Here is a 52500-nt window from a genome sequence, read left to right on the forward strand (position 1 = left end):
CAGAGCCCTGTTTCAGCATCATTACGGTACAGCATCTTGGACCCTTCAGAGCCCTGGTTTAGCATCATTACGGTACAGCATCTTGGACCCTTCAGAGCCCTGGTTTAGCATCATTACGGTACAGCATCTTGGACACTCCAGAGCCCTGTTTCAGCATCATTACGGTACAGCATCTTGGACCCTTCAGAGCCCTGGTTTAGCATCATTACGGTACAGCATCTTGGACCTTTCAGAGCCCTGGTTTAGCATCATTACGGTACAGCATCTTGGACCCTTCAGAGCCCTGGTTTAGCATCATTACGGTACAGCATCTTGGACCCTTCAGAGCCCTGGTTTAGCATCATTATAACACAGCATCTTGGACACTTCAGAGCCCTGGTTTAGCATCATTACGGTACAGCATCTTGGACCCTTCAGAGCCCTGGTTTAGCATCATTATAACACAGCATCTTGGACACTTCAGAGCCCTGGTTTAGCATCATTACGGTACAGCATCTTGGACACTTCAGAGCCCTGGTTTAGCATCATTACGGTACAGCATCTTGGACACTTCAGAGCCCTGGTTTAGCATCATTACGGTACAGCATCTTGGTCACTTCAGAGCCCTGGTTTAGCATCATTATAACACAGCATCTTGGACACTTCAGAGCCCTGGTTTAGCATCATTACGGTACAGCATCTTGGATACTTCAGAGCCCTGGTTTAGCATCATTATAACACAGCATCTTGGACACTTCAGAGCCCTGGTTTAGCATCATTACGGTACAGTATCTTGGTCACTTCAGAGCCCTGGTTCAGCATCATTACGGTACAGCATCTTGGACACTCCAGAGCCCTGGTTTAGCATCATTACAGTACAGCATCTTGGACACTTCAGAGCCCTGGTTTAGCATCATTACGGTACAGCATCTTGGTCACTTCAGAGCCCTGGTTTAGCATCATTACGGTACAGCATCTTGGTCACTTCAGAGCCCTGGTTTAGCATCATTACGGTACAGCATCTTGGACACTTCAGAGCCCTGGTTTAGCATCATTACGGTACAGCATCTTGGACACTTCAGAGCCCTGGTTTAGCATCATTACGGTACAGCATCTTGGACACTTCAGAGCCCTGGTTTAGCATCATTACGGTACAGCATCTTGGTCACTTCAGAGCCCTGGTTCAGCATCATTACGGTACAGCATCTTGGACACTCCAGAGCCCTGTTTCAGCATCATTACAGTACAGCATCTTGGACACTTCAGAGCCCTGGTTTAGCATCATTACGGTACAGCATCTTGGTCACTTCAGAGCCCTGGTTTAGCATCATTACGGTACAGCATCTTGGTCACTTCAGAGCCCTGGTTCAGCATCATTACGGTACAGCATCTTGGACACTTCAGAGCCCTGTTTCAGCATCATTACAGTACAGCATCTTGGACACTTCAGAGCCCTGGTTCAGCATCATTACGGTACAGCATCTTGGACACTTCAGAGCCATGGTTCAGCATCATTACGGTACAGCATCTTGGTCACTTCAGAGCCCTGGTTTAGCATCATTACGGTACAGCATCTTGGTCACTTCAGAGCCCTGGTTCAGCATCATTACGGTACAGCATCTTGGACACTTCAGAGCCCTGGTTCAGCATCATTGTGGTACAGCATCTTGGACACTTCAGAGCCCTGGTTTAGCATCATTACGGTACAGCATCTTGGACACTTCAGAGCCCTGGTTCAACATCATTACGGTACAGCATCTTGGACACTTCAGAGCCCTGGTTTAGCATCATTATAACACAGCATCTTGGACACTTCAGAGCCCTGGTTTAGCATCATTATAACACAGCATCTTGGACACTTCAGAGCCCTGGTTCAGCATCATTACGGTACAGCATCCTGGAAACTTCAGAGCCCTGGCTCAGCATCATTACAGTACAGCATCCTGGAAACTTCATAGCCCTGGCTCAGCATCATTACAGTACAGCATCTTGGACACTTCAGAGCCCATCAGCTTGTTGTCATTGCAGCCAATCTCAACGCTGTGCGTAACAGGGACGACATCCTCCTCCCTCATGTGGTACCCTTCCTGCAGGCTCATCCTGACATGACCCTCCAGCGTGACAATGCCACCAGCCATCCTGCTCGTTCTGTGTGTGATTTCCTGCAAGACAGGAATGTCAGTGTTCTGCCATGGCCAGTGACGAGCCCGGATCTCAATCCCATTGAGCACGTCTGGGACCTGTTTGATCGGAGGGGGAGGGCTAGGGCCATTCCCCCGAGGAAATGTCCAGGAACTTGCAGGTGCCTTGGTAGAAGAGTGGGGTAACATCTCACAGCAAGAACTGGCAAATCTGGTGCAGTCAGTGTGTGTGTGTGTGTGTCTCTGTGTGTGTGTGTGTGTGTGTGTGTGTCTGTGTGTGTGTGTGTGTGTGTGTGTGTGTGTGTGTGTATCTCTCCTCTCAGGGTGTTGGCTGAGTTCCTCTCCGTCTTGCTTATGGTAATATTTATCTGGCCATAAATGATTGGTTCAACTTTAAACACATAGGGACGCAATATTTTCATAACTCTGCCGACACACACACACACACACCACACACACACACACACACACCACACACACACACACACTACACACTACACACACACACACACACACACAGCCAACACCATGAGAGGAGAGATACACACACACACACACACACACACACACACAGAGACACACACACTCACACACTCACACACACACACACACACACACACACACCGTGGGAGGTAACTGTAGAAGTTTCCAGACCTTCTGATTTTAACTGCTGGAAAATGACGGATGTGAAGACAGACGAGAGATAAATAAACATTCCAAACGATCTTTACAGTAAGAAAAGGTTTTCTACAGTGAAGCCATATCTATCAGGTGTGCCAGAGTAAGAGTTGGGCTGATCCCGGATCAGTCATGCCTTTTCAGATCACAATGAATGAGATTACGTGAGAGGGGGGGGGGGGGGGGGGGGGGGGGGGAGAAACCCTGATCCTAGATCAGACACAGACCCCCCCCCCCCCCCCCTGCAGAGTTGAGACTCAGAAATGCTGGAAGGCTCCGGAACATTGCTCTGGAATGTTGAGAATTCTAACCGGTTCTAGAACCGGAACACCAGCGTTCCACTGTAACAGCTTCATACAAGCCATGTTGGATTGTGTGTGTGTGTGTGTGTGTGTGTGTGTGTGTGTGTGTGTGTGTGTGTGTGGTGTGGTGTGGTGTGGTGTGGTGTGGTGTGGTGTGGTGTGTGTGTGTGTGTGTGTGTGTGTGTGTGTGTGTGTGTGTGTGTGTGTGTGTGTGTGTGTGTGTGCGCACCAAAACATGTGGTCAGTTACGAGCATTGAGGGACCCTGAAATAACTTACAACACACACACACACACACACACATCAAGTTTCCCGTTTTTAATGTGCAGTAAAATACCTTTCTTGCTATAACTCTAAACCCCACGACGCAGTCATCAATAACACACACACACACACACACACACACACACACACACACACACACACACACACACACACACACACACACACACACACACACACACACACACACACACACACACAGACACACACACACACACACACACACACAGACACACACACACACACACACACACACACACACACACACACAGATACACACACACACACACACACACACCTACTAAGTTTCAGTCATCAATAACAATGTAATAGTACAAATAACATAAAGGTCCAACAGAAAAACACACAATCATTTTTCGATGATTCACTTCCTGTATTTGCTTCCCCGACTCCCAGAGGACACGTTACACACACACACACACACACACACACACACACACACACACACACACACAGAACCATCAAGCCCAGAGGATAGTGGAGAACCATCAAGCCCAGAGGATAGTGGAGAACCATAAAGCCCACTAGCGGCTGCCCAGGTTATGCACGTGACAACGTCATTTCGCTGTGTCTACCTTTAAATCTAGCATGTTATGAATGGTCAGTCCTTGCATCCATAGCTTCTTCGTCTGTGAATTTGAGAGTGATTACATTTCTCCCGTCCCAATCTTCAGCTTTTTTTACCGAAACAGTGGCGTGGAGTTGCTTTGTTATGGTTTCAACCGCTGATTGGCCCTTTTAAAGTTAGGATTGTGGGCTAGAATGATCTGATCCTAGATCCTGTAGTTAGGGACTTATAGTGTAGAATCTGTTTTATAGCTGCAGTGTCAATACTGAACGATACATGCATTGACGAGGTAGGCCGTCATTGTAAATAAGAATTTGTTCTTAAAATTACTTTCCTAATTATATAAAGGTTAAATAAAAAATTACATTAAATAATCAATTTTATAGATGCAGTGCCATTACTCAACGATAGAGGGAGGAAGTGGATACGTTGGATGCAGACACCGGAAGTAGGACATGTCGTCACTGTAGTGGGGAATTCAAACTTCGACAACAGGACATCACTGAGCGAGAGGGCTGTATATTACAAATACTAAGTATATATTTCACACATTCGTGATTACTTTTTTTTTTGCTTTCCTCACTATATCCAAGTTGTGTATTTAAGGTAGGTTCGACGCTTCAGCATAGGATAACTTAGTTAGCCAAACTGTACAAAAGTATCGTTAGCCTAGCTAGGCGAAACATTAGCGAACTTGGGGCAACCCGCAAGTCAGTGAATTAACCGACGTAATAATGTTGCTCGCTGGTTTGAATTGATAAGTCACAGCTTACTACCGTATTTGTTTATATGTTAGAAGTGTAATTATGTTCTTCTTTTGTCATCTTGTGCGTTGAAACGTTTAGATTTTTAAGTTAACATGAGCTTATCGACTATTTCAAAGGAGACCGAAGGTTGTTCTTTATTTATTTTACCTTTATTTAACGAGGCAAGTCAGTTAATAACAAAATCTTATTTTCAATGACGGCCTAGGAACAGTGGGTTAACTGCCTTGTTCAGGGGGCAGAACGACAGATTTGTACCTTGTCAGCTCGGGGGTTTGAACTTGCAACCTTGTCAGTTGACCGGCAGCTAACGTTAGCAAGCTAGCTAAGACAGGCAGGTCTGGTTGGGATGGGATGTTATTTTAGCCAGCAGTAGCCACCTATCAGGAACTAACCTTCTGGAGCCTTTCAGCTCAATGTCGCTGTGTGTTTTGTTCATCGCAGCTGGAAGGTTGTGTTTTCGGCGAGATGGACAGCGCGGCGGAACTCCTCAAGTACTATGAAGTCTACGAGACCATCGGCTCGGGTGAGACACTTCAACACAACCGTCTGTACCGACACATGAGCCACCAGGAATGTGTGTGTGTTATCCGTTCTGATCGGTGGGTGTGTGTTATCCGTTCTGATCGGTGGGTGGGGGTGTGTTATCCGTTCTGATCGGTGGGGGTGTGTTATTCGTTCTGATCGGTGGGTGTGTGTTATTCGTTCTGATCGGTGGGTGGGTGTTATCCGTTCTGATCGGTGGGTGTGTGTTATTCGTTCTGATCGGTGGGTGGGTGTTATCCGTTCTGATCGGTGGGTGGGTGTTATCCGTTCTGATCGGTGGGTGAGGGTGTGTGTTATCCGTTCTGATCGGTGGGTGTGTGTTATCCGTTCTGATCAGTGTGTGGGGGTGTGTTATCCGTTCTGATCAGTGTGTGGGGGTGTGTTATCCGTTCTGATCGGTGTGTGTGTTATCCGTTCTGATCGGTGGGTCTGTGTTATCCGTTCTGATCGGTGGGTGGGGGTGTGTGTTATCCGTTCTGATCGGTGGGTGGGGGTGTGTGTTATCCGTTCTGATCGGTGGGTGGGGGTGTGTGTTATCCGTTCTGATCGGTGGGTGTGTTATCCGTTCTGATCGGTGGGTGGGTGGGTGGTCTCTCATCTGACCTGCTATTCTGCTGGGTGTGTGTTGTGTGCTACAGGAGGCTTTGCTAAGGTCAAGCTGGGTCGCCACATCCTGACGGGAGAGAAGGTGGCCATTAAAATCATGGAGAAGAAGGAACTGGGGGTGAGTCTCTCTCTCTCATATTGCTCTCTCTTGCATATCTCTCTTTCCCTTCCTCCCTCTCTCTCTGTCTCTCTCTCTCTGTCTCTCTCTCTCTTTCCCTTCCCCTCTCTGTCTCTCTCTCTCTCTCTTTCCCTTCCTCTCTCTCTCTCTTTGTCTCTCTCTCTCATCTAAGTCTCTAATATTTAGTGTGTTTTTACTGTGATGGTTTTAATCTAATGTAAATGGCTTGTTAAAGAAAAATACTTCCTTTTTTCTTCTTCTGTGCAGGAGGACCTTCCTCGTGTGAAGGTGGAGATAGAGGCCATGAAGAGTCTGAGCCATCAGCATGTCTGTAGACTGTACCATGTTATAGAGACTAATACCAAGATATACATGATCTTGGAGGTAGGACCCACGTCAGCATGTCTGTAGACTGTACCATGTTATCGAGACTAATACCAAGATATACATGATCCTGGAGGTAGGACCCACGTCAGCATGTCTGTAGACTGTACCATGTTATAGACTCTGTAGACTGTACCATGTTATAGAGACTAATACCAAGATATACATGATCCTGGAGGTAGGACCCACACATCAGACAGACCGGCCCCAATATGAACCTCTCTCTCCCCCTCTTCTTCTCCAGTATTGTCCTGGAGGTAGAACCCACACATCAGACAGACCGGCCCCAATATGAACCTCTCTCTCTGCCCCGTCTTCTTCTCCAGTATTGTCCTGGAGGTAGAACCCACACATCAGACAGACCGGCCCCAATATGAACCTCTCTCTCTGCCCCGTCTTCTTCTCCAGTATTGTCCTGGAGGAGAGCTGTTTGACTACATCGTTGCTAAGGACCGTCTGTCTGAAGAGGAGACCAGAGTGTTCTTCAGACAGATCGTCTCAGCTCTGGCCTACGTCCACAGCCAGGGGTACGCCCACAGAGACCTCAAACCGGTAGGTAACCAGGGATACGCCCACAGAGACCTCAAACCGGTAGGTAACCAGGGATATGCCCACAGAGACCTCAAACCGGTAGGTAACCAGGGACACGCCCACAGAGACCTCAAACCGGTAGGTAACCAGCCCACAGAGACCTCAAACCGGTAGGTAACCAGGGATACGCCCACAGAGACCTCAAACCGGTAGGTAACCAGGGATACGCCCACAGAGACCTCAAACCGGTAGGTAACCAGGGTTGGGTGTGTGGGTGTCTGTGTGGGTGTGGTTGTCTGTGTGGGTGTTTGTGTGGGTGGGTGTGTGGGTGTGGTTTTCTGTGTGGATGTTTGTGTGGGTGTGGTTGTGTGGGTGTCTGTGTGGGTGGGTGTCTGTGTGGGTGTTTGTGTGGGTGTCTGTGTGGGTGTCTGAACTACCCACTAGTGGTGATGGTGCTGAATGCAGTTGTTGTAAGACACTGCTATTAAACTTTATTGGTTCAATTACGTGGTATATATGTAATACATGTATAGAGCTACTGTTAATGCCTCTCTCTGCCCCCCCCCCCCTCTCTCTGCCCCCCCCCTCTCTCTCTGCCCCCCCCCCTCTCTCTGCCCCCCCCCCCCTCTCTCTGCCCCCCCCCTCTCTCTCTGCCCCCCCCCCTCTCTCTGCCCCCCCCCCTCTCTCTGCCCCCCCCCCCCTCTCTCTGCCCCCCCCCTCTCTCTCTGCCCCCCCCCTCTCTCTGCCCCCCCCCTCTCTCTCTGCCCCCTCCTCTCTCTGCCCCCCCCCTCTCTCTCTGCCCCCCCCCTCTCTCTGCCCCCCCCTCTCTCTCTGCCCCCCCCCTCTCTCTGCCCCCCCCCTCTCTCTCTGCCCCCTCCTCTCTCTGCCCCCTCCTCTCTCTGCCCCCTCCTCTCTCTGCCCCCCCCCTCTCTCTGCCCCCCCCCCTCTCTCTGCCCCCCCCCCTCTCTCTGCCCCCCCCCTCTCTCTGCCCCCCCCCTCTCTCTGCCCCCCCCCCTCTCTCTGCCCCCCCCCCTCTCTCTGCCCCCCCCCCTCTCTCTGCCCCCCCCCCTCTCTCTGCCCCCCCCCTCTCTCTGCCCCCCCCCCTCTCTCTGCCCCCCCCCCTCTCTCTGCCCCCCCCCCTCTCTCTGCCCCCCCCCTCTCTCTGCCCCCCCCCCTCTCTCTGCCCCCCCCCTCTCTCTGCCCCCCCCCCTCTCTCTGCCCCCCCCCTCTCTCTGCCCCCCCCCCTCTCTCTGCCCCCCCCCCTCTCTCTGCCCCCCCCCTCTCTCTGCCCCCCCCTCTCTCTGCCCCCCCCCTCTCTCTGCCCCCCCCCCCCTCTCTCTGCCCCCCCCCTCTCTCTGCCCCCCCCCCTCTCTCTGCCCCCCCCCTCTCTCTGCCCCCCCCCTCTCTGCTCCCCCTCTCTCTGCCCCCCCCTCTCTCTGCCCCCCCCCCCTCTCTCTGCCCCCCCCCCTCTCTCTGCCCCCCCCCTCTCTCTGCCCCCCCCCTCTCTCTGCCCCCCCCCTCTCTCTGCCCCCCCCCTCTCTCTGCCCCCCCCCTCTCTCTGCCCCCCCCCTCTCTCTGCCCCCCCCTCTCTCTGCCCCCCCCCTCTCTCTGCCCCCCCCCCTCTCTCTGCCCCCCCCCTCTCTCTGCCCCCCCCCCTCTCTCTGCCCCCCCCCTCTCTCTGCCCCCCCCCCTCTCTGCTCCCCCTCTCTCTGCCCCCCCCTCTCTCTGCCCCCCCCCCTCTCTCTGCCCCCCCCTCTCTCTGCCCCCCCCCTCTCTGCTCCCCCTCTCTCTGCCCCCCCCCCTCTCTCTGCCCCCCCCCTCTCTCTGCCCCCCCCCTCTCTCTGCCCCCCCCCTCTCTGCTCCCCCTCTCTCTGCCCCCCCCCTCTCTCTGCCCCCCCCCCTCTCTCTGCCCCCCCCCTCTCTCTGCCCCCCCCTCTCTGCTCCCCCTCTCTCTGCCCCCCCTCTCTCTCTGCCCCCCCCCTCTCTCTGCCCCCCCCCCTCTCTGCTCCCCCTCTCTCTGCCCCCCCTCTCTCTCTGCCCCCCCTCTCTCTCTGCCCCCCCCTCTCTCTGCCCCCCCCCTCTCTCTGCCCCCCCCCCTCTCTGCTCCCCCTCTCTCTGCCCCCCCTCTCTCTCTGCCCCCCCCTCTCTCTGCCCCCCCTCTTCTCTCTCCTCCCCCTCTTCTCTCTCTCTCTCTCCTCTCCCCTCTCTCTCCTCTCTCTCCCCTCTCCCTCTCCCCCTTCTCTCCCCTTCTCTCTCCTTCTCTCCCCTCTCCCTCTCCTTCTCTCCCCTCTCCCTCTCTCTCTTCTCTCTCCCCTCTCCCTCTCTCTCCACCCCCCTTCTCTCTCCCTCTCTCTCCCCTCCCCCTTCTCTCTCCCTCTCTCCTCATCTCTCCTCTCTCTCTCTTTCTCTCTCTCCTCTCTCCTCTCTCTCCTCCCTCAGGAGAACCTGTTGATAGATGAAGACCACAACCTGAAACTGATCGACTTTGGTCTCTGTGCCAAACCAAAGGTAACCACACTGTCCTGTTGTCTCGGTGATATGTGTCAAGGCTTAGTGGTCATTGTCTATAAATAATATAGATTTGATTTATGTGTTCTGTGTGCTAAGTCCTCCTTAATCACTGTGTTTATAGAGGGGGTTAATGACCTGTTGTGGTCCAGCCTAATCATTCTGTCTTTATAGGGGGGTCTGGGATATGAGTTAATGACCTGTTGTGGTCCAGTCTAATCAGTCTGTCTTTATAGGGGGGTCTGGGATATGAGTTAATGACCTGTTGTGGTCCAGTCTAATAACAGTCTTTATAGGGGGGTCTGGGATATGAGTTAATGACCTGTTGTGGTCCAGTCTAATAACAGTCTTTATAGGGGGGTCTGGGATATGAGTTGATGACCTGTTGTGGTCCAGTCTAATCAGTCTGTCTTTGTAGGGGGGTCTGGGATATGAGTTGATGACCTGTTGTGGTCCAGTCTAATAACAGTCTTTATAGGGGGGTCTGGGATATGAGTTCATGACCTGTTGTGGTCCAGTCTAATCAGTCTGTCTTTATAGGGGTGTCTGGGATATGAGTTGATGACCTGTTGTGGTCCAGTCTAATCAGTCTGTCTTTATAGGGGCGTCTGGGATATGAGTTGATGACCTGTTGTGGTCCAGTCTAATCAGCCTGTCTTTATAGGGGGGTCTGGGATATGAGTTGATGACCTGTTGTGGTCCAGTCTAATCAGCCTGTCTTTATAGGGGGGTCTGGGATATGAGTTGATGACCTGTTGTGGTCCAGTCTAATCAGTCTGTCTTTATAGGGGGGTCTGGGATATGAGCTGATGACCTGTTGTGGAAGTCCAGCCTACGCTGCTCCTGAACTCATCCAGGGGAAAGCCTACATCGGCTCGGAGGTGAGACACCCGGTGGGAGGAATTTAATATGTCTGGCTGTGTGAATATAATGAGTGATGTGTGGAGTATGGGGGTGCTGCTGTGTGGGTATATAATGTGTGTGTGTGTGTGTTGTGTTACCAGGCTGCTGTGTGGAGTATGGGGGTGCTGCTGTGTGGATATATAATGTGTGTTGTGTTACCAGGCTGCTGTGTGGAGTATGGGGGTGCTGCTGTGTGGATATATAATGTGTGTGTGTGTGTTGTGTTACCAGGCTGCTGTGTGGAGTATGGGGGTGCTGCTGTGTGGAGTATGGGGGTGCTGCTGTGTGGAGTATGGGGGTGCTGCTGTGTGGATATATAATGTGTGTGTGTTGTGTTGTGTTACCAGGCTGCTGTGTGGATATATAATGTGTGTGTGTGTTGTGTTACCAGGCTGATGTGTGGATATATAATGTGTGTTGTGTTACCAGGCTGCTGTGTGGATATATAATGTGTGTTGTGTTACCAGGCTGCTGTGTGGATATATAATGTGTGTTGTGTTACCAGGCCGCTGTGTGGAGTATGGGGGTGCTGCTGTGTGGATATATAATGTGTGTTGTGTTACCAGGCTGATGTGTGGATATATAATGTGTGTTGTGTTACCAGGCCGCTGTGTGGAGTATGGGGGTGCTGCTGTGTGGATATATAATGTGTGTTGTGTTACCAGGCTGATGTGTGGATATATAATGTGTGTTGTGTTACCAGGCTGCTGTGTGGAGTATGGGGGTGCTGCTGTGTGGATATATAATGTGTGTTGTGTTACCAGGCTGATGTGTGGATATATAATGTGTGTTGTGTTACCAGGCTGCTGTGTGGATATATAATGTGTGTTGTGTTACCAGGCTGCTGTGTGGATATATAATGTGTGTGTGTGTGTTGTGTTGTGTTACCAGGCTGATGTGTGGATATATAATGTGTGTTGTGTTACCAGGCTGATGTGTGGAGTATGGGGGTGCTGCTGTGTGGATATATAATGTGTGTTGTGTTACCAGGCTGCTGTGTGGAGTATGGGGGTGCTGCTGTGTGGATATATAATGTGTGTTGTGTTACCAGGCTGATGTGTGGCTATATAATGTGTGTGTTGTGTTACCAGGCTGATGTGTGGAGTATGGGGGTGCTGCTGTGTGGATATATAATGTGTGTTGTGTTACCAGGCTGATGTGTGGATATATAATGTGTGTTGTGTTACCAGGCTGATGTGTGGAGTATGGGGGTACTGCTGTGTGGATATATAATGTGTGTTGTGTTACCAGGCTGCTGTGTGGATATATAATGTGTGTTGTGTTACCAGGCTGCTGTGTGGAGTATGGGGGTGCTGATGTGTGGATATATAATGTGTGTTGTGTTACCAGGCTGATGTGTTGAGTATGGGGGTACTGCTGTGTGGATATATAATGTGTGTTGTGTTACCAGGCTGCTGTGTGGATATATAATGTGTGTTGTGTTACCAGGCTGCTGTGTGGAGTATGGGGGTACTGCTGTGTGGATATATAATGTGTGTTGTGTTACCAGGCTGCTGTGTGGATATATAATGTGTGTTGTGTTACCAGGCTGCTGTGTGGATATATAATGTGTGTTGTGTTACCAGGCTGCTGTGTGGAGTATGGGGGTGCTGCTGTGTGGATATATAATGTGTGTTGTGTTACCAGGCTGATGTGTGGCTATATAATGTGTGTGTTGTGTTACCAGGCTGATGTGTGGAGTATGGGGGTGCTGCTGTGTGGATATATAATGTGTGTTGTGTTACCAGGCTGATGTGTGGATATATAATGTGTGTTGTGTTACCAGGCTGCTGTGTGGAGTATGGGGGTACTGCTGTGTGGATATATAATGTGTGTTGTGTTACCAGGCTGATGTGTGGATATATAATGTGTGTTGTGTTACCAGGCTGATGTGTGGATATATAATGTGTGTTGTGTTACCAGGCTGCTGTGTGGATATATAATGTGTGTTGTGTTACCAGGCTGCTGTGTGGAGTATGGGGGTGCTGATGTGTGGATATATAATGTGTGTTGTGTTACCAGGCTGCTGTGTGGATATATAATGTGTGTTGTGTTACCAGGCTGCTGTGTGGATATATAATGTGTGTTGTGTTACCAGGCTGCTGTGTGGAGTATGGGGGTGCTGCTGTGTGGATATATAATGTGTGTTGTGTTACCAGGCTGATGTGTGGCTATATAATGTGTGTGTTGTGTTACCAGGCTGATGTGTGGAGTATGGGGGTGCTGCTGTGTGGATATATAATGTGTGTTGTGTTACCAGGCTGATGTGTGGATATATAATGTGTGTTGTGTTACCAGGCTGCTGTGTGGAGTATGGGGGTACTGCTGTGTGGATATATAATGTGTGTTGTGTTACCAGGCTGCTGTGTGGATATATAATGTGTGTTGTGTTACCAGGCTGATGTGTGGATATATAATGTGTGTTGTGTTACCAGGCTGCTGTGTGGAGTATGGGGGTGCTGCTGTGTGGATATATAATGTGTGTTGTGTTACCAGGCTGATGTGTGGATATATAATGTGTGTGTTGTGTTACCAGGCTGCTGTGTGGAGTATGGGGGTGCTGCTGTGTGGATATATAATGTGTGTTGTGTTACCAGGCTGATGTGTGGATATATAATGTGTGTGTTGTGTTACCAGGCTGCTGTGTGGAGTATGGGGGTGCTGCTGTGTGGATATATAATGTGTGTTGTGTTACCAGGCTGCTGTGTGGAGTATGGGGGTGCTGCTGTGTGGATATATAATGTGTGTTGTGTTACCAGGCTGATGTGTGGAGTATGGGGGTACTGCTGTGTGGATATATAATGTGTGTTTTGTGTGTGTGTGTGTGTGTGTGTGTGTGTGTGTGTGTGTGTGTGTGTGTGTGTTGTGTTACCAGGCTGATGTGTGGAGTATGGGGGTACTGCTGTTTGCTCTGCTCTGTGGATATCTACCCTTTGATGACGACAACTGTATGGTCCTCTACAGGAAAATCACCGTAAGATACTGTCTGTATTGGTCAAGTTACAGGGTGGCTAGCCAGGTATCCAAGGTAACGTGACAGAACATGGTTGTTAGCCAGGTATCCAAGGTAACGTGACAGAACATGGTTGTTAGCTAGGTATCCAAGGTAACGTGACAGAACATTGTTGTTAGCCAGGTATCCAAGGTAACGTGACAGAACATGGTTGTTAGCCAGGTGTCCAAGGTAACGTGACAGAACATGGTTGTTTCACAAATGGTTCAGCCAGCTAGTAGTTTTAGAAATAGGACAGCTATTTCTGACACGGTAGAAGATAAACCATTTAGTGCCACTAATATAGTTCAGAACTGTTTCTCTGGAGGAAAGGCGTTCAACCGTGACAGTTGGTTTTCTCTGGAGGAAAGGGTTCAACCGTGACAGTTGGTTTTCTCTGGAGGAAAGGGTTCAACCGTGACAGTTGGTTTTCTCTGGAGGAAAGGCGTTCAACCGTGACAGTTGGTTTTCTCTGGAGGAAAGGGTTCAACCGTGGCAGTTGGTTTTCTCTGGAGGAAAGGGTTCAACCGTGACAGTTGGTTTTCTCTGGAGGAAAGGGTTCAACCGTGACAGTTGGTTTTCTCTGGAGGAAAGGGTTCAACTGTGACAGTTGGTTTTCTCTGGAGGAAAGGGTTCAACCGTGGCAGTTGGTTTTCTCTGGAGGAAAGGGTTCAACCGTGACAGTTGGTTTTCTCTGGAGGAAAGGGTTCAACCGTGACAGTTGGTTTTCTCTGGAGGAAAGGGTTCAACCGTGACAGTTGGTTTTCTCTGGAGGAAAGGGTTCAACCGTGACAGTTGGTTTTCTCTGGAGGAAAGGGTTCAACCGTGACAGTTGGTTTTCTCTGGAGGAAAGGGTTCAACCGTGACAGTTGGTTTTCTCTGGAGGAAAGGGTTCAACCGTGACAGTTGGTTTTCTCTGGAGGATAGGGTTCAACCGTGACAGTTGGTTTTCTCTGGAGGAAAGGGTTCAACCGTGGCAGTTGGTTTTCTCTGGAGGAAAGGGTTCAACCGTGACAGTTGGTTTTCTCTGGAGGAAAGGGTTCAACCGTGACAGTTGGTTTTCTCTGGAGGAAAGGGTTCAACCGTGACAGTTGGTTTTCTCTGGAGGAAAGGGTTCAACCGTGACAGTTGGTTTTCTCTGGAGGAAAGGGTTCAACCGTGACAGTTGGTTTTCTCTGGAGGAAAGGGTTCAACCGTGACAGTTGGTTTTCTCTGGAGGAAAGGGTTCAACCGTGACAGTTGGTTTTCTCTGGAGGAAAGGGTTCAACCGTGACAGTTGGTTTTCTCTGGAGGAAAGGGTTCAACCGTGACAGTTGGTTTTCTCTGGAGGATAGGGTTCAACCGTGACAGTTGGTTTTCTCTGGAGGAAAGGGTTCAACCGTGGCAGTTGGTTTTCTCTGGAGGAAAGGGTTCAACCGTGACAGTTGGTTTTCTCTGGAGGAAAGGGTTCAACCGTGACAGTTGGTTTTCTCTGGAGGAAAGGGTTCAACCGTGACAGTTGGTTTTCTCTGGAGGAAAGGGTTCAACCGTGACAGTTGGTTTTCTCTGGAGGAAAGGGTTCAACCGTGACAGTTGGTTTTCTCTGGAGGAAAGGGTTCAACCGTGACAGTTGGTTTTCTCCATTTGTGAGTGTATAAAAGCCAGATTCAAAGCCTCTGGTGTAAACTAACCTACGTGTTTTACTGTTCTAGAGAGGTAGTTACAACAACCCTCATTGGCTGTCTCCTGGGAGCATCCTGCTACTCAACCAGATGATGCAGGTACACACACACACACACACACACACACACACACACACACACACACACACACACACACACACACACACACACACACACACACACACACACACACACGCACACACACACACCTCCTCTTGCTCTTTGATTTTGACGTATGATCAGGTTATTGATTGGTTTGGTATAGTAGGAGTTATTGATTGGTTTGGTATAGTAGGAGTTATTGATTGGTTTGTATAGTAGGAATTATTGATTGGTTTGTATAGTAGGAGTTATTGATTGGTTTGTATAGTAGGAGTTATTGATTGGTTTGTATAGTAGGAGTTATTGATTGGTTTGTATAGTAGGAGTTATTGATTGGTTTGTATAGTAGGAGTTATTGATTGGTTTGGTATAGTAGGAGTTATTGATTGGTTTGTATACTAGGAGTTATTGATTGGTTTGGTATAGTAGGAGTTATTGATTGGTTTGTATAGTAGGAGTTATTGATTGGTTTGTATAGTAGGAGTTATTGATTGGTTTGGTATAGTAGGAGTTATTGATTGGTTTGTATAGTAGGAGTTATTGATTGGTTTGGTATAGTAGGAGTTATTGATTGGTTTGTATAGTAGGAGTTATTGATTGGTTTGGTATAGTAGGAGTTATTGATTGGTTTGTATAGTAGGAGTTATTGATTGGTTTGTATAGTAGGAATTATTGATTGGTTTGGTATAGTAGGAGTTATTGATTGGTTTGTATAGTAGGAGTTATTGATTGGTTTGGTATAGTAGGAGTTATTGATTGGTTTGTATAGTAGGAGTTATTGATTGGTTTGTATAGTAGGAGTTATTGATTGGTTTGTATAGTAGGAGTTATTGATATTAATGATGAGTTATTGATATTAATGATTGTGTGACATCAGGTTTGGTATAGTAGGAGTTATTAATTGTGTGTGTGTAGGTGGATCCTAAGCATCGTGTGACCATCAGACAACTCCTAGACCATCCCTGGACGATGTCTGGCTATGGCAGCCCTGTAGAGTGGCACAGCAAGCAACCTGTAAGAACGCACACACACCTGAACACACACACGTACACCTAAGAACCCCCCAACGCTCCTCTAAGAACCCCCGAACGCGCCTCTAAGAACCCCCGAACGCTCCTCTAAGAACCCCCGAACGCTCCTCTAAGAACCCCCAACAGCACCTCTAAGAACCCCCAAACGCTCCTCTAAGAACCCCCAAACGCTCCTCTAAGAACCCCCAAACCCTCCTATAAGAACCCCCAAACGCTCCTCTAAGAACCCCCAACAGCACCTCTAAGAACCCCCAACAGCACCTCTAAGAACCCCCAACAGCACCTCTAAGAACCCCCAAACACGCCTTGTTACAGTTTTTTGTTTTTCCTTGTACGTTTTGAGGTTGGACTTTAGCACGTAGGGCTCGTTAGCACGTAGGGCTCGTTAGCACGTATAGCTCGTTAGCACGTAGGGCTCGTTAGCACGTATAGCTCGTTAGCACGTATAGCTCGTTAGCAGGTATAGCTCGTTAGCACGTATAGCTCGTTAGCACGTAGGGCTCGTTAGCACGTATGGCTCGTTAGCACGTATAGCTCGTTAGCACGTATAGCTCGTTAGCACGTAGGGCTCGTTAGCACGTATAGCTCGTTAGCACGTATAGCTCGTTAGCACGTAGGGCTCGTTAGCACGTATAGCTCGTTAGCACGTATAGCTCGTTAGCACGTAGGGCGATACCGTTTGGTGTCAACTCGTTAGTCAGGATGTGTTACACCTGTGCTGGTTGCCATCTCGTTAAGGTCGACACCTCTAGTTGTCTTGATAGATGTGGATCTCTTGATCGTACGTTCTACTCTCTGTGTCTGCCGCGGACCGGTACAAGGAGGCGCGCAATGGATTATGGTCATTGTAGTTAATTACCACGTTTTCTGCACTATACACTATGTAGACTATTGGTCCGTTGGAAACTACAACTCCCTACTACATCACACAGTTCAGGCTGGATCTGATTTATGTCTAGAGAAACTACAACTCCCTAGTTGCACAGTTCAGGCTGGATCTGATTTATGTCTAGAGAAACTACAACTCCCTACTACATCACACAGTTCAGGCTGGATCTGATTTATCTCTAGAGAAACTACAACTCCCTAGTTGCACAGTTCAGTCTGGGTCTGATTTATCTCTAGAGAAACTACAACTCCCTACTACATCACACAGTTCAGGCTGGATCTGATTTATCTTTAAAGGAAACTACAACTCCCTACTACATCACACAGTTCAGGCTGGATCTGATTTATCTCTAGAGAAACTACAACTCCCTACTACATCACACAGTTCAGGCTGGATCTGATTTATCTCTAGAGAAACTACAACTCCCTACTACATCACACAGTTCAGGCTGGATCTGATTTATCTCTAGAGAAACTACAACTCCCTAGTTGCACAGTTCAGTCTGGATCTGATTTATCTCTAGAGAATCTGCACATTGAGCTCAGAAAAAAACTGAATAAAATAGAATTCAAATTATTGAACCCTGAGAAATTATTTGGGTTTTATTATTTATTTTACGTAATAAAATAAAAATAGTAAAATAACCAACGTTTAATTTAATGACTCTTCACAGACAGACAGTTCCTACATTAATCTGTGTATCTCTCTGTCTCTGTCTCTCCTCCCTCTCTCTCTCTCCCCCTCTCTCTCCTCCCCCCCCCCCCCTCTCTCTCTCTCTCTCCTCCCTCTCTCTTTCCTCCCTCTCTCTCTCCTCCCTCTCCCCCTCTCCACCTCTCTCTCCTCCCTCTCCCCCCTCTCTCTCCTCCCTCTCCCCCCTCTCCCCCTCTCTCTCCTCCCCCCCCCCCCTCTCTCTCTCTCTCCTCCCTCTCTCTTTCCTCCCTCTCTCTCTCCTCCCTCTCCCCCTCTCCACCTCTCTCTCCTCCCTCTCCCCCCTCTCTCTCCTCCCTCTCCCCCCTCTCCCCCTCTCTCTCCTCCCTCCCCCCCCTCTCTCTCTCTCTCTCCTCCCTCTCTCTCTCCTCCCTCTCTCTCTCCTCCCTCTCCCCCCTCTCCACCTCTCTCTCTCCCTCTCCACCTCTCCCCCCTCTCTCTCCTCCCTCTCCCCCCTCTCCACCTCTCTCTCCTCCGTCTCCACCTCTCCCTCTCCACCTCTCCCCCCTCTCTCTCCTCCCTCTCCCCCCTCTCTCTCTCCCCCATCTCCCCCCTCTCCCTCTCTCCCTCTCCCTCCTCTCTCTCTCCTCCCTCTCCCTCCTCTCTCTCTCCTCCCTCTCCCCCCCCCTCTCTCCTCTCTCTCCCCCCTCTCTCTCCCCTCTCCCCCCTCTCGCTCTCTCTCCTCTAGTTGGGTTATATAGATGAGGACTGCATCACTGAGATGTCCGTCAGCCTGAAGATCTCCAGACAGAGCACCCTACAGCTGGTCAATGAGGTGTGTGGGGCTGTATTTTATTCATCAGTTTTGGTGAGACCAGATGCTGCTGGAAGGGGTGTTGGAGGGCCAGTAGGAGGCACTCTTTCCTCTGGTCTAAAAAAAATATCCCAATGCCCCAGGGCAGTGATTGGGGACGTTGCCCTGTGTAGGGTGCCGTCTTTCAGATGGGACGTTAAACGGGTCTCTGAGGTCATTAAAGATCCCATGGCACTTATCGTAAGAGTAGGGGGTGTTAACCCCGGTGTCCTGGCTAAATTCCCAATCCGGCCCTCAAACCATCACGGTCACCTAATAATCCCCAGTTTACAATTGGCTCATTCATCCCCCTCCTCCTCTCCCCTGTAACTATTTCCCAGGTCGTTGCTGCAAATGAGAACGTTGTTCTCAGTCAACTTACCTGGTGAAATAACAGATAAATAAAATGTAAAAAAATAAACATAGACTTCCAGTCATTGAGTCAACGAGGGACTATCCATTTTAAAAGCTCGTCTCGGCAGAAAAAGATTGATGTATATATTTTTAAATTACATCTTTTTTTCCCCCACTGGTGCCAACAATGTAGAAGCAGAATACAGGTGGAGACACTGTGTATATCATCGTGTGTGTGTGTGTGTGTGTGTGTGTGTGGTGTTGACGGGTTTCGCCAGTAGATGGCAGTATAACACCGCCGATTTGAATGAACACTGACAGTTTAGTTTATACATTCATTCATCAGACGTCTGTGTGTGTGTAGATATATGTTTTCTATAGATAGATGGAGATATAACACACACACACACACACACACACACACACACACACACACACACACACACGACCAGCCAAAATAACACCTACTCTTTCCAGGTTTTTTCTTTATTTCTACTATTTTCTACATAATCGTGAAGACATCAACACTATGAAATAACACATATGGAATCATGTAGTAACCAAAAAAAATTGATTTATTTTTCTATATATTCACACTGTGTGTGTGTGTGTGTGTGTGTGTGTGTGTGTGTGTGTACAGTGGAAGTACGACCAGACCACTGCCACCTACCTGTTGCTGCTCTCTAAGAAACAGAGAGGGAAACCTGTCCGGATCAGGCCTCAACTTCCTGTCTGTGATGTCATGTCCTGTTCACCTCAACGCCTGGGAGTACAGGTCAGAATCTACTGCTACCTCTCTTCTCTGTCCCTCTCTGTCCCTCTCTCTCTCTCTCCCCCTCGTCTCTCTCCCCCTCGTCTCTCTCCCCCTCGTCTCTCTCTCTCCCTCTCTCTCTCTCTCTCTCTCTCTCCCTCTCCCCCTCGTCTCTCTCCCTCCCTCCCTCTCCTTCATCTCTCCTCCGTTGCCTTGAAAAGTGAATAAACATATTTATTCCTTTTCTCTTCCTTCCTCTTCTCTCGATCTCCCTCCTGTCTAAGAAGACTCTACTCTTCGATGATGATGATGATGCTGAGGACCGTTGCTATGACGACGACCTGCCCTGGGTTCCACTCACACCCCAGCAAGAGGTCAGGGGGTCATCTCTCTCTCTCTCTGTCTGTTTCTGTCTCTGTCTCTCTTGTTATCAACATTCTTGTTTCGGTCTTCCTAAAGAGAGCGACCTGTCCGTCAGCTGAAAAGAGGCGGGATCAGACTAAACACGCCCCCACTCCGGAGAGGGAGCCAAACGCGCACCGTCACCAGGAGAGGCGGGACCAATGCCGGGAACGGACCAATGAAAACAAAGAGAACGTTGCCGTGGCCAATAAGGATGCAGATATATTTGCTTTGCCCGCCCCCCGATCCCCAGTAGCCAATAGGAAGGCAACTCAGTCCAATAAGAGGTTCTTGACTACACCAACCCATAATAACACCAACAAGGTTGGCAACAAGCTTGACACACCCCAAGGTAAGATCACACACAGACACACACACACACACAGACACACACTCACAGACACACACACACTCACACACAGACACAGACACACTCACACACACACACACAGACACACACACACACAGACACACACACACAGACACACTCACAGACACAGACACACACTCACAGACACACACACACTCACACACAGACACAGACACACTCACACACACACACACAGACACACACACACACACACACTCACAGACACAGACACACACTCACACACACACACACTCACACACAGACACAGACACACTCACACACACACTCACAGACACACACTCACAGACACAGACACACACACACAGACACAGACACACACACACACACACTCACAGACACAGACACACACTCACACACACACACACTCAGACACAGACACACTCACACACTCACACACAGACACAGACACACTCACACACACAGACACAGACACACACACACAGACAATACACAGAAACATACATCCTGATTCCGTTTGAGTTTTTCCCAAATTCAGTCTTTTTTCTCTTTTGGGAGGGGAGGGGGGTTTCTCTCCAAATCACACTTTATTTCATTTTTTTTAATAGAACAACAACTCAATTGGATGTTTTAAATCCACAACTATGCTTAAACGACGTCAGAGACCACTAGTTAGCAGACAGCTTTTTAATCCCAGCGGTCACCTCTCAATACGGTGATGTTTCTGAGGCTCACAGCCTTTTAATCCCAGTGGTCACCTCTCAATACGGTGATGTTTCTGTGGCTCACAGCCTTTTTAATCCCAGCGGTCACCTCTCAATACGGTGATGTTTCTGTGGCTCACAGCCTTTTAATCCCAGTGGTCACCTCTCAATACGGTGATGTTTCTGAGGCTCACAGCCTTTTAATCCCAGTGGTCACCTCTCAATACGGTGATGTTTCTGTGGCTCACAGCCCTTTTAATCCCAGTGGTCACCTCTCAATACGGTGATGTTTCTGAGGCTCACAGCCTTTTAATCCCAGTGGTCACCTCTCAATACGGTGATGTTTCTGTGGCTCACAGCCCTTTTAATCCCAGTGGTCACCTCTCAATACGGTGATGTTTCTGAGGCTCACAGCCTTTTAATCCCAGTGGTCACCTCTCAATACGGAATGTTTCTGTGGCTCACAGCCTTTTAATCCCAGCGGTCACCTCTCAATACGGTGTGTTTCTGTGGCTCACAGCCTTTTAATCCCAGCGGTCACCTCTCAATACGCTGTGTTTCTGTGGCTCACAGCCTTTTAATCCCAGCGGTCACCTCTCAATACGGAATGTTTCTGTGGCTCACAGCCTTTTAATCCCAGTGGTCACCTCTCAATACGGTGATGTTTCTGTGGCTCACAGCCTTTTAATCCCAGCGATCACCTCTCAATACGGTGTGTTTCTGAAAGGGATATACCCCCCCCACCACCACCACTCAGAATCAGAAGTGGCACATTTGCAAGTAAATTGTATTCTGTTAATAGTCATTTCAACAGCTTTTTGCCGAAGACGCTCACATTCATCTGATTTATCTCTCTCTCTCTGTGTAATTATGATCACTGTCGACCCAACGGTGTGCCCCATGTTTTTGTTTTATAATAGCTAGCCTAATGCTAACTAGCGTGGCTAACGGCGTAACAGTTATTTGTGAATGAGTGGAATGCTAATGTTGTTAGCTATTAGCTGTTAGCCCTCTGCGTTTCAATGAGAGAGATGATGAGGATGGTTGGTTTATAATGTATCTTGCTCTCTCAGCCTTTCACTGGATCCTGGCTTTTACTTCTGACAAATAATACAGACTAGAGAGATATAGAGAGAGAGATATTTATATATATATATATATATCTCTGTGTGTATAGAGATATGGAGATATAGATAGATAGATATAGGTGTGTATATATATATAGAGATAGATGGAGATATAGATATAGGTGTATATATATAGATAGATAGATATAGGTGTGTGTGTGTATATATATATATATATATATATATAGATTGATAGATATAGGTGTGTATATATAGAGAGAGATGGATAGATATATATAGATAGATATAGGTGTATATAGATAGATAGGTAGGTAGATAGATATAGGTGTGTATATATATAGATTGATAGATATAGGTGTGTATATATAGAGAGATGGATAGATGTATATAGATAGATATAGGTGTATATAGATAGATATAGGTGTATATATATATATAGATTGATATAGAGAGAGAGATAGATGGATGGATATAGAGATAGAGAGATAGGTGTAGATATATAGGTGTAGATAGATGGATATAGAGAGATAGAGATAGGTGTAGATATATAGATATTGGTGTAGATAGATGAATATAGAGATATATAGATATAGGTGTAGATATATATATATATATATAGGTGTAAATATATAGATATAGGTGTAGATAGAGATAGGTGTAGATAGATAGAGATAGGTGTAGATAGATAGATATTGGTGTAGATAGATAGATATTGGTGTAGATAGATAGATGGATATAGAGAGATAGAGATAGGTGTAGATATATAGATATCTATGACCAGTTTTTCACTAATAATATGGATGTCACACACACACTCTGTGTAATTTATAACCCACCTCTCCCCTCCTGCTACAGCTGACAGCTCTGTCCAGACTAACACACCAGGGACTCTGTGTGTGTGTGTGTGTGTGTCCCTGGGCGTGTACTGTGTGTGTGTCTGTGTGTGGTGTGTGTGTCCCTGGGCGTGTACTGTGACAGGTGTTGCTGTCTCTTTCCCTGCTCTCTGTCCCATGTGGTGTGTACTGACATGTGTTACACACTTCTCCCGTGTGTGTGTGTGTGCGTGTGTATGTGTGTGTGCGTGTGTATGTGTGTGTGCGTGTGTGTGTGTGTTGCAGGAGGAGGCAGTACTTGTAAGGACCCGTCGAGGAAGAGACCGAGGGAGAGAGTGGAAGGAAAGGAGGAAGAAGAGATGGAGATGCTGGCCTTCAGCCCAGAGAGAAGGTATGATGGAGATGCTGGCCTTCAGCCCAGAGAGAAGGAGATACTGGCCTTCAGCCCAGAGAGAAGGTATGATGGAGGAAGGAGAGCTGGCCTTCAGCCCAGATAGAAGGTATGATGGAGATGCTGGCCTTCAGCCCAGAGAGAAGGTATGATGGAGATGCTGGCTTTCAGCCCAGAGAGAAGGTATGATGGAGGAAGGAGAGCTGGCCTTCAGCCCAGATAGAAGGTATGATGGAGATGCTGGCCTTCAGCCCAGAGAGAAGGTATGATGGAGATGCTGGCTTTCAGCCCAGAGAGAAGGTATGATGGAGATGCTGGCCTTCAGCCCAGAGAGAAGGTATGATGGAGATGCTGGCCTTCAGCCCAGAGAGAAGGTATGATGGAGATGCTGGCCTTCAGCCCAGAGAGAAGGTATGATGGAGATGCTGGCCTTCAGCCCAGAGAGAAGGTATGATGGAGATGCTGGCCTTCAGCCCAGAGAGAAGGTATGATGGAGATGCTGGCCTTCAGCCCAGAGAGAAGGTATGATGGAGATGCTGGCCTTCAGCCCAGAGAGAAGGAGATGCTGGCCTTCAGCCCAGAGAGAAGGTATGATGGGTATACTGGCCTTCAGCCCAGAGAGAAGGTATGATGGAGATACTGGCCTTCAGCCCAGAGAGAAGGTATGATGGAGATGCTGGCCTTCAGCCCAGAGAGAAGGTATGATGGAGATGCTGGCCTTCAGCCCAGAGAGAAGGTATGATGGAGATGCTGGCCTTCAGCCCAGAGAGAAGGTATGATGGAGATGCTGGCCTTCAGCCCAGAGAGAAGGTATGATGGAGATGCTGGCCTTCAGCCCAGAGAGAAGGTATGATGGAGATGCTGTCCTTCAGCCCAGAGAGAAGGTATGATGGAGATTCTGGCCTTCAGCCCAGAGAGAAGGTATGATGGAGGAAGGAGATACTGGCCTTCAGCCCAGAGAGAAGGTATGATGGAGATACTGGCCTTCAGCCCAGAGAGAAGGTATGATGGAGATGCTGGCCTTTAGCCAAGAGAGAAGGTATGATGGAGATACTGGCCTTCAGCCCAGAGAGAAGGTATGATGGAGATGCTGGCCTTCAGCCCAGAGAGAAGGTATGATGGAGATGCTGTCCTTCAGCCCAGAGAGAAGGTATGATGGAGATTCTGGCCTTCAGCCCAGAGAGAAGGTATGATGGAGGAAGGAGATGCTGGCCTTCAGCCCAGAGAGAAGGTAGAAGGAGATGCTGGCCTTCAGCCCAGAGAGAAGGTTACTGATGATGACTTGATGAATACCGACAACGAGTCAGCATTCATGGCTAACCGAGCAGTATGTTAAGAATTAGAGAGGCTTGACAGGTGATGTTTTCGGGAGGACGCTTGACTCTCGAACTTCGACCTCTCCCGAGTCCGTTGGGGGGGGAGTTGCAGCGATCAGACAAGATCGTAACATCCAATTGGATATCAGGAAGTTGGGGAGAAAATTATTTTAAAAAAAGAACCACTGGTCTTGAGATCATTGTCCCCCTCCGTCCGTCCTTCTCTTAGGTCCCGGTCGTTAGACCTGGCGGGGGCGTCTCGGGGGGACAGCAGCCAGAAGAGAAGGGGGGGGAAGGTTTTCGGCAGTCTGGAGAGAGGGCTGGATAAAGTCATCACCTTGCTCACACCCAGTAAGAGACGAGGGCTGCGGGACAGACCACGCAGGATCAAGGTACCGATATATAGACACCCCTACAGGATCATATAGACACCCTCTACAGGATCATATAGACACCCCCTATAGGATCAAGGTACCGATATATAGACACCCCCTACAGGATCATATAGACACCCCCTACAGGATCATATAGACACCCCCTATAGGATCAAGGTACTGATATATAGACACCCCCTACAGGATCATATAGACACCCCCTACAGGATCATATAGACAGCCCCTATAGGATACAGGTACCTATATATAGACACCCCCTACAGGATCATATAGACAGCCCCTATAGGATACAGGTACCTATATATAGACACCCCCTACAGGGTCATATAGACACCCCCTACATGATCATATAGACAGCCCCTATAGGATACAGGTACCTATATATAGACACCCCCTACAGGGTCATATAGACACCCCCTACAGGGTCATATAGACAGCCCCTATAGGATCCATGTACCTATATATAGACACCCCCTACAGGGTCATATAGACACCCCCTATAGGATCCAGGTATCTATATATAGACACCCCCTACAGGATCATATAGACACCCCCTATAGGATCCAGGTATCTACATATAGACACCCCCTACAGGGTCATATAGACACCCCCTACAGGATCATATAGACACCCCCTACAGGATCATATAGACACCCCCTACAGGATCATATAGACACCCCCTACAGGGTCATATAGACACCCCCTACAGGGTCATATAGACACCCCCTACAGGGTCAAATAGACACAGGATCAAGGTACATATATATAGACACCCCCTACAGGATCAAGGTATATATATATATATATATATATATATATATAGACACCCCCTACAGGATCAAGGTACATATATAGACACCCCCTACAGGATCAAGGTACATATATATATATATATATATATATATAGACACCCCCTATAGGATCAAGGTACATATATATAGACATCCCCTATATGATCAAGGTACATATATATAGACACCCCCTACAGGATCAAGGTACATATATATAGACACCCCCTACATTATCAAGGTACATATATATATATAGACACCCCCTACATTATCAAGGTAATATAGACACCCCCTACAGGATCAAGGTACATATATATAGACACCCCCTATAGGATCAAGGTACATATATATATAGACACCCCCTACATTATCAAGGTAATATAGACACCCCCTACAGGATCAAGGTACATATATATAGACACCCCCTACAGGTTCAAGGTACAATCACTCAGTCTTACATAAACTCAAACTGACTCTCTCCTCTCCTCTCCAGGCCCAGTATAATGTAACGTTGACCAGTCAGACCAACCCAGACCAGGTGTTGAACCAGATCCTCTCCATTCTACCGGAGAAACACGTCGACTTCGCACAGAAAGGGTGAGGCCCGCACACACTTTTTAGGCACTGATCTGAGACAGTGGAGAAGGAGTGCCAGCCAGGCCCCTCCCTCAGGAAGCCAGGCCCCTCCCTCAGGAAGCCAGGCCCCTCCCTCAGGAAGCCAGGCCCCTCCCTCAGGAAGCCAGGCCCCTCCCCCAGGAAGACAGGCCCCTCCCCCAGGAAGACAGGCCCCTCCCCCAGGAAGACAGGCCCCTCCCCCAGGAAGACAGGCCCCTCCCCCAGGAAGCTAGGCCCCTCCCTCAGGAAGCTAGGCCCCTCCCTCAGGAAGCTAGGCCCCTCCCTCAGGAAGCCAGGCCCCTCCCTCAAGAAGCTAGGCCCCTCCCTCAGGAAGATTATGTAACGTTTGTTTAACTAGGCAAGTCAGTTAAGAACAAATTCTTATTTACAATGACGGCCAACACCGGACGTTTCTGGGCCTGTTGTGCACTGCTCCCAATCACAGCCGGTTGTGATACAGCCTGGAATCGAACCAGGGTTTGTAGTGATACCTCTTTCACCGAGTCAATATTTCCTCCTCATCTTCCCAGTCTCTCCATCTTTCTCTCCCTCAGCTTGTCTTCCCAGTCTCTCCATCTTTCTCCCTCAGCTTGTCTTCTCAGTCTCTCCATCTTTCTCTCCTTCAGCTTTTCTTCCCAGTCTCTCCATCTTTCTCCCTCAGCTTTTCTCCCCAGTCTCTCCATCTTTCTCTCCCTCAGCTTTTCTTCAGTCTCTCCATCTTTCTCTCCCTCAGCTTTTCTTCTCACTCCATCTTTCTCTCCCTCAGCTTTTCTCCCCAGTCTCTCCATCTTTCCTTCCCAGTCTCTCCATCTTTCTCTCCCTCAACTTTTCTTCAGTCTCTCCATCTTTCTCTCCCTCAGCTTTTCTTCCCAGTCTCTCCATCTTTCTCTCCCTCAGCTTTTCTTCTGTCTCTCCATCTTTCTCTCCCTCAGCTTTTCTTCAGTCTCTCCATCTTTCTCTCCCTCAGCTTTTCTTCAGTCGTCCCATCTTTCTCTCCCTCAGCTTTTCTTCAGTCTCTCCATCTTTCTCCCTCAGCTTTTCTTCTGTCTCTCCATCTTTCTCTCCCTCAGCTTTTCTTCAGTCTCTCCATCTTTCTCCCTCAGCTTTTCTTCTGTCTCTCCATCTTTCTCTCCCTCAGCTTTTCTTCAGTCTCTCCATCTTTCTCTCCCTCAGCTTTTCTTCCCAGTCTCTCCATCTTTCTCTCCCTCAGCTTTTCTTCTGTCTCTCCATCTTTCTCTCCCTCAGCTTTTCTTCAGTCTCTCCATCTTTCTCTCCCTCAACTTTTCTTCAGTCTCTCCATCTTTCTCTCCCTCAGCTTTTCTTCCCAGTCTCTCCATCTTTCTCTCCCTCAGCTTTTCTTCTGTCTCTCCATCTTTCTCTCCCTCAGCTTTTCTTCAGTCTCTCCATCTTTCTCTCCCTCAGCTTTTCTTCAGTCTCTCCATCTTTCTCCCTCAGCTTTTCTTCAGTCTCTCCATCTTTCTCCCTCAGCTTTTCTTCTGTCTCTCCATCTTTCTCTCCCTCAGCTTTTCTTCTGTCTCTCCATCTTTCTCTCCCTCAGCTTTTCTTCTGTCTCTCCATCTTTCTCTCCCTCAGCTTTTCTTCAGTCTCTCCATCTTTCTGTCCCTCAGCTTTTCTTCTCAGTGTCTCCATCTTTCTCTCCCTCAGCTTTTCTTCTGTCTCTCCATCTTTCTCTCCCTCAGCTTTTCTTCAGTCTCTCCATCTTTCTCTCCCTCAGCTTTTCTTCAGTCTCTCCATCTTTCTCTCCCTCAGCTTTTCTTCAGTCTCTCCATCTTTCTCTCCCTCAGCTTGTCTTCAGTCTCTCCATCTTTCTCCCTCAAGAATGTTCCCGTTAAACAGACTGTCCTCTCCTCCCCAGCTATACTCTGAAGTGTCGCACCCAGGGAGACTTTGGGAAGGTGACCATGGTGTTTGAGCTGGAGGTGTGTCTGCTGCACAGACCTGAGGTACATAGTGATTACTACTGATCAGGTTATTGATGGTTACTGAGGTACATAGTGATTACTACTGATCAGGTTATTGATGGTTTTTTGACCAGCCTCTTGCTGCCACAGTGGACCACCCTATTGGTTTAGTGATGTGTGTTGTAGGTTATTGATTACTGACACCCAGCAGGGATCACATTATTGATTGTTTTAGTTGGTTATTGATGGATGATTGATGCTGTGTGTTGTAGGTGGTGTGTGTGAGGAGACAGCGGCTGAAGGGAGACTCCTGGGTTTACAAACACCTGGTGGAGGACATTCTCTCTACGTCCAGCATCTAGACGTCACTACTTCCTGTTGATGATGTCACATCCTGTCCACGTTCCAGCACCTAAAGCCGGTGTCTTAACTAATTCCATGTTGGGCAGAGTGTCTGCAGGTTCACTCCTCCCTTGTACTTCATTGATGAATTAAGGTCACTGATTAGTTAGGACCTCCCCTCACCTGGTTGTCTAGGACCTCCCCTCACCTGGTTGTCTAGGACTTCCCCCTCACCTGGTTGTCTAGGACTTCCCCCTCACCTGGTTGTCTAGGACTTCCCCCTCACCTGGTTGTCTAGGACTTCCCCCTCACCTGGTTGTCTAGGACTTCCCCCTCACCTGGTTGTCTAGGACTTCCCCCTCACCTGGTTGTCTAGGACTTCCCCCTCACCTGGTTGTCTAGGACTTCCCCCTCACCTGGTTGTCTAGGACCTCACCTGGTTGTCTAGGACCTCCCCTCACCTGGTTGTCTAGGACCTCCCCTCACCATGTTGTCTAGGACTTCATACTGACACATATTAAAAACTAAAACCAGCAGATGACTGCCCTCCATGGAATGAGTTTGGACACCTTCTGATCTAGTGCCTGTCGACAGAAGCACAGATCCAGGGACAGTCTCCATTTCCTCAACCTTAACCAGTGTAGTATAAGTTAACTAGTAGAGGGGGGGGGGGGGGGGGGATCTGCATGAAAACTGACCTGAGATCAGTGTCGTGTTTTATAAGATGACCACTTCCTCTCTTTTACAGGTGACATTCCATTCCTCCTTAAACATGTTTCCTTAAAGTGTGTCGCGTTTTATTCCTTCCCCCCACTGATTCAGTAGCAGGAAGGAGTTTTGAGGTGTCGCGTTTGATTCCCTCCCCCCCACTGATACAGTAGCAGGAAGGAGTTTTGAGGTGTCGCGTTTTATTCCCTCCCCCCCACTGATTCAGTAGCAGGAAGGAGTTTTGAGGTGTCACGTTTTATTCCCTCCCCCCCACTGATTCAGTAGCAGGAAGGAGTTTTGAGGTGTCACGTTTTATTCCCTCCCCCCCACTGATTCAGTAGCAGGAAGGAGTTTCGAGGTGTTACGATATCATAGAGCCTTTTAGCGTCACAGAATAACAGTTTACTGAAACCGTTAATTCTTTACAGAATAGCAGTTTTACTGAAAGCATTAATACAACGTTTGTTAGTTTGTACATACACCAGTAATAAGATCCATATTTACTTGTTTATCTATCATGTCTTTTACGTTTATAGGAGAGCTTGTTGTTTTAACTCTATTTTTTTGTCAGATGATCTGTCTGTCTGCGTAAGATTTATTGTTAATAATTGTAAAGGATCAAAATAAATGGAGTTTGTAGAGAGTTTGTGTTCATGTTGACTTTTCCCGGAGAGAAACCCCTCCCGGAGGTTCCAGCTCTGAAATGGACAATACAGATTGCTATCATTGTAGAAGTATTACACTAGATAGGACTCACTGTGTAGATATATATTACACTAGATAGGACTCACTGTGTAGATATATATTACACTAGATGGGACTCACTGTGTAGATATATATTACACTAGATGGGACTCACTGTGTAGATATATATTACACTAGATGGGACTCACTGTTTAAAACATATTAAACTAGATAGGACTCACTGTGTAGATATATATTACACTAGATGGGACTCACTGTGTAAAACATATTACACTAGATGGGACTCACTGTGTAGATATATATTACACTAGATGGGACTCACTGTGTAGATATTTATTACACTAGATAGGACTCACTGTGTAGATATTTATTACACTAGATGGGCCTCACTGTGTAGATATATATTACACTAGATGGGACTCACTGTGTAGATATATATTACACTAGATGGGACTCACTGTGTAGATAAATATTACACTAGATGGGACTCACTGTGTAGATATATATTACACTAGATGGGACTCACTGTGTAGATATATATTACACTAGATGGGACTCACTGTGTAGATAAATATTACACTAGATGGGACTCACTGTGTGAAACTTATTACACTAGATGGGACTCACTGTGTAGATATATATTACACTAGATGGGACTCACTGTTTAAAACATATTAAACTAGATGGGACTCACTGTGTAGATAGATATATATTACACTAGATGGGACTCACTGTGTAGATATTTATTACACTAGATAGGACTCACTGTGTAGATATTTATTACACTAGATGGGCCTCACTGTGTAGATATATATTACACTAGATGGGACTCACTGTGTAGATAAATATTACACTAGATGGGACTCACTGTGTAGATAAATATTACACTAGATGGGACTCACTGTGTAGATATATATTACACTAGATGGGACTCACTGTGTAGATATATATTACACTAGATGGGACTCACTGTGTAGATATATATTACACTAGATGGGACTCACTGTGTAGATAAATATTACACTAGATGGGACTCACTGTGTAAAACTTATTACACTAGATGGAACTCACTGTGTAGATATATATTACACTAGATAGGACTCACTGTGTAAAACATATTAAACTAGATGGGACTCACTGTGTAGAAATATTACACTAGATGGGACTCACTGTGTAGATATATATTACACTAGATAGGACTCACTGTGTAAAACATATTAAACTAGATGGGACTCACTGTGTAGAAATATTACACTAGATGGGACTCACTGTGTAGATATATATTAAACTAGATGGGACTCACTGTGTAGATATATATTACACTAGATGGGACTCACTGTGTAGATATATATTACACTAGATGGGCCACACTGTAAAACATATTACACTAGATGGGACTCACTGGGTAGATATATATTACACTAGATGGGACTCACTGTGTAAAACATATTAAACTAGATGGAACTCACTGTGTAGATATATATTACACTAGATGGGACTCACTGGGTAGATATGTATTACACTAGATGGGCCACACTGTAAAACATATTACACTAGATGGGACTCACTGTGTAGATATATATTACACTAGATGGGCCACACTGTAAAACATATTACACTAGATGGGACTCACTGTGTAGATATATATTACACTAGATGGGCCACACTGTAAAACATATTAAACTAGATGGAACTCACTGTGTTGATATATATTACACTAGATGGGACTCACTGGGTAGATATGTATTAAACTAGATGGGCCACACTGTAAAACATATTAAACTAGATGGAACTCACTGTGTAGATATATATTACACTAGATGGGACTCACTGTGTAGATATATATTACACTAGATGGGACTCACTGTGTATATATATATATATATATATATAGCCATCCTCTATAATAAGGGTGGCTATAGTCTATAAAGGTGACCAGAGGTGTATTCACTAGGACCCTAAAGGGGAGGGAACCTCCTGAATTTGTCCAATAGAAACTCTTGTTTTTGTTCCTAAACATCTTTTTGCTTCTGTTGCGAAACGTTTATCTACGGTGTGCTCTAATGAACACCTCCCAGTTGTTTGTTCTGAGATCTTCTTGGTCTCACAGCAGGGGGTGAGAACCTTAATGGAAGGGTGAGATGGTCATTTAGGGAAGGGTGGTGACTGCCCCCCCCCCCTCCCCCCCAGCTGTGATAATGACTCCCGCTGGTTGGGGGGGGGGGGGGGGGGGGGGGGGGGGTGTACGCTCCAGGGGCAGGGGGCACCAGCAGGAACAGACGCTACCTGTCACCTGCCTAAACATAAGAGATGAATCTCCACTCCTCTCTTCTCCCTCTGTCTCTCTTTACACAATGAGCCTAATTCTGATTCCACGATGTTCCTGACACCAGTCCATTACTCTTATATCCAGGCAGTGTAATCTATGGGGTCACACATCGGGGGGAGAAGGGCAGAGTATATACATACCTGCTGTCACAGAAGACATTATGGCACAGCTGCAAAGAAGGGTCCTCTACCCACCTCTACGGGCTGGTCTTTATATTCTCCTGTCCAGCATGTAGCCCTCTATCCACCTCTATGGGCTAGTCTTTCTCTCTACTCTCCTGTCCAGTCCTCTATCCACCTCTATGGGCTAGTCTTTCTCTCTACTCTCCTGTCCAGTCCTCTATCCACCTCTATGGGCTAGTCTTTCTCTATACTCTCCTGTCCAGTCTGTGGCCCTCTACCCACCTCTATGGGCTAGTCTTTCTCTATTACTCTCCTGTCCAGCCCTCTATCCACCTCTATGGGCTAGTCTTTCTCTCTACTCTCCTGTCCAGTCCTCTATCCACCTCTATGGGCTAGTCTTTCTCTCTACTCTCCTGTCTAGCCCTCTACTCACCTCTATGGGCTAGTCTTTCTCTATATTCTCCTGTTCAGCATGTAGCCCTCTATCCACCTCTATGGGCTAGTCTTTCTCTCTACTCTCCTGTCCAGCTCTCTATCCACCTCTATGGGCTAGTCTTTCTCTCTACTCTCCTGTCTAGCCCTCTACCCACCTCTATGGGCTAGTCTTTCTCTCTACTCTCCTGTCCAGCATGTAGCCCTCTAATCCACCTCTATGTGGCGTTAGGACTCAGTCACATGTCTTGCCCATCCTACAAAGAAGACCAATCAACCAATCCAGGCTCTTTACTGGTGAAAACCAGCATGTTGAAAGATGCTCATTAGACGGCATAGCTTTCACCTGGGTCAGGCAGTGTTTGAGAGGAGGACGGACTTGAATTGTCAACTGATGGGGGGAAAAAAAAGCCTGTGTATTTAAACAGCTATAGTTTAATCTAATGACAACAGGTGGCCCTCTTCATTCGGACAAACGGTGAGCAACTATTCACTTCTTCATATGATGTAGCGCAGGCCTGGGTGTGTCTCCCCCCCCCCCCCCCCCCAGCAAACACAGCTGATTAATAACATATGCCATTCTAAACTGAAGATCAGGATTAGGTGATTATTGGAGTCAGGTGTGTTAGCTGGGGCAAAAGTGCCCATTCCTGGTGTATTTGCAAAGTGACCACCACGTTTAGGCCCAAGGCGACAGAAACTAAGGGGGTGGTTGAACCTCTTGTGTGTGTTTTTTTTTAGTTCATTAGGATCTCCGTTAGCTGTGACACATTTTAAAATAGATGGGGAGTACAGAACAGTTAAACAAGAACGACATTAAATTAAATTTAAAAATACTGTTTTCTTCCAGAGGTTAGAGCGGGAGTTTGAAACAAGATGAAGATTGTACTGGTCGTGGCTCTCGTCCTGCTGTATGTCTGTGAGTAAAACAACAGGACCCATAGGACTCTGGTCCAAAAAAATACAATGTCCCCAGCTAACAACAAATGTTCCCACACCTTTCGAGATGGTTCCCTTAAGTCATGTTTACATAGGAATGTACCCAGTACTTACCTAACCTACCCTCTCCTACCCAGTACTTACCTAACCTACCCTCTCCTTCCTTATCTGCCTACCCAGTACTTACCTAACCTACCCTCTCCTACCTTACCTGCCTACCCAGTACTTACCTAACCTACCCTCTCCTACCTTACCTGCCTACCCAGTACTCACCTAACCTACCCTCTCCTACTTTATCTGCCTACCCACTACTTACCTAACCTACCCTCTCCTACCTTACCTGCCTACCCAGTACTCACCTAACCTACCCTCTCCTACTTTATCTGCCTACCCACTACTTATCTAACCTACCCTCTCCTACCTTACCTGCCTACCCAGTACTTACCTGACCTACCCTCTCCTACCTTATCTGCCTACCCACTACTTACCTAACCTACCTTCTTCTTCCTTACCTGCCTACCCTCTCCTACCTTACCTGCCTACCCAGTACTCACCTAACCTACCCTCTCCTGCCTACCCAGTACTCACCTAACCTACCCTCTCCTACCTTACCTGCCCACCCAGTACTTACCTAACTTAGCACCACCTGGTGCGCTAAACAAAATACAGGGGATGGTCCGCCCAGGTCTTAGTGTGTGTGTGTGTGTAGATGCCCCCCCCCCCCCCCCCCCCAGTACGAAAACAGAATACAATGTCAATAATCAAAAACACACTGCGTCCTATTGACACACACAGGACATGCTAATCAGCTCTCTCAGCAACAACCAACACAGGACATGCTAATCAGCTCTCTCAGCAACAACCAACACAGGACATGCTAATCAGCTCTCTCTCAGCCACAACCAACACAGGACATGCTAATCAGCTCTCTCTCAGCCACAACCAACACAGGACATGCTAATCAGCTCTCTCAGCAACAACCAACACAGGACATGCTAATCAGCTCTCTCTCTCAGCCACAACCAACACAGGACATGCTAATCAGCTCTCTCAGCAACAACCAACACAGGACATGCTAATCAGCTCTCTCTCAGCCACAACCAACACAGGACATGCTAATCAGCTCTCTCTCTCAGCCACAACCAACACAGGACATGCTAATCAGCTCTCTCTCTCAGCCACAACCAACACAGGACATGCTAATCAGCTCTCTCAGCAACAACCATCACAGGACATGCTAATCAGCTCTCTCTCTCAGCCACAACCAACACAGGACATGTTAATCAGCTCTCTCTCTCAGCAACAACCAACACAGGACATGCTAATCAGCTCTCTCTCTCTCAGCAGCAACCAACACAGGACATGCTAATCAGCTCTCTCTCTCAGCCACAACCAACACAGGACATGCTAATCAGCTCTCTCTCTCAGCCACAACCAACACAGGACATGCTAATCAGCTCTCTCAGCCACAACCAACACAGGACATGCTAATCAGCTCTCTCAGCCACAACCAACACAGGACATACTAATCAGCTCTCTCAGCCACAACCAACACAGGACATGCTAATCAGCTCTCTCTCTCTCAGCCACAACCAACACATGTTTCATGGGGAATGTCGGGAGAATGTTCCGGTGTCTAGTTTCACCTTACCCAGAACGCGGTTACCATGAGAATGTTCCGGTGTCCAGTTTCACCTTACCCAGAACGTGGTTACCATGGGAATTGTTAACCCTCAGATAAAACTGGACACCGGAACATTCTCTCAGCATTCCCATGGTAACCGCGTTCTGGGTAAGTTCTGTTTGACATTAATGAATGAATTAATGAAGGATTCCAGCGTTTTTAAGGGAATATTCTCCTAACTTTTTACGCCAAAACATGCTCAATAGGTTGTAAAAGCTTTTAGGTTTAGAAGAAGCGACTGCTAAATGCTAACTCCTGTCCGTGTAAGCTGGTAGCATAGCTAGCATACAGTAATCGGTGGCGATAGTCAGGAGTTTTTTTTTTAACTGTGATGCAGTTGATTGATGACAATGAACATGTATTGGCAGTTGACATCCACACAAGCGTTATACTCTGATTTTGTTACCTCAACATAGTGTGACATACACATACAATAGGCTAAAATGTAGGCTAATTTAGCTGGGGGGAGGGGAGGGGGGCTTGACTTGCCTATTTTGAATAAAGGTTGAATATAAAAAAAGTAATGTATTTTCGTTTAGCTAGTTACTCGTAATTAGCTGGCTGGCGATCACTACGGGTGTGTGCTGTGCAGACCGGTTCGTTGGTTACTATGACTACGGGTGTGTGCTGTGCAGACCGGTTCATTGGTTACTATCACTACGGGTGTGTGCTGTGCAGACCGGTTCGTTGGTTACTATGACTACGGGTGTGTGCTGTGCAGACCGGTTCATTGGTTACTATCACTACGGGTGTGTGCTGTGCAGACCGGTTCGTTGGTTACTATGACTACGGGTGTGTGCTGTGCAGACCGGTTCATTGGTTACTATCACTACGGGTGTGTGCTGTGCAGACCGGTTCATTGGTTACTATGACTACGGGTGTGTGCTGTGCAGACCAGTTCATTGGTTACTATCACTACGGGTGTGTGCTGTGCAGACCAGTTCATTGGTTACTATGACTACGGGTGTGTGCTGTGCAGACCAGTTCATTGGATGCGTACGATCGCTCCTCGACGCTCAAGACGTACAAACGCTTTGACTAATGCGGAAGGCCGCATAGCCTTAAATACCGTATGGCAACCGCAGATGTTTGGGAGGGAGGGAGGGAGAACTAGACGCTCAAACATCCAAGGGAACGGTTCCGGGTGACATCACAATCGGGTTCTTTCTACCTACGATTGTTAGGGAGGGGGGAGGGAGAACTAGACGCTCGAACATCCAAGGGAACGTTCCGGGTGACATCACAAACGGGTTCTTTCTACCAACGATTGTTAGGGAGGGGGGAGGGAGAACTAGACGCTCGAACATCCAAGGGAAAGTTCCGGGTGACATCACAAACGGGTTCTTTCTACCAACGATTGTTAGGGAGGGGGGAGGGAGAACTAGACGCTCGAACATCCAAGGGAAAGTTCCGGGTGACATCACAAACGGGTTCTTTCTACCAACGATTGTTAGCTGGGGCCTCAACAGCTGATGTTTCCACACGACGAGCACTATTGAACTTGTGCCCCCCCCCCCCCCCCACTACTCTGTTGTGTAAATGTTAACCCTTCACCTCTCTCCTCCCCTCAGGGCTTCAGAATGCCCACAGGTCTGACGTCAACCAACAAGGAAGTGTTTGTGATCAGGTCAGTCCATAATGTACTGGGGGGGAGAAAAAAAAATCATGACGCCGCCCGATCGTGTTTGTGTACATGCACGTTGAAGATGGGGACCATTTTGTTGTAGATGGGCTGAAATATTCAAAACTGGGTTAGAGAAGTAACTTATCGTTCTGTCCATTTTCCAGGCTCTTCCTCTGGCCATTTCCAGGCTCCTCTTCTCCCCTCTCTCGGTCTACTCCTGGCTGGTCTCTGTGATGGTTGAACTCCTCTTCTCCCCTCTCTCTGTCTACTCCTGGCTGGTCTCTGTGATGGTTAAACTCCTCTTCTCCTCTCTGACCCTCATCTCCTCCTCCCTGTATTACACCGTCCTGCTCCTGCTTGCCGGGCCCTGCTGTGTCGCCACCTTGTCTCTGTCTGTGCTAGTGTCCTGTCTCCGTGTAGTTATCTATATGGTTCACCTAGTGTTGGTGCTCTGTGCTTTGGCAGTGCTCGCCATCATGACTCCACACAAAATGGCCGACGTGAACGGACCCAAAATGGCCGACGTGAACGGACCCAAAATGGCCGACGTGAACGGACCCAAAATGACCGCCGGTGCCACTGCTCGTGACCAAACGTTCTACGACCAACTGAAACTGCAGCTCCGAGACTCGGACAAATCTGGGATCAGTGTTGGGTCGTAAAGGCTTCACAGCGAGGCCGAGGGCATCGTGTTAAGTCTGAAATACAGTTGATCAGTGTTTTTATTTGTTAAAGAATAAACTCCCTTCCTTTGTATCCTTTAGTCTGTTTGGTGAACTTTAGTCCCCATCATTTAATAAAGTGAATTTTAAACTGTTTTTTTGGGGGATTGTAACATTTACACCTGGAAACTGTGAAACTGAGATGTTTGTGTGTTTTTTGCTGTGAGCTGACTGAGACACAGAAATACTAGAATACACAATGGCTACTTAGACTACTCTCTCTCTCCTCATTCTCATGATACTTGGGCTACCTGTGTAAACGCTGCCTAATCCTAAAATCAGATTATGTTTTGTCAACTCTGCACCTTTTTGTTTAAAGGGGAAATCTGTGATTTCTACATTGTTTAGGTTTGTAAAAAAAAAATTAAATGAATGATATACACTGAGTGTACAAAACATTAGGAACACCTTCCTGATATTGAGCTGCATTTCCTTCAGTCCTCAGTATACAGCATTCATACTGAGAGACTTTGTCATTTCTTCAAACAACCAACTTTTTATTTAATATTGATTTTTAATCATTGCAATAATGAAGCTAGTCGACCACACACTCAGTGTGTTGCCGGGAGCTTAACTGCATTACAGACAATGCAGAGTTCTTATTTCGTAGATCAAGAAATGCTTAGTCATGGCTGGTTCCACCCCTACCATGCAGATCCAGGGGGGGACACACACTCAAATAGAGCAAAGTACAGAGAGGTCCTTGATGAAAACCTGCTCCAGAGCACTCAGGACCTCAGACTGGGGGCGACGGTTCACCTTCCAACAGGACAACGACCCAAAAGCACACAGCCAAGACAACGCAGGAGTGGCTTCGGTACAAGTCTCTGAATGTCCAGAAGAGGCCCAGCCCTGAACCCGATCGAACATCTCTGTAGAGACCTGAAAATAGCTGTGCAGCGACGCTTCCCATCCAACCTGACAGAGCCTGAGAGGATCTGCAGAGAAGATATGGGAGAAACTCCCCAAATACAGGTGTGCCAAGCTTGTAGCATCATACCCAAGAAGACTCAAGGCTGTAATCACTGCCAAAGGTACTTCAACAACGTACTGAGTAAAGGATACTTATGTAAATGTGATATTTAATTTTTGTTTATTTTATAAATTTACAAAAATGTCTAAACCTGTTTTTGCTTTGTCATTATGGGATATTAGGATGGAAAGTACCACTTGGCATATTTGAGTAAAAGTAAAAGATGCCTAAATAGAAAATTATTCAAGTTGAAAGTCACCCAGTAAAATACTACTTGAGTAAAAGTATTTGTTTTTTTTTAAATATACTTAAGTATCAAAAATAAAAGTAAAAAATAATTTTAAAATCCTTTTTAATCAAACCAGATAAGTGTGTGAATTGGACCGTTTTCCTGTCCTGCTAAACATTCTAAATGTAACATTTAGTACATTTGGGTGTCAGGGAAAATATATGGAGTAAAAAAGTACATTATTTACTTTAGGAATGTAGTGAAGTAAAAGTTGTCGAAAATATAAATAGTAAAGTTAGGATAACCCCTAAAAAACGAATTAAGGACTTTATTTATACTGAAGGACTTTACACCACTGATTATGGCACCAGGACTCATTAAGGATCAGGTTAAATGGAGACACCAGGACTCATTAAGGATCAGGTCAAATGGAGACACCAGGACTCATTAAGGATCAGGTTAAATGGAGACACCAGGACTCATTAAGGATCAGGTCAAATGGAGACACCAGGACTCATTAAGGATCAGGTTAAATGGTGTTGATACCAGGACTCATTAAGGATCAGGTCAAATGGTGTTGACACCAGGACTCATTAAGGATCAGGTTAAATGGTGTTGACACCAGGACTCATTAAGGATCAGGTTAAATGGAGACACCAGGACTCATTAAGGATCAGGTTAAATGGAGACATCAGGACTCATTAAGGATCAGGTTAAATGGAGACACCAGGACTCATTAAGGATCAGGTTAAATGGAGACACCAGGACTCATTAAGGATCAGGTTAAATGGAGACACCAGGACTCATTAAGGATCAGGTTAAATGGAGACACCAGGACTCATTAAGGATCAGGTCAAATGGAGACACCAGGACTCATTAAGGATCAGGTTAAATGGTGTTGATACCAGGACTCATTAAGGATCAGGTCAAATGGTGTTGACACCAGGACTCATTAAGGATCAGGTTAAATGGTGTTGACACCAGGACTCATTAAGGATCAGGTTAAATGGAGACACCAGGACTCATTAAGGATCAGGTTACATGGAGACACCAGGACTCATTAAGGATCAGGTTAAATGGAGACACCAGGACTCATTAAGGATCAGGTTAAATGGAGACACCAGGACTCATTAAGGATCAGGTCAAATGGAGACACCAGGACTCATTAAGGATCAGGTTAAATGGTGTTGATACCAGGACTCATTAAGGATCAGGTTAAATGGAGACACCAGGACTCATTAAGGATCAGGTTAAATGGAGACATCAGGACTCATTAAGGATCAGGTTAAATGGAGACACCAGGACTCATTAAGGATCAGGTTAAATGGAGACACCAGGACTCATTAAGGATCAGGTTAAATGGTGTTGACACCAGGACTCATTAAGGATCAGGTCAAAATGGAGACACCAGGACTCATTAAGGATCAGGTCAAAATGGAGACACCAGGACTAATTAAGGATCAGGTCAAATGGAGACACCAGGACTCATTAAGGATCAGGTCAAAATGGAGACACCAGGACTCATTAAGGATCAGGTCAAATGGAGACACCAGGACTCATTAAGGATCAGGTCAAATGGAGACACCAGGACTCATTAAGGATCAGGTCAAAATGGAGACACCAGGACTCATTAAGGATCAGGTTAAATGGAGACACCAGGACTCATTAAGGATCAGGTCAAATGGAGACACCAGGACTCATTAAGGATCAGGTCAAATGGAGACACCAGGACTCATTAAGGATCAGGTCAAATGGTGTTGACACCAGGACTCATTAAGGATCAGGTTAAATGGAGACACCAGGACTCATTAAGGATCAGGTTAAATGGTGTTGACACCAGGACTCATTAAGGATCAGGTCAAATGGAGACACCAGGACTCATTAAGGATCAGGTCAAATGGAGACACCAGGACTCATTAAGGATCAGGTTAAATGGAGACACCAGGACTCATTAAGGATCAGGTTAAATGGAGACACCAGGACTCATTAAGGATCAGGTTAAATGGAGACACCAGGACTCATTAAGGATCAGGTCAAATGGAGACACCAGGACTCATTAAGGATCAGGTCAAATGGAGACAACAGGACTCATTAAGGATCAGGTCAAAATGGAGACACCAGGACTCATTAAGGATCAGGTCAAAATGGAGACACCAGGACTCATTAAGGATCAGGTCAAAATGGAGACACCAGGAATCATTAAGGATCAGGTTAAATGGAGACACCAGGACTCATTAAGGATCAGGTTAAATGGAGACACCAGGACTCATTAAGGATCAGGTCAAATGGTGACACCAGGACTCATTAAGGATCAGGTTAAATGGAGACACCAGGACTCATTAAGGATCAGGTTAAATGGTGTTGACACCAGGACTCATTAAGGATCAGGTCAAATGGAGACACCAGGACTCATTAAGGATCAGGTTAAATGGAGACACCAGGACTCATTAAGGATCAGGTCAAATGGAGACACCAGGACTCATTAAGGATCAGGTTAAATGGAGACACCAGGACTCATTAAGGATCAGGTTAAATGGAGACACCAGGACTCATTAAGGATCAGGTTAAATGGTGTTGACACCAGGACTCATTAAGGATCAGGTTAAATGGAGACACCAGGACTCATTAAGGATCAGGTTAAATGGAGACACCAGGACTCATTAAGGATCAGGTTAAATGGAGACACCAGGACTCATTAAGGACCAGGTTAAATGGAGACTCCAGGACTCATTAAGGATCAGGTTAAATGGTGTTGACACCAGGACTCATTTAGGATCAGGTTAAATGATGTTGAAACCAGGACTCATTAAGGATCAGGTTAAATGGAGACACCAGGACTCATTAAGGATCAGGTTAAATGGTGTTGACACCAGGACTCATTAAGGATCAGGTTAAATGGTGTTGACACCAGGACTCATTAAGGATCAGGTTAAATGGTGTTGACACCAGGACTCATTAAGGATCAGGTTAAATGGAGACACCAGGACTCATTAAGGATCAGGTTAAATGGAGACACCAGCACTCATTAAGGATCAGGTTAAATGGAGACACCAGGACTCATTAAGGATCAGGTTAAATGGAGACACCAGGACTCATTAAGGACCAGGTTAAATGGAGACTCCAGGACTCATTAAGGATCAGGTTAAATGGTGTTGACACCAGGACTCATTAAGGATCAGGTTAAATGATGTTGAAACCAGGACTCATTAAGGATCAGGTTAAATGGAGACACCAGGACTCATTAAGGATCAGGTTAAATGGTGTTGACACCAGGACTCATTAAGGATCAGGTTAAATGGTGTTGACACCAGGACTCATTAAGGATCGGGTTAAATGGTGTTGACACCAGGACTCATTAAGGATCAGGTTAAATGGAGACACCAGGACTCATTAAGGATCAAGTTAAATGGTGTTGACACCAGGACTCATTAAGGATCGGGTTAAATGGTGTTGACACCAGGACTCATTAAGGATCAGGTTAAATGGAGACACCAGGACTCATTAAGGATCAGGTTAAATGGTGTTGACACCAGGACTCATTAAGGATCAGGTTAAATGGTGTTGACACCAGGACTCATTAAGGATCAGGTTAAATGGTGTTGACACCAGGACTCATTAAGGATCAGGTTAAATGGTGTTGACACCAGGACTCATTAAGGATCAGGTTAAATGGTGTTGACACCAGGACTCATTAAGGATCAGGTTAAATGGAGACACCAGGACTCATTAAGGATCAGGTTAAATGGAGACACCAGGACTCATTAAGGATCAGGTTAAATGGTGACACCAGGACTCATTAAGGATCAGGTTAAATGGAGACACCAGGACTTATTAAGGATCAGGTCAGATGGGGACACCAGGACTCATTAAGGATCAGGTCAGATGGAGACACCAGGACTCATTAAGGATCAGGTCACATGGTGTTGACACCAGGACTCATTAAGGATCAGGTTAAATGGAGACACCAGGACTTATTAAGGATCAGGTTAAATGGAGACACCAGGACTCATTAAGGATCAGGTTAAATGGAGACACCAGGACTCATTAAGGATCAGGTTAAATAGAGACACCAGGACTCATTAAGGATCAGGTTAATTGGAGACACCAGGACTCATTAAGGATCAGGTTAAATGGTGTTGACACCAGGACTCATTAAGGATCAGGTTAAATGGTGTTGACACCAGGACTCATTAAGGATCAGGTTAATTGGAGACACCAGGACTCATTAAGGATCAGGTTAAATGGTGTTGACACCAGGACTCATTAAGGATCAGGTTAAATGGTGTTGACACCAGGACTCATTAAGGATCAGGTTAAATGGAGACACCAGGACTCATTAAGGATCAGGTTAAATGGAGACACCAGGACTCATTAAGGATCAGGTTAAATGGAGACACCAGGACTCATTAAGGATCAGGTTAAATAGAGACACCAGGACTCATTAAGGATCAGGTTAATTGGAGACACCAGGACTCATTAAGGATCAGGTTAAATGGTGTTGACACCAGGACTCATTAAGGATCAGGTTAAATGGTGTTGACACCAGGACTCATTAAGGATCAGGTTAAATGGAGACACCAGGACTCATTAAGGATCAGGTTAAATGGTGACACCAGGACTCATTAAGGATCAGGTTAAATGGAGACACCAGGACTCATTAAGGAACAGGTCAGATGGGGACACCAGGACTCATTAAGGATCAGGTCAGATGGAGACACCAGGACTCATTAAGGATCAGGTCACATGGTGTTTACACCAGGACTCATTAAGGATCAGGTTAAATGGAGACACCAGGACTCATTAAGGATCAGGTTAAATGGAGACACCAGGACTCATTAAGGATCAGGTTAAATGGAGACACCAGGACTCATTAAGGATCAGGTTAAATGGAGACACCAGGACTCATTAAGGATCAGGTTAAATGGTGTTGACACCAGGACTCATTAAGGATCAGGTTAAATGGTGTTGACACCAGGACTCATTAAGGATCAGGTTAAATGGTGTTGACACTAGGACTCATTAAGGATCAGGTTAAATGGTGTTGACACCAGGACTCATTAAGGATCAGGTTAAATGTAGACACCAGGACTCATTAAGGATCAGGTTAAATGGAGACACCAGGACTCATTAAGGATCAGGTTAAATGGAGATACCAGGACTCATTAAGGATCAGGTCACATGGTGTTGACACCAGGACTCATTAAGGATCAGGTTAAATGGTGTTGACACTAGGACTCATTAAGGATCAGGTTAAATGGTGTTGACACCAGGACTCATTAAGGATCAGGTTAAATGTAGACACCAGGACTCATTAAGGACCAGGTTAAATGGAGACACCAGGACTCATTAAGGATCAGGTTAAATGGAGATACCAGGACTCATTAAGGATCAGGTTAAATGGTGTTGACACCAGGACTCATTAAGGATCAGGTTAAATGATGTTGAAACCAGGACTCATTAAGGATCAGGTTAAATGGTGTTGACACCAGGACTCATTAAGGATCAGGTTAAATGGTGTTGACACCAGGACTCATTAAGGATCAGGTTAAATGTAGACACCAGGACTCATTAAGGATCAGGTTAAATGGAGACACCAGGACTCATTAAGGATCAGGTTAAATGGAGATACCAGGACTCATTAAGGATCAGGTTAAATGGTGTTGACACCAGGACTCATTAAGGATCAGGTTAAATGGTGTTGACACCAGGACTCATTAAGGATCAGGTTAAATGGTGTTGACACCAGGACTCATTAAGGATCAGGTTAAATGGAGACACCAGGACTCATTAAGGATCAGGTTAAATGGAGACACCAGGACTCATTAAGGATCAGGTTAAATGGTGACACCAGGACTCATTAAGGATCAGGTTAAATGGAGACACCAGGACTCATTAAGGATCGGGTTAAATGGAGACACCAGGACTAATTAAGGATCAGGTTAAATGGTGTTGAAACCAGGACTCATTAAGGATCAGGTTAAATGGTGTTGACACCAGGACTCATTAAGGATCAGGTTAAATGGAGACACCAGGACTCATTAAGGATCAGGTTAAATGGAGACACCAGGACTCATTAAGGATCAGGTTAAATGGAGACACCAGGACTCATTAAGGATCAAGTTAAATGGTGTTGACACCAGGACTCATTAAGGATCGGGTTAAATGGTGTTGACACCAGGACTCATTAAGGATCAGGTCAAATGGAGACACCAGGACTCATTAAGGATCAGGTTAAATGGTGTTGACACCAGGACTCATTAAGGATCAGGTTAAATGGTGTTGACACCAGGACTCATTAAGGATCAGGTTAAATGGTGTTGACACCAGGACTCATTAAGGATCAGGTTAAATGGTGTTGACACCAGGACTCATTAAGGATCAGGTTAAATGGTGTTGACACCAGGACTCATTAAGGATCAGGTTAAATGGAGACACCAGGACTCATTAAGGATCAGGTCACATGGTGTTGACACCAGGACTCATTAAGGATCAGGTTAAATGGAGACACCAGGACTCATTAAGGATCAGGTCAGATGGAGACACCAGGACTCATTAAGGATCAGGTCAGATGGAGACACCAGGACTCATTAAGGATCAGGTCACATGGTGTTGACACCAGGACTCATTAAGGATCAGGTTAAATGGAGACACCAGGACTCATTAAGGATCAGGTCAGATGGAGACACCAGGACTCATTAAGGATCAGGTCACATGGTGTTGACACCAGGACTCATTAAGGATCAGGTTAAATAGAGACACCAGGACTCATTAAGGATCAGGTTAATTGGAGATACCAGGACTCATTAAGGATCAGGTCACATGGTGTTGACACCAGGACTCATTAAGGATCAGGTTAAATGGTGTTGACACTAGGACTCATTAAGGATCAGGTTAAATGGTGTTGACACTAGGACTCATTAAGGATCAGGTTAAATGGTGTTGACACCAGGACTCATTAAGGATCAGGTTAAATGTAGACACCAGGACTCATTAAGGATCAGGTTAAATGGAGACACCAGGACTCATTAAGGATCAGGTTAAATGGAGATACCAGGACTCATTAAGGATCAGGTCACATGGTGTTGACACCAGGACTCATTAAGGATCAGGTTAAATGGTGTTGACACTAGGACTCATTAAGGATCAGGTTAAATGGTGTTGACACCAGGACTCATTAAGGATCAGGTTAAATGTAGACACCAGGACTCATTAAGGACCAGGTTAAATGGAGACACCAGGACTCATTAAGGATCAGGTTAAATGGAGATACCAGGACTCATTAAGGATCAGGTTAAATGGTGTTGACACCAGGACTCATTAAGGATCAGGTTAAATGATGTTGAAACCAGGACTCATTAAGGATCAGGTTAAATGGTGTTGACACCAGGACTCATTAAGGATCAGGTTAAATGGTGTTGACACCAGGACTCATTAAGGATCAGGTTAAATGTAGACACCAGGACTCATTAAGGATCAGGTTAAATGGAGACACCAGGACTCATTAAGGATCAGGTTAAATGGAGATACCAGGACTCATTAAGGATCAGGTTAAATGGTGTTGACACCAGGACTCATTAAGGATCAGGTTAAATGGTGTTGACACCAGGACTCATTAAGGATCAGGTTAAATGGTGTTGACACCAGGACTCATTAAGGATCAGGTTAAATGGAGACACCAGGACTCATTAAGGATCAGGTTAAATGGAGACACCAGGACTCATTAAGGATCAGGTTAAATGGTGACACCAGGACTCATTAAGGATCAGGTTAAATGGAGACACCAGGACTCATTAAGGATCGGGTTAAATGGAGACACCAGGACTAATTAAGGATCAGGTTAAATGGTGTTGAAACCAGGACTCATTAAGGATCAGGTTAAATGGTGTTGACACCAGGACTCATTAAGGATCAGGTTAAATGGAGACACCAGGACTCATTAAGGATCAGGTTAAATGGAGACACCAGGACTCATTAAGGATCAGGTTAAATGGAGACACCAGGACTCATTAAGGATCAAGTTAAATGGTGTTGACACCAGGACTCATTAAGGATCGGGTTAAATGTTGTTGACACCAGGACTCATTAAGGATCAGGTCAAATGGAGACACCAGGACTCATTAAGGATCAGGTTAAATGGTGTTGACACCAGGACTCATTAAGGATCAGGTTAAATGGTGTTGACACCAGGACTCATTAAGGATCAGGTTAAATGGTGTTGACACCAGGACTCATTAAGGATCAGGTTAAATGGTGTTGACACCAGGACTCATTAAGGATCAGGTTAAATGGTGTTGACACCAGGACTCATTAAGGATCAGGTTAAATGGAGACACCAGGACTCATTAAGGATCAGGTCACATGGTGTTGACACCAGGACTCATTAAGGATCAGGTTAAATAGAGACACCAGGACTCATTAAGGATCAGGTCAGATGGAGACACCAGGACTCATTAAGGATCAGGTCAGATTGAGACACCAGGACTCATTAAGGATCAGGTCACATGGTGTTGACACCAGGACTCATTAAGGATCAGGTTAAATGGAGACACCAGGACTCATTAAGGATCAGGTCAGATGGAGACACCAGGACTCATTAAGGATCAGGTCACATGGTGTTGACACCAGGACTCATTAAGGATCAGGTTAAATGGAGACACCAGTACTCATTAAGGATCAGGTTAAATGGAGACACCAGGACTCATTAAGGATCAGGTTAAATGGAGACACCAGGACTCATTAAGGATCAGGTTAAATAGAGACACCAGGACTCATTAAGGATCAGGTTAATTGGAGACACCAGGACTCATTAAGGATCAGGTTAAATGGTGTTGACACCAGGACTCATTAAGGATCAGGTTAAATGGTGTTGACACCAGGACTCATTAAGGATCAGGTTAATTGGAGACACCAGGACTCATTAAGGATCAGGTTAAATGGTGTTGACACCAGGACTCATTAAGGATCAGGTTAAATGGTGTTGACACCAGGACTCATTAAGGATCAGGTTAAATGGAGACACCAGGACTCATTAAGGATCAGGTTAAATGGTGTTGACACCAGGACTCATTAAGGATCAGGTTAAATGGTGTTGACACCAGGACTCATTAAGGATCAGGTTAAATGGTGTTGACACCAGGACTCATTAAGGATCAGGTTAAATGGTGTTGACACCAGGACTCATTAAGGATCAGGTTAAATGGAGACACCAGGACTCATTAAGGATCAGGTTAAATGGTGTTGACACCAGGACTCATTAAGGATCAGGTTAAATGGTGTTGACACCAGGACTCATTAAGGATCAGGTTAAATGGTGTTGACACCAGGACTCATTAAGGATCAGGTTAAATGGAGACACCAGGACTCATTAAGGATCAGGTTAAATGGAGACACCAGGACTCATTAAGGATCAGGTTAAATGGAGACACCAGGACTCATTAAGGATCAGGTTAAATGGTGTTGACACCAGGACTCATTAAGGATCAGGTTAAATGGTGTTGACACCAGGACTCATTAAGGATCAGGTTAAATGGTGTTGACACTAGGACTCATTAAGGATCAGGTTAAATGGTGTTGACACCAGGACTCATTAAGGATCAGGTTAAATGTAGACACCAGGACTCATTAAGGATCAGGTTAAATGGTGTTGACACCAGGACTCATTAAGGATCAGGTTAAATGGAGACACCAGGACTCATTAAGGATCAGGTTAAATGGAGACACCAGGACTCATTAAGGATCAGGTTAAATGGAGATACCAGGACTCATTAAGGATCAGGTTAAATGGTGTTGACACCAGGACTCATTAAGGATCAGGTTAAATGATGTTGAAACCAGGACTCATTAAGGATCAGGTTAAATGGAGACACCAGGACTCATTAAGGATCAGGTTAAATGGAGACACCAGGACTCATTAAGGATCAGGTCACATGGTGTTGACACCAGGACTCATTAAGGATCAGGTTAAATGGAGACACCAGGACTCATTAAGGATCAGGTTAAATGGTGTTGACACCAGGACTCATTAAGGATCAGGTTAAATGGAGACACCAGGACTCATTAAGGATCAGGTTAAATGGAGACACCAGGACTCATTAAGGATCAGGTTAAATGGAGACACCAGGACTCATTAAGGATCAGGTTAAATGGAGACACCAGGACTCATTAAGGATCAGGTTAAATGGAGACACCAGGACTCATTAAGGATCAGGTCACATGGTGTTGACACCAGGACTCATTAAGGATCAGGTTAAATGGAGACACCAGGACTCATTAAGGATCAGGTCAGATGGAGACACCAGGACTCATTAAGGATCAGGTTAAATGGTGTTGACACCAGGACTCATTAAGGATCAGGTTAAATGATGTTGAAACCAGGACTCATTAAGGATCAGGTTAAATGGAGACACCAGGACTCATTAAGGATCAGGTCACATGGTGTTGACACCAGGACTCATTAAGGATCAGGTTAAATGGAGACACCAGGACTCATTAAGGATCAGGTTAAATGGTGTTGACACCAGGACTCATTAAGGATCAGGTTAAATGGAGACACCAGGACTCATTAAGGATCAGGTTAAATGGAGACACCAGGACTCATTAAGGATCAGGTTAAATGGAGACACCAGGACTCATTAAGGATCAGGTTAAATGGAGACACCAGGACTCATTAAGGATCAGGTTAAATGGAGACACCAGGACTCATTAAGGATCAGGTTAAATGGAGACACCAGGACTCATTAAGGATCAGGTCAGATGGAGACACCAAGACTCATTAAGAATCAGGTCAGATGGAGACACCAGGACTCATTAAGGATCAGGTCACATGGTGTTGACACCAGGACTCATTAAGGATCATGTTAAATGGAGACACCAGGACTCATTAAGGATCAGGTCAGATGGAGACACCAGGACTCATTAAGGATCAGGTCACATGGTGTTGACACCAGGACTCATTAAGGATCAGGTTAAATGGAGACACCAGGACTCATTAAGGATCAGGTTAAATGGTGTTGACACCAGGACTCATTAAGGATCAGGTTAAATTGTGTTGACACCAGGACTCATTAAGGATCAGGTTAAATGGAGACACCAGGACTCATTAAGGATCAGGTTAAATGGAGACACCAGGACTCATTAAGGATCAGGTTAAATGGAGACACCAGGACTCATTAAGGATCAAGTTAAATGGTGTTGACACCAGGACTCATTAAGGATCAGGTTAAATGGTGTTGATACCAGGACTCATTAAGGATCAGGTTAAATTGTGTTGACACCAGGACTCATTAAGGATCAGGTTAAATGGAGACACCAGGACTCATTAAGGATCAGGTTAAATGGTGTTGACACCAGGACTCATTAAGGATCAGGTTAAATGGTGTTGACACCAGGACTCATTAAGGATCAGGTTAAATGGTGTTGACACTAGGACTCATTAAGAATCAGGTTAAATGGTGTTGACACCAGGACTCATTAAGGATCAGGTTAAATGGAGACACCAGGACTCATTAAGGATCAGGTTAAATGGTGTTGACACCAGGACTCATTAAGGATCAGGTTAAATGGAGACACCAGGACTCATTAAGGATCAGGTTAAATGGAGATACCAGGACTCATTAAGGATCAGGTTAAATGGTGTTGATACCAGGACCCATTAAGGATCAGGTTAAATGGAGACACCAGGACTCATTAAGGATCAGGTTAAATGGAGACACCAGGACTCATTAAGGATCAGGTCACATGGTGTTGACACCAGGACTCATTAAGGATCAGGTTAAATGGAGACACCAGGACTCATTAAGGATCAGGTTAAATGGTGTTGACACCAGGACTCATTAAGGATCAGGTTAAATGGAGACACCAGGACTCATTAAGGATCAGGTTAAATGGAGACACCAGGACTCATTAAGGATCAGGTTAAATGGTGACACCAGGACTCATTAAGGATCAGGTTAAATGGAGACACCAGGACTCATTAAGGATCAGGTTAAATGGAGACACCAGGACTCATTAAGGATCAGGTTAAATGGAGACACCAGGACTCATTAAGGATCAGGTCAGATGGAGACACCAAGACTCATTAAGGATCAGGTGAGATGGAGACACCAGGACTCATTAAGGATCAGGTCACATGGTGTTGACACCAGGACTCATTAAGGATCAGGTTAAATGGAGACACCAGGACTCATTAAGGATCAGGTCAGATGGAGACACCAGGACTCATTAAGGATCAGGTTAAATGGAGACACCAGGACTCATTAAGGATCAGGTTAAATGGAGACACCAGGACTCATTAAGGATCAGGTTAAATGGAGACACCAGGACTCATTAAGGATCAGGTTAAATGGTGTTGACACCAGGACTCATTAAGGATCAGGTCACATGGTGTTGACACCAGGACTCATTAAGGATCAGGTTAAATGGAGACACCAGGACTCATTAAGGATCAGGTTAAATGGTGTTGACACCAGGACTCATTAAGGATCAGGTTAAATGGAGACACCAGGACTCATTAAGGATCAGATTAAATGGAGACACCAGGACTCATTAAGGATCAGGTTAAATGGAGACACCAGGACTCATTAAATATCAGGTTAAATGGAGACACCAGGACTCATTAAGGATCAGGTTAAATGGAGACACCAGGACTCATTAAGGATCAGGTTAAATGGAGACACCAGGACTCATTAAGGATCAGGTTAGATGGAGACACCAGGACTCATTAAGGATCAGGTCACATGGTGTTGACACCAGGACTCATTAAGGATCAGGTTAAATGGAGACACCAGGACTCATTAAGGATCAGGTCAGATGGAGACACCAGGACTCATTAAGGATCAGGTCACATGGTGTTGACATCAGGACTCATTAAGGATCAGGTTAAATGGAGACACCAGGACTCATTAAGGATCAGGTTAAATGGAGACACCAGGACTCATTAAGGATCAGGTTAAATGGTGTTGACACCAGGACTCATTAAGGATCAGGTTAAATGGAGACACCAGGACTCATTAAGGATCAGGTTAAATAGAGACACCAGGACTCATTAAGGATCAGGTCAGGTCCCTCATTGTCATTTCAAAAGGGTCTGTGTGTGTGTGTGTGTGTGTGTGAGAGAGAGAGAGATGTATGTGTGTGTGTGTGTGTGTGTGAGTGAGAGACGTGTGTGTGTGTGTGTGTGTGTGTGTGTGTGTGTGTGTGTGTGTGTGTGTGTGTGTGTGTGTGTGTGTGTGTGTGTGTGTGTGTGTGTGTGTGTGTGAGAGAGATAGAGACTGGGC

General features: G+C 46.3%; 2 protein-coding genes across 7 annotated transcripts; both read left to right on the forward strand.

Moving 5' to 3' along the window:
* Positions 1 to 4393: 4393 nt before the first annotated feature.
* On the forward strand, positions 4394 to 29009 carry LOC110514629 (maternal embryonic leucine zipper kinase). 5 transcript variants are annotated; one of them, XM_036934196.1, is made up of 19 exons: positions 4394 to 4505; positions 5179 to 5260; positions 5919 to 6004; positions 6272 to 6388; positions 6797 to 6940; positions 9359 to 9427; positions 10216 to 10320; positions 13206 to 13304; positions 15014 to 15082; positions 16001 to 16099; positions 18402 to 18488; positions 19501 to 19635; positions 19899 to 19985; positions 20071 to 20365; positions 23273 to 23378; positions 24924 to 25086; positions 26374 to 26477; positions 28372 to 28459; positions 28690 to 29009. In XM_036934196.1, the coding sequence occupies exons 2-19, from the start codon at positions 5203 to 5205 to the stop codon at positions 28777 to 28779; spliced, it is 2001 nt and encodes a 666-aa protein (XP_036790091.1). In that variant the 5' UTR covers positions 4394 to 4505; positions 5179 to 5202; the 3' UTR covers positions 28780 to 29009. The 5 variants fall into 5 exon arrangements, with proteins under 5 accessions (XP_036790091.1, XP_036790090.1, XP_036790092.1 ...); XM_036934195.1 differs by having other exon boundaries at positions 4421 to 4576; XM_036934197.1 differs by having other exon boundaries at positions 4421 to 4576; positions 10216 to 10308.
* Positions 29010 to 33385: 4376 nt separating this feature from the next.
* On the forward strand, positions 33386 to 38161 carry LOC110515659. Of its 2 annotated transcripts, XM_036934202.1 has the most exons (4): positions 33386 to 33533; positions 33906 to 33974; positions 37250 to 37305; positions 37467 to 38161. In XM_036934202.1, exons 2-4 carry the CDS (start codon positions 33932 to 33934, stop codon positions 37962 to 37964), a joined length of 597 nt encoding a protein of 198 aa, XP_036790097.1. In that variant the 5' UTR covers positions 33386 to 33533; positions 33906 to 33931; the 3' UTR covers positions 37965 to 38161. The 2 variants fall into 2 exon arrangements, with proteins under 2 accessions (XP_036790097.1, XP_036790096.1); XM_036934201.1 differs by lacking the exon at positions 33386 to 33533 and having other exon boundaries at positions 33770 to 33974.
* Positions 38162 to 52500: the final 14339 nt, after the last annotated feature.

The sequence above is a fragment of the Oncorhynchus mykiss genome, chromosome 10 (assembly GCF_013265735.2).
Source record: "Oncorhynchus mykiss isolate Arlee chromosome 10, USDA_OmykA_1.1, whole genome shotgun sequence".
NCBI classification, from domain to species: domain Eukaryota; kingdom Metazoa; phylum Chordata; class Actinopteri; order Salmoniformes; family Salmonidae; genus Oncorhynchus; species Oncorhynchus mykiss.

Excerpts from the sequence above, each read along its gene's own strand:
- LOC110514629 (XM_036934196.1), top strand. The coding sequence starts at position 5,203 with ATGGACAGCGCGGCGGAACTCCTCAAGTACTATGAAGTCTACGAGACC. Across the intron at positions 6,941-9,358 it reads CCCACAGAGACCTCAAACCG|GAGAACCTGTTGATAGATGA; the intron begins GTAGGTAACCAG and ends CTCCTCCCTCAG. Across the intron at positions 20,366-23,272 it reads CAAGCTTGACACACCCCAAG|GAGGAGGCAGTACTTGTAAG; the intron begins GTAAGATCACAC and ends TGTGTGTTGCAG.
- LOC110515659 (XM_036934202.1), top strand. The coding sequence starts at position 33,932 with ATGAAGATTGTACTGGTCGTGGCTCTCGTCCTGCTGTATGTCT. Across the intron at positions 33,975-37,249 it reads TCTCGTCCTGCTGTATGTCT|GGCTTCAGAATGCCCACAGG; the intron begins GTGAGTAAAACA and ends TCCTCCCCTCAG. Across the intron at positions 37,306-37,466 it reads AAGGAAGTGTTTGTGATCAG|GCTCTTCCTCTGGCCATTTC; the intron begins GTCAGTCCATAA and ends TCCATTTTCCAG.